The sequence below is a fragment of the Spinacia oleracea genome, chromosome 6 (genome assembly GCF_020520425.1).
Source record: "Spinacia oleracea cultivar Varoflay chromosome 6, BTI_SOV_V1, whole genome shotgun sequence".
In the NCBI taxonomy this organism is placed as follows: Eukaryota; Viridiplantae; Streptophyta; class Magnoliopsida; order Caryophyllales; family Amaranthaceae; genus Spinacia; species Spinacia oleracea.
In genome coordinates this window covers 119490670-119562758 of record NC_079492.1, presented here as the reverse complement: position 1 = coordinate 119562758, position 72089 = coordinate 119490670, and the positions used below count along the sequence as shown (strand labels likewise).

Here is a 72089-nt window from a genome sequence, read left to right as displayed (position 1 = left end):
CTTCCATAAAAATGAAAAGCATCTCTATTTTATACCACAAGTACTACATACCCGTTGGATATTATTTCTCATTTTCAGTTTTTTACATAACTAAATACCAAAATATGAAAAGCACAAAAAGTAGTATCCAGTTTTTTATTGCCCGTTTTCATAATCACCATGATTACTATAGATATTCCTATTTTTTAGTTCATGATTGAATATAAAATCATGACTTGCAAAAACAAAAAAAAAACCAAAAGTCTTAATTTGGTTTTCACGTACGTAGTATAACATATACTCCGTATTGATAACTCAGATAATGTTCGGAACAATGGCCACCACAGTTACAACTACCACAGCCAATCTTAAGAGGAAGGAACCAACAATGGATAAGCAGAAGGAGGAGGTGGATCTGGGATAACTTCCCAGTGGAGCAGATTCCCCAAAGTTTGGATGACTACGTGAGCGTGAAGGTTTACAGGCAAACAGTTAGTTGGGGGAGCACACTTTTGGCGTTTTGGCTTTGTAATATATTAGATTTGCAATTTCTAGGACTATGTTGGGCTGCAAGTTTTTGGGTTTCGCCCACTTTTATAAGAACAGTTTGTTATGATTTGTAATATATAATCTTCTCCTTTGTGTTAAAAAAAGATAACGCCCTTACTTGAAGTTTAAACTGTGAGGGAGAGCATTCATGTAAATTAGATTTTTTGGACCGGGCTAAAAAATTCTGCCAAATCCAGTGTTTTTCCAGCCAAGATATAAGTTTGGTGTGGTCTAAATAAAAAAAATCAAACTATTACAACGTGACTCCAAGTCTCCAAGTACTAGTCTTACGTTTGTTTGCGAACATATGAAATAGATTTATTAGAAGAAGAGAGAAAATGGTAGCTAATAGAAGTATTCCAATAAAACCGATCATAATAATATATAAAAAAAAAATGGAGGTTTCTTGGCTAAGCTTAGCAGCGTTGGTATTTTCGTTGATATTATTGAAACTTTTGAAGAAACAAACACCAACAAATTTACCACCTGGACCTCGAAAGTTACCCTTAATCGGCAACCTCCACCAACTAATGAGAGGAAACACTGTCCCACACCGTCGGCTCGTTGAGCTAGCAACGGTTTACGGGCCTATAATGCACCTCAAACTCGGGGAAGTCTCTACCGTTGTTATATCATCGGCTGAGTTAGCAAGGGAAGTGATGAAAACTCATGATGCTGTGTTTTGTAGTAGGCCATCTCTTATGGTTGGGAAACACATTTTTTATGAATCTTCTGATATTGGACTTGCCCCATATGGTGATTATTGGCGCCAGGTTAGGAACGTGGTTGAGATGTTTACGACGAAGCGGCTCGAATCGTGAGGTTGCGGAGCTCATAGAGGTGTTAAGGTCGGAGGCTGGGTCCCAGTAGCGGATCCAGAATTTTGAGATAGTGGGGTCACTATTTAAAAATTGATGAAACTTTCACTAAAATTATTTATTTTTTTTAAAAAAATTGAAATTTTAACTATAAAAAAAAAAAATTCAAGTGGGGTCAAGGACCCCACTGAGGGCACCGTGGCTCCGCCACTGCTGGGTCCGTTGTTAACCTTAGCAACAAACTCTTTGGTCTCAGTTTCAACATTACGTCTAGGTATTACCTCTAACTTTTGCATTTCAAATTTATTTTGCCATTATTACGTCTGGGTAATACTCTGATTTAACTAACTTTTTCAATTGAAAACCTAACGAAGAAGAAAGAAATTCAAAAATTCGGTTAAATGGGCACACAAAGACGGAAAATTTGATAAATTCGTTAAAAAGGTGGTGAATTCAAAATGTTTCATAAAAGTAAGGTGATAAATATAAAATTGTAATTTAATTATAAGATGGTAAATAAGAAAAATTGAAATTTGAGAAGTGGTAAATATGAAAAAAAAACCTTAGTAATACATACAGCTCGAGTTGATTGTCATCCACTTATATTTTAACTTTGCTGAAAATATTATCAAAGTAGAGGTAATAAATGATTTTTCCATTATTTTTTAAGTTGACACAATTTTATAGGCACCTTTGTTCATGCATAATTTTAAAGATTAATATCTTTAACTATAAATGGGCAAAAATTATAAAAAGTTGATATTTGTAAACATTTATTAGGAAGAATCTAATAATTTAAGACCCCATATTATTATGTTTTTTAAGAATAAATTACAAAACTTATTAAAAAGCTTGTGTAGATAGTGTCAAAATCAAATTATGTCATCCAATAAGAAACGAATGTAATATATATATGTACGTTAATTAGTGAATTATAGAGAGCAAAAGAAAGCAAAACAATTGAAAATTTTAATTTGAATACCACTACACTAAATGTACTCCACATGACAATAATATAACATCGCCTATAAAAATGCAAGTAAAACAATGGAGTAAAACTTCATCCAATAACAATAATAAAGAATGGAGGGGCTAGACTGGCCGGCAGGTCGGGCATAGCCAAAAACACTATTTTGAATTATTAGTTCCAAAACATAAATATTGTTGTGACATAACGATTGAGTACACTTGTATTGAACAAGATTTAAAACTTTGAAAAGTTTTTATTGTCAAGATCTGACACAGTATGAAAGTCAAACTTGTGTAGATTAAAAATAATTTGGCCCTATAGTAATAAACGTTACTAAATGTAATTTGAACTTATTTTCAATAAAATGTGTAAAATCTTGATAAGTATGTAATGCATCAGAGTAGCCTTCAATAAGAAAGGTAAAGACCAAGAAGAATTCCAAGCTCTAACCGCGGCTGTTACAAAGGCTGCTTCTGGTTTCTCCATCGCAGACGTCTACCCGTCGATCGGGGTATTTCTTCATTCAATAAGTGGGATGAAGAAGAAATTCAAGGCACTTGTTCGCGAATCAAATAGAATACTTGATCCTATAATTGATTAACACAAGTATAAGAAGATAGATCAAAATAAACAAGAGGAAGACTTGGTGGATGTTCTTCTCAAGTTTCATAAGGATAATGTCAAAGGCCCCCGAGAGTTCTCCTTGACTACAGAAAACATTAAGGCAGTGGTGTCGGTTAGTGTTTCTACTCTATTCCATATATATAAATAAGTTTTCATTTAAATTATCTACTGTAATACCAATTTAAATTAGGTGGAAATCACAATTGAATCCTTACTAATTAATGTGAATAACAGTGAAAGTTTCCATTTTTCATGTCCTGGTAGGAGCTTTTTGGTGCTGGAAGCGAAACCTCTTCAACAGTAATGGAATGGGCAATGTCTGAATTGTTAAAGAACCCAAAAGCAATGGAGAAAGCACAAGTTGAGGTCCGACAAGTATATAAAGGAGAAGGTATAATTGATGAGACAAAGCTACACGACCTCAAGTACTTAAAACAAGTGATCAAAGAAACGTTACGACTTCATCCTCCAATTCCTCTCTTGACTCCTAGAGAATCCATCAAGACATGCCAAATCTAATTTTTTGACATCCCTTTCAAAACACGAGTATTTATCAACGTATGGGCATTAGGAAGAGATCCTAAGTATTGGCCGGAGCCCGAAAGATTTAATCCTGAAAGATTTGAAAATAGTTCACTAGATTTCAAAGGAACTAATTTCGAGCTAATTCAATTCGGTGCTGGAAGAAGAATGTGCCCTGGAATGACACTTGGTATAGCCAATGTTGAGCTCCCATTAGCCGTGCTACTCTACCATTTTGATTGGAAATTACCTCGCCAAGTTCAATGTCCTATGTATCTAGACATGGAAGAATCCTTTGGCTTAACAATGAGGAGGAAAAATGAATTGCATGTAATTCCTATTCCCAACTCTTACAAACCAGGTCTACAATAATGAGATCTTAATGTTAAACAGTAATACTTAAGAATGAATTATGTGCATTAAATTTTGTTTATTTCTTGATCTTGAGGACTAACGTTTTGATTATTTCACCTTTTTAAGTACCTAAATTGCTTTTTCCCATCACCTTTAAACACATCGATTGACTTTTTTTTCCCAAGTTAATACACCTTTACCTCAACTTGGATTTTTTAACAAACCAACCTTCAAATATTAGGAATTTTTATGCTTTGATTGGAAAGAGTGAGGAGAGAGAAACTTCCATTGTTGTTCAAGTTTCAGAGAACAAGAGAGGAGAGGAGGATAGATAAAAAAAAAAAGAAAAAAATAAACAGAAGACTAAGGACAAATTTTTAATATACAATAAGGATTGTAGATTCGTTTCAATGTGTAGAATTTTAGATATAACTGTTGCAGGAGGCTAGCTCAATTGCGGGATATTCTTCAATGATGAAGATTGAGGATGATAGAAGATGAATTGAGAAAGAGAAGAGAGATCAGAGAATTCAGACAGAAGAGAGAGAGAATCAGAGATAGAACCAGAGAGAGAATCAAGAGTTTTCTTATTTCTTTGAATGACTAATACAATGACTAATTACATGTATATATATGCTACATTTATCTAACTACTTAAGACTAACTAAATTATGAAGAATCTCAGCTAAGCTCCCCTAACATTCCTCCCTCCTTATGAAAGACTTGTCCTCAAGTCTTCCATCAAGATGAAAGTATACATCATATTGATGGCTGCAAAACTTTTCTGGCACCAAAACAATTTGCAAAAAAAAAATTGCAAGGAACCAGCAAAACCGACTGATGGAACTCACTCATGGTGTCATCAAGATAACCAAGAAATCCATTGAAATTCTGGATCCACCTCCTAATTTTCTCTACCAAATACACCAAGAAACTGACGTTTAACTATTTGAGCTAGCATCTCTCTTCTTTGATTTCTTATGCTGACAATCTCATTAGACAATTTCAACAGTTCACGTCCCTAGTTCGCCATTAAAAAGGAGGTAGAGGAGGAGGCCAAGGTCTAGGCCTCGTGTTAACTAGCATTGCTACTAGTTCCAGGGAGATTATGTAGTCAACACCCCTCACATGAAGCTCAAATGAATATTCTGATTCTCCAAGAATATGTAGTTCATGTTCGACCAACATTTCTTGTTGATTAACATGTGATGGTGTAGGCAGAAAGAATTTCTTATAATTATTAAGCGAAGTATAAGCTTGTACTCATTCTAAAGAAGGAATTGACACAGAAGATTGAGTGATCACCATTGAATATTTCAATGGTTCTTCTGCATTAAAAACCTTGTTGAATACTGTAGAACTTACTTCTTCTTGAACTATAGTTCTGCTTGAAATTTATCAAACACCTTTGGTGCATCCATATCACCGGCCGATGTCCAAGTTATAGGCTGCAATGCTATCACCCTTGCATATCTGGAAAGGCAAGGGTGGATTCGTCCTGTTAATCATAATTTAAGGCCCGGTGAGATTCAGTGGATGTTTAATGGCAAGACATAGTTCATAATTCCCAATACCGATATCATGACCTTTCTCCCTGACCAAGCAAGCTACCTATATGCCACCCCTGAGGCCCAGCTTCCCCAGGACCCCCGTCTGCCCGTCACATATACCAGAGCAGACCTATTTCTGTGATGCATACGGGTTGCAGGCACATCTAGTGATCCCGGTCCCCTAGACCCAGAGGTTATCTATGCCCAGTTCCGGAAACTAGAGCTCAACCAACAAGAACTCGCCTCTCAGTTTGATAGCTAATAGGTTTGAGAGTCGGCTTGATAGGTTTGAGAGTCAGTTTGATCGCTTTGAGAGTGAGCAACTGTAACACCCCGACAATTCTCCCTTTTCTAAAATAACCTTTTTATATAAAACATAGAGAATTATCAAGGCATTATCGCCCGTGTGAAAACGTACGACTTATTCAGAATTTTGCAGCGGAAAACATAAAACTAACTTTTAGGTTCATAAGTAATCTTATTACATATTAGGTCCAAAACCAATTAACTGAAATAAGGAAATACGAATAGTACGACAAATTTCAAATCCAAGTTAACAAATTAAATCACTTAATTAAACGAATAGAACTACAAGCTCTCTAATCCCGATCCCAATGATGCATCATCTTCAAACCTGTAGATGGGCAACGCTTATTGATCCTTAGAGACTGCTCACCAAAGATGGGTCATCACAGGATCAATAAGGCATAGCCATGATCAACACACACAAACAAAGCACGTAATCAGCAAAGCTGAGTACTACATACTAAAACAACAACAATCCTAGCATGATACTATCAAACCAACAACCCTAACATGATACTAATAAATATAAGTAAGGACAGACAAAACATAATAAATTGACGATTATACTTGACTAGACTAAGCTAGGCTTAATAACCATAATATTATTTTAGTTGAAATAGACAATGGACCGAGTTGACCATCCAGAAGTCTTCACTAAGGAAGACGAGGTACGGGCGCGACTCCGTAACCTCAGTGACCTGCGATATCGAGGAACGTTTAAATAAAAATAGGACACGGTGATCAATCCGGTCCGAATTAAAGGCCATGGGCTACCACCATGAACCCCAACTCCTGTTTGTCCGTCACTTCAGACGTGCACAGTCTAAAGCTATTGCTATTCAGTTTCACTTTACATGATTTACAAATTGAGATTCCGTTATGACTCAACCATTACATAAGACAGACAATTCACATTTGTTCACAACTGTTTTTATCTTGGAATTAAGTAAGTGATCATAAAAGCATCAATCAAGACTCATTCCAACTTAACCAACCTTTCCTTTAACCATGAGCAACCCTGTATATGGGCATAAAGTTTCAACTTACTAAACAAGGTCCTCCGCCCTTATAAAGTAGTGAAAAGATAGAAAGGGAACAACAACCAATTGATCCAACCCAATCATATAGAATAATCTAGTGTTCCCAACCAACATGTTTGTATCAAACATCCATACTAACATGTTACAGTTCTTATAGTGCAAAATAAGTTCAATAAGTTTTTCCAACAGTATTAAACATGCACATTCAATATAACCCAGTTCGTCCATAATATCAACATCACCAAGTTCAACAATAATATCAACATAACCAAGTTCAACAACAAGATTCAACATGGTTTCATCAATTAGCACACATTCCAAGCACACAGGTATGTACGTACCTTGTGTAAACAAACTGATAGGCCACCTTAACACTTTCAAAAGTTGCCTAAAGAGAATTCTCCGCCTAAAACAACCAACAAGTAATACCAATCAATTTCTAATCATTGGTAACCATAATAAAGCATTCTAAATGCATCCTAAACATATTTAGAGCTCTCCCCAATATCAAAACTTAAACATTTGATTTCCTAGCATCATAATTATTGAACTAGTGGCTGAAATTCGTTGAAAACTTTTTGCAAACATCGTACTTTAAATTTTCAGCAATATAATTTCATTTAAAAGCTTCACCATGGTCAATCTACGTTCCTAGAATCTCAAAACAACCAATTCAATAATCCATACTCAACCTATCATGATTAAAACTCATAAAAACCTTGAATTTCGTACTTTAAACAATCCAAATTAATATTTCAAAGTAATTTGATAATCTGAAAATTAATAACTTTATTATATAATTTGCAAAAATCTGAAATTTATAACTTAAATCACAAAACTCCTAACTTTAATTCAAGAAACTTAATTCAAACTAATACATCATGAATAAACCCTAACTCAATATTTAATTAATCAAAACTGAAAATTAATTCGTTTTTTAATCTCAACATCAAATCTGAAAATCATATTTACCATAAAAATTACAAATTTAATTTAAGAACATAATCTAAATTAACAAGCTTTAATTTAAAATAATTAGTTACTTAGGGTTTAAGAAATAACCAAGGATTAAGGAGAGAGAGAAGGGCTGGACGGCGGTGGCTCGCGGCAGGGGTGTTCACCGGCGACGGTGGCTGGGCGCGGCAGAAATTCACGGCGACGGTGGCTGGGCGCGGTGGTGCTGCGAAATTGACAAGGCTAAGCTACGAAAACAGAGGGAAAAGGAACGAAAAGAAAAGAAAGAAAGAACAAGGGGAGGAGAGATCGAATGAGAGGGAGAAGGACTCACCGGCGTCGAGGGAGGAGCCGCGGCGAGGAGGTGGTTGCTGGGGCTGCTGTGTCGAGAGGATGAAGAGCTTTGTTTCTTTTTTTTTTTGTTGATGTTTCACGTGAATGAGGAAGGAGAAAGAGAATAGGGTTTTATTTTTGTTTTACATGAATTAGAAAAGAGAAAGGAGTATGGTCATATGGGTTTTGTTGGTTTGGGCTTTGCCCAATTGGGCTAGGAATAGTATTTAGGATTTGCTTTCTAATTCCAATAGAACGTGATTTCAAAATCCGAATTCGTTTCAACGTAAAATTCAAAAATACATTTGATTTCGTAAATCATTTAAAATATTCAAAATGTAATAACATAATTATATTTCAATTACATATTCATTTCTAGAATTCGTAAATTTACATTTAAATATATTAAATATACGTTAAAGTATATAATTAAAATATAATAAAATTACGGGGGATTACAATCTACCCCTCTTAAAAGAAGTTTCGTCCCGAAACTTGACACGAAAATTCACATTTTTTTTCCAAACTTCACAACTTATTCTAATTGTACTCGTACTTTGTGCCACTCTTGTGCACTCTTTTGCCAATTAAGAATTACTTGTTATATTCACGAACACATTTCCTTATGCGGAGAATCTATTTACTTGCATCAACATGTAAAGGTTGCTAAAAATTAAGCATAAAATGCATAAAAATACCATGAAAATAGGTAAAAAGCGCGAATTTCTATCGCATTCTACCCCTCTTAAAGAAAACGAGTTACGCCCCCGTAACTCATTTCAGGGAATTCTATCCCCAATACAATATTTCCCCTAAAATCATTCCAGCAAGTAGGACTCCTACAATTCTTTCCATACAACGCCTTAAAAGGTGTAATCTTAATTCTCGCATGGTAACTATTGTTGCGCGAAAATTCAATCAAATCTAGATGGTTTAGCAACTGCCCTTTAAGGTCAATAGCACAGGCTCTCAACATATCTTCCATGGTTTGGTTAGTCCTCTCAGGCTGACCATCGGTTGCAGGGTGGAAAGCAATACTCATTTTCAATGTCGTCCCCAAGATTCAACTGGACCTTACTGCCAAAATTTCAAACTTTTGTGCTCGGCAAGGATCTTACATGTTTCCCTATAAAGGTAATGTCTCCAAATATTCACAGATAACACAATAGCAGTTAGCTTTAGGTCATGGGTAGGGTAATTAGCCTTATAAGGTTTCAATTGATGCGACAACAGGTGCGAAGGTTACACGCTCCTTTAAAACCTAGAAAGCTTTTTCACATTTCTCACTTCACTTGAATTTCGATTCTTTTTTCATCAAGTTGGTCATTGGTTTTGCTTTCTTCGAAAAGTCTTTCACAACTTCCTATAATAGTCGTCTAGGCTTAGAGAACTTCAAATATCGGACACGTTCTTTGGAGTAGGTCACTCAGTCACAACTTGAATCTTAGTAGGATCTACAGAAACGCTTTCTGCTCACTTTTTCTTTTTTTTTTTTTTTTTTACCGAACCTCATCACGCCTTTCATGGATGTATAACTCTTGGGATTAACTCTTAGCTCTTTCACCAATTCGTATATTTCCCATCTTTTCAAGACAACAAATGATTTCTAACGATCCTGGACCACTCGAATCTTCTCTTAATTTTATTCCCTTAAGTAACGTAGTTTTCAATCAATTTAGTCTTCACTTTTCCGTCGGTGTCACTTATACACACGTGACTTCAAGATTTGTATACTTCATTCACATAACACTAGATTCTTTCTAAGAGTCTCCAAAACAATCCTCAAGTGTTTGTCATGCTAGCTCTTTCTCATTCCTTGGATAAATCAGGATATCATCAATATAATAACGAACTTAATTCGGAATTCGTGGAAAATCTTATTCATCAAATCCATAATTATGGCAGGTGCATTGTTTAACCCAAAAGACATTATTCTAAACCCATAATGACAATAACGAGTCCTAATGAGGTCTTAGGCCCTTATCAGCTATCCTTAATTGGTGATACTTCAAACACAACTCAGTCTTCGAGAACACACTCGCCTAATTCAATTGATCCAATATGTCATCTATCCTAGGCAAAGGGTACTTGTTCTTGATGGTGTTTAGCTCCCTAAAATCGATGCATAATTCCATACTCTTATCTTTCTCCTTAACAAACAACACAGGATCTCCCCACGGTGATGCAATAGGCCTAATATGCCCCTTAACAAAACAACTCTTGCAATTGTGTCTTAATTTGCTCATTTTGAGAGGTGTCATTCTATATGGTGCTTTAGTTATAGGTGTCGTTCCAGGAACTAAGTTTATAGTGAACTCAAAGGCTCCAACAGGTAACATACTTGCAATTTCACTCGGACACACATCAATGAATCCACTCACAATGGCAACATCCTTGATTTCCACTCCAACTTCTTTACCCACCTCTAACACACTACAGAAAAATAGTTCACACTCCTTATTCATCAAGTCCTCACTTGCATTACAGCAATAACTAAAGGTTCTTGGACTTCTCAAAACATTTATAGGAGGTCAATCTTCCAACATGGTTCTTTACATTTACTTTCTGAATTTCACAGTACGTCCATCTCAGCCTTGTACAAACTTAGCCAATCCCATCCTAAGGTTTATGAATTATTGTGCATTTTGCTTTCTCATTAAAGGAGTTTCCTTAAGGCAGTAACAAAAGAATCCCAATTGAATCTCTCAACAGCGCTAAGTCTAACCCCATTTCCTCTCCACCACAAATCAACTTCATCTTCCAAGTACAGTACAACTTGACCCGCTCTTATGTTCTCAAGACAGTTCACATCCCAAACAGTTTCTCAAACTCTCTAACCCAGTTCTCTAAAAAGGTAGGATCAGCTTGCCTCTTTAAGTATGGTGACTTAACTTTGGCTAGTCTCTCAAGCATGTCTCCAGCAGAATCGGGACGCTCAGTCCTCTCTTGTGTCAGTTTTTCCGCCAAGAGGCGAATAGCAACAACTAAGTCATTATTGTTGGTCATTCTATAACATGGCCTGAAGTTAATATACTCTATCTTAGGTTCTAAACCTCACTTACATGTCATTCTATATCAAGCAATATTTGATTTGACCATAGAGATCGCCTCAATAAACAATATTCACATAAAATCTTTTACGAAGGTGCAACAATCATTGCAAAATAATTCTCCTCTATCATTTGCGAACGACATTCACATAAAGGACATCCGATCGAGGGAAACAAATCAAATTCAATCATCACAAATAATAATAATAAAAGAAATATTCCTCTTCGCGTGCCCAAACTAAATCATTGACCACTTGGATAATTAAATATTTAACTTTAATTCCTCAAAAAAAACTTGTATTTCCTAAAGAAAATTTTATTCCTCAAAACAATATTAATAACAATTTCTAAACCATAATAACGTACTTGTCCTCAAAATAAAATAAAGGTTCTATGACATAAATATAAACTACCGCTGGGCGAATTATGGAATTCTCAAATTGGAAACGAATACTTTAACTTTTATTGCTAATTCTATAAAGGTTATTACATCCTTGAAAAGAATAAACAATAACTCGATCTCATATTACTTTAACTTTAAACTGTTATAGCTTTGCTACTTATTCTTTAAAACATAAAGGAACTAACTAACTATTACAACTTCAAACGTTTAAGGCATCTTGCCTATCTGCTCTTTCCTTGGAAACTTGTGGAGTGAAATCTAGATTTTCAGTATTCGTTGAACTCTTCCTCCGGGTCCGAATCCTCTTTCACACCTTACCAGTGATCTCAATGGTAGGCTCATAGGTCTTTGGGTTAGGATTTTCTGCCTCAACCTCTACATTCTCGTCCTCAACGGCTACATCATTTTCCTCTAGATCATTATTTACACCAACTCCTATAGGTTCCTCTATAACGGCATCCCAAGCATGATTCCCTATGTCTTTACCCTTATTAATCCACTTTCTGCTACCTCAATAGTGGTGGTCATAATTTCTGAGTCGCATCTCGAACTACCATCCTAGTCCCATACTTAGCCGAATTTGGTGTTCCATAATGAGAATGCATGTCTTTAGACATATCTTTGAGTCCTAGGTATGACATTTGGTTAGGTAAGCAATGAACAATAGTGGATCCTATGATATCTTTTCTCATTAAGGTGGGTTGGTCTTGTATCTTAGCAAAATAATCATATCCAAACACGACTTGGAATCCTATGGTGGTGTACTTGGAAAGCCACATTTTATTCCTAAAAGAAACAACTTAAAGTCTCACTAACAATTTCCCAACCAAACCATAACCAAAGTTCAATAAAACGATAAGTTTGTTGGAATCAAACAATTTCTATGCACGTTTAAATGCAACACTTAAACATTTGGCATATGCACGTAACAATTAACTTCTTATGCTAGCAATTAACTACTAATGCACATATAATTCTATCCTATATGCCCTTTCCTATATTACCCATCTCTCATAATAAATCATAATAGGTCAAACATTGAAGAATTTTAAAGAATAAAATAAGAAAATTTAGTAATTTTTTTTTTATTTTATTAAACGAATAAATAAAGAACTTTTTTTTTATTTTTTATATGTATGTATTTCGGATATATTTAATTAAATTCGAAAAGAAAAAGAACGTACTTAATTCGAATAAACGCAAAGTTTAAAATAAATAAGTTAATTTCGAACTTAAATAAGAAATATTAATATACTTTCAAACAAATAAAATTAATTTGGTCCCCCCAAAAAAAAGTACCAATTTTTGAACACTATAATACGTAGAAGCTCGATTTTTAAGAAATTGATTTTAATTTACTAGATAGTTAGGCGCCTAAAATTTATTAAAGTAAAACCTTAGCTCTGATACCACTTTGTAACACCCAGACAATTCTCCCTTTTCTAAAATAACCTTTTTATATAAAACATAGAGAATTATCAAGGCATTATCGCCCGTGTGAAAACGTACGGCTTATTCAGAATTTTGCAGCGGAAAACATAAAACTAACTTTTAGGTTCATAAGTAATCTTATTACATATTAGGTCCAAAACCAATTAACTGAAATAAGAAAATACGAATAGTACGACAAATTTCAAATCCAAGTTAACAAATTAAATCACTTAATTAAACGAATAGAACTACAAGCTCTCTAATCCCGATCCCAATGATGCATCATCTTCAAACCTGTAGATGGGCAACGCTTATTGATCCTTAGAGACTGCTCACCAAAGATGGGTCATCACAGGATCAATAAGGCATAGCCATGATCAACACACACAAACAAAGCACGTAATCAGCAAAGCTGAGTACTACATACTAAAACAACAAAAATCCTAGCATGATACTATCAAACCAACAACCCTAACATGATACTAATAAATATAAGTAAGGACAGACAAAACATAATAAATTGACGATTATACTTGACTAGACTAAGCTAGGCTTAATAACCATAATATTATTTTAGTTGAAATAGACAATGGACCGAGTTGACCATCCAGAAGTCTTCACTAAGGAAGACGAGGTACGGGCGCGACTCCGTAACCTCAGTGACCTGCGATATCGAGGAACGTTTAAATAAAAATAGGACACGGTGATCAATCCGGTCCGAATTAAAGGCCATGGGCTACCACCATGAACCCCAACTCCTGTTTGTCCGTCACTTCAGACGTGCACAGTCTAAAGCTATTGCTATTCAGTTTCACTTTACATGATTTACAAATTGAGATTCCGTTATGACTCAACCATTACATAAGACAGACAATTCACATTTGTTCACAACTGTTTTTATCTTGGAATTAAGTAAGTGATCATAAAAGCATCAATCAAGACTCATTCCAACTTAACCAACCTTTCCTTTAACCATGAGCAACCCTGTATATGGGCATAAAGTTTCAACTTACTAAACAAGGTCCTCCGCCCTTATAAAGTAGTGAAAAGATAGAAAGGGAACAACAACCAATTGATCCAACCCAATCATATAGAATAATCTAGTGTTCCCAACCAACATGTTTGTATCAAACATCCATACTAACATGTTACTGTTCTTATAGTGCAAAATAAGTTCAATAAGTTTGTCCAACAGTATTAAACATGCACATTCAATATAACCCAGTTCGTCCATAATATCAACATCACCAAGTTCAACAATAATATCAACATAACCAAGTTCAACAACAAGATTCAACATGGTTTCATCAATTAGCACACATTCCAAGCACACAGGTATGTACGTACCTTGTGTAAACAAACTGATAGGCCACCTTAACACTTTCAAAAGTTGCCTAAAGAGAATTCTCCGCCTAAAACAACCAACAAGTAATACCAATCAATTTCTAATCATTGGTAACCATAATAAAGCATTCTAAATGCATCCTAAACATATTTAGAGCTCTCCCCAATATCAAAACTTAAACATTTGATTTCCTAGCATCATAATTATTGAACTAGTGGCTGAAATTCGTTGAAAACTTTTTGCAAACATCGTACTTTAAATTTTCAGCAATATAATTTCATTTAAAAGCTTCACCATGGTCAATCTACGTTCCTAGTATCTCAAAACAACCAATTCAATAATCCATACTCAACCTATCATGATTAAAACTCATAAAAACCTTGAATTTCGTACTTTAAACAATCCAAATTAATATTTCAAAGTAATTTGATAATCTGAAAATTAATAACTTTATTATATAATTTGCAAAAATCTGAAATTTATAACTTAAATCACAAAACTCCTAACTTTAATTCAAGAAACTTAATTCAAACTAATACATCATGAATAAACCCTAACTCAATATTTAATTAATCAAAACTGAAAATTAATTCGTTTTTTAATCTCAACATCAAATCTGAAAATCATATTTACCATAAAAATTACAAATTTAATTTAAGAACATAATCTAAATTAACAAGCTTTAATTTAAAATAATTAGTTACTTAGGGTTTAAGAAATAACCAAGGATTAAGGAGAGAGAGAAGGGCTGGACGGCGGTGGCTCGCGGCATGGGTGTTCACCGGCGACGGTGGCTGGGCGCGGCAGAAATTCACGGCGACGGTGGCTGGGCGCGGTGGTGCTGCGAAATTGACAAGGCTAAGCTACGAAAACAGAGGGAAAAGGAACGAAAAGAAAAGAAAGAAAGAACAAGGGGAGGAGAGATCGAATGAGAGGGAGAAGGACTCACCGGCGTCGAGGGAGGAGCCGCGGCGAGGAGGTGGTTGCTGGGGCTGCTGTGTCGAGAGGATGAAGAGCTTTGTTTCTTTTTTTTTTGTTGATGTTTCACGTGAATGAGGAAGGAGAAAGAGAATAGGGTTTTATTTTTGTTTTACATGAATTAGAAAAGAGAAAGGAGTATGGTCATATGGGTTTTGTTGGTTTGGGCTTTGCCCAATTGGGCTAGGAATAGTATTTAGGATTTGCTTTCTAATTCCAATAGAACGTGATTTCAAAATCCGAATTCGTTTCAACGTAAAATTCAAAAATACATTTGATTTCGTAAATCATTTAAAATATTCAAAATGTAATAACATAATTATATTTCAATTACATATTCATTTCTAAAATTCGTAAATTTACATTTAAATATATTAAATATACGTTAAAGTATATAATTAAAATATAATAAAATTACGGGGGATTACAATCTACCCCTCTTAAAAGAAGTTTTGTCCCGAAACTTGACACGAAAATTCACATTTTTTTTCCAAACTTCACAACTTATTCTAATTGTACTCGTACTTTGTGCCACTCTTGTGCACTCTTTTGCCAATTAAGAATTACTTGTTATATTCACGAACACATTTCCTTATGCGGAGAATCTATTTACTTGCATCAACATGTAAAGGTTGCTAAAAATTAAGCATAAAATGCATAAAAATACCATGAAAATAGGTAAAAAGCGCGAATTTCTATCGCATTCTACCCCTCTTAAAGAAAACGAGTTACGCCCCCGTAACTCATTTCAGGGAATTCTATCCCCAATACAATATTTCCCCTAAAATCATTCCAGCAAGTAGGACTCCTACAATTCTTTCCATACAACGCCTTAAAAGGTGTAATCTTAATTCTCGCATGGTAACTATTGTTGCGCGAAAATTCAATCAAATCTAGATGGTTTAGCAACTGCCCTTTAAGGTCAATAGCACAGGCTCTCAACATATCTTCCATGGTTTGGTTAGTCCTCCCAGGCTGACCATTGGTTGCAGGGTGGAAAGCAATACTCATTTTCAATGTCGTCCCCAAGATTCAACTGGACCTTACTGCCAAAATTTCAAACTTTTGTGCTCGGCAAGGATCTTACATGTTTCCCTATAAAGGTAATGTCTCCAAATATTCACAGATAACACAATAGCAGTTAGCTTTAGGTCATGGGTAGGGTAATTAGCCTTATAAGGTTTCAATTGATGCGACAACAGGTGCGAAGGTTACACGCTCCTTTAAAACCTAGAAAGCTTTTTCACATTTCTCACTTCACTTGAATTTCGATTCTTTTTTCATCAAGTTGGTCATTGGTTTTGCTTTCTTCGAAAAGTCTTTCACAACTTCCTATAATAGTCGTCTAGGCTTAGAGAACTTCAAATATCGGACACGTTCTTTGGAGCAGGTCACTCAGTCACAACTTGAATCTTAGTAGGATCTACAGAAACGCTTTCTGCTCACTTTTTCTTTTTTTTTTTTTTTTTTTTTTTTTTTTACCGAACCTCATCACGCCTTTCATGGATGTATAACTCTTGGGATTAACTCTTAGCTCTTTCACCAATTCGTATATTTCCCATCTTTTCAAGACAACAAATGATTTCTAACGATCCTGGACCACTCGAATCTTCTCTTAATTTTATTCCCTTAAGTAACGTAGTTTTCAATCAATTTTGTAACACCCCGACAATTCTCTCTTTTCTAAAAGAACATTTTAATATAAAACGTAGAGAATTATCAAGGCATTATCGCCCGTGTGAAAACGTAACGGCTTATTCAGAATTTTGCAGCGGAAAGCATAAAATTAACTGTAGGTTTATAAATAATCATTTTCAGAATAAATCCCAAAAACCAATCAACGAAAAACAAAGTTAATGTTACTAATTCAATAAGTTTTAGAGTCCACTTAAACAAACCAAATCCAACTTAGAAAATCAAATGAACTACAAGCTCTCTAATCCCGATCCCAATGATGCATCATCTTCAAACCTGTAGATGGGCAACGCTTATTGATCCTTAGAGACTGCTCACCAAAGATGGGTCATCACAGGATCAATAAGGCATAGCCATGATCAACACACACAAACAAAGCACGTAATCAGCAAAGCTGAGTACTACATACTAAAGCAATAATAATCCTAACATGATACTATTAAACATAATTAAGGGCAGACAAAGCATGATAATCTGACGACCATACTTAACTAGACTAGGCTAGACTGGACTAGACTTTTATAACAATAATATTATTTTAATTGAAATAGGCAATGGACCGAGTTTTCTAGCTAGGCGAGGTACGGGCGCGACTCCGTAACCTCAGTGACCTGCGATATCGAGGAACGTTTGACTGAAAATAGGACGCGGTGATCAATCCGGTCCGAATGAAAGGCCATGGGCTACCACCATGAACCCCAACTCCTATTTGTCCGTCACTTTAGACGTGCACAGTCTAAAGCTATTGCTACTCAGTTTCACTTTACATGATTTACAAATTGACACCCTGTTATGACTCAACAATCACATAAGGCATGCAACTCACATTTATTTATAACTGTTTTTATCTTGGAATTGAGTAAGTGATCACAAAGGCATCAAACAAGACTCATTCCAATTAACTCCAATCTTTTCTTTAATACTGATCAACCCCTGAATATGGGTATAAGGTTTCAACTTACTAAATAAGGTCCTCCGCCCTCATAAAGTAGTGAAAAGCTAAAAAGGGAACAACAATTAACTGATCTGAATTATATACTAAATAATCTAGTGTTCCCAATCAAACATGTTTGCATCAATCTTCCATACTAACATGTTATAATCCTCAAAATGCAATAAAGGTTTAATATGTTCATCCAACAGTATCAAACATGCAATTTCAAACTGACTAAGTTCATCAACAACATTAACATAACCAAGTTCATCAACAATTCAACATGGTTTCAACAATTAGCACACATTCCAAGCACACAGGTATGTACGTACCTTGCATAAACAACTAATAGGCCACTTTAACACTTTCAAAAGTCGCCTAAAGAGAATTCTCCGCCTAAAACAACCAACAAGGATTCCCAATCAATTTCTAATCATTCACAACTATAAAAAAGCATTCTAAATACATCCTAAACATATTTAGAACCTTCCCCAATAACCAAACTTGAATATTTGATTTCCTAACATCATAATTATTAAATTACTGATTGAAATTCGTTGAAAACTCTTCGCAAACATCATACTTTAAATTTTCAGCAATATGAAATCGTTTAAAGCTTTCCGAAAACCAAATTATCATGCTTAGAACATAAAACTAATAACTTTAATAATTCAAACCATTCTATCATGATTTTAAAACTATTAAAACCTTAAAAATTCATGTTTTAATAATTAAAATCCTTATTTTAATTCAATTATATAATCTGAAATTAAAATTATTAATTGTGAAAAACATAAAATCTAAAATTCATCATTAACCCATAAAAACTATAACTTAATTCAAGGAAAACATGAATTATATTAATAAAACGTAATTAAAACATTAATTAGTTTAGGGTTTAAGAATTAACCAAATCAAGAGGGAGGTAAGTGCTGGCCGACGGACAAGGGTGGCGGCAACAGACAAGGAGGCACGGCCACGGAGACTGGGCACCGAAGGTGGTGGCACAGGTGGGTCGCAGCGGCGCTGGTTGCTCGCGAAAGACCCAACAGCAAGCAATAGGCGAAGAGAGGGGAGACGAACGAGAGGAGAAGGAAGGGCGAGGCTCGCCGGCGGTGGTGCGGCGACTTTGGCGGCTGCGAGTGACAGCACGGTGGCTGTGAGAAAGGAGGACCCGAAATAAGGAGACAAAAAGGAAGAAAGAAAGAAAGAAATAAAGAACAAGAGAAGGAGAAGGAGAAGGAGAAGGAGAGTACCGGACGTCGAAGGGCGACGGTGGCGCGGCAGCAGTCACGGCGGTTGGTGCGGCGGCTGGAGAAGGAGGGATGAGAGGGTTTGTGAGTTTGTGTGTTTTGAGAGTTTCACGTGAAAGGAGAGAGCAAAAGTACGTGAGACTTCATGAGGGTTTGAGAGGAGAGAGAAAACAATAGTGAGTAAACTTTTTGGGGTTAGTTGGGGCTTAGATATTTTATGGGCTAGGAATCTAATTGGGCTAGGATTAGAATTGAACTTTTACGTTTGAATCCAAAATCGATTAGGCTTATTTTCCAAATTCCAATGTGTTTTCGTAATTCAAATTCTTTTCAACATAAAATTCAAAATTATTTTTGATTTCGTAAATCATTAAAAACATTAAAAATGTAATAAATGAATATACGTTATTTATATATTTATTTCTAAAATTCATAAATTAGTTATTAAATATACGTTAAAATATATAAATAAAATGTATAAAATTACGGGGGATTACAATCTACCCCTCTTAAAAGAAGTTTCGTCCCGAAACTTGACACGAAAATTCACATATCTTTCCAAACTTTTCAACTTATTCTTATTGTACAAGTACTTTGTGCCACTCTTGTTCACTCTTTTGCCAACTAAGAGTTACTTGTAATACTCAAGAACACATTTTCTTATGCGGAGAATCTATTTACTTGCATCATCATGTAAAGGTTGCTAAAAATAAGCATAAAATGCATAAAAACACCATAAAAATAGGTAAAAAGCGCGAATTTCTATCGCATTCTACCCCTCTTAAAGAAAACGAGTTACGCCCTCGTAACTCACCTCAGGGAATAACTTTGGATATTTCCACTTCAACGAATTTTGACTCCTTTTTCATCAAGATTGGTCATTGGTCTTGCTATTTTCCTGAAATCTCTCACAACCCTCCTATAATGGTATCTAGGCCTAGAAAACTTTAGATATTGGACACGTTTATTTGGAGTATGTCACTCACTCACATCTTGATTCTTAGTAAGATCTACAGAAATTCCTTCTACTCAGCTTTCCCTTTCTAGTGAACCTCATTACGCCTTTAATGGATGTATAACACTTGGGCTTAACTCTTAGCACTTTCATCAATTATACATCCCCATCTTTTCAAGACAACAAATGATTTCAAACGATCCTGGACCACTCAAATCTTCTCTTAAATTTATTCCCTTACGTAACGTAGTTTTCAATCAATTTAGTCCTCTTCACTTTTCCGTCGGTGTCACTTATACACATATGACTTCAAGATTTGTATACTTCATCCATATAAAACTAGATTCTTTCTAAGCGTCTCCAACTAATTCTCAAATGTTTGTCATGCTCTTTCTCATTCCTTGAACAAATCGGGATATCATCAATAACATAATAACGAACTTAATTCGGAATTCGTAGAAAATCTTATTCATCAAATCCATAGTTAATGCAGGTGCAATGGGTAACCCAAAAGACGTTACTCTAAACCCTTTATGACAATACGAATCCTAATGAGGTCTTAAGTATATTCTTATCAGCTACTCTCAATCGGTGGTACTTTAAACCTAAATCAATTTTTGAGAACACCCTCGCCCAATTCAATTGGTCCAATATGTCATCTATCCCAGGCAAAGGATACTTGTTCCTGATGGTGTTTATCTCCCTAAAAGCGATGCATGATTCCATACTCTTATCTTTCCCCTTAACAAACAGCACAGGATCTCCCCACGGTGATGTACTAGGCCTAATATATTCCTTGACCAAACAACTCTTGCAACTGTGTCCTAATTAGCTCATTTCAGGAGGTGTCATGCTATACGGTGTTTCAGATATAGGAATCGTTCCAAGATTTAACTCTATAGTGCACTCAAATGCTCTAGCTGGTGACATACTCGCAATTCCACTCGGAAACACATCAATGAATTCATTCACACTGGGAACAACCTCGATCTTCACTCCAACTTATTTACTCCCAACTGGCACACTACAGAGAAATAGCTCACACTCCTTATTCATAAATTTCCTCACCTGCATTACCAAAATAACTAAGGGTTATTGGACTTCTCAGAACGTCGATATGAGGTCAACCTTTCTAATAGGGTTCCTTAAACTTACTTTCTGAATTTCACAGTCTATCTTAACCTTGTACAAACATAGTCAATCCATCCCTGGAATTACATCTAGGTCCCTAAAATTAAACTTTTGTCCAATCAGAAGGGAAAACGCAATCTTTTGTCTTCAAAGGCAAGTTCTTAAATAATCTTATACACCTTATGGTTACCCCGGTGGGCATAATAACAGGTAAATGAAACATTCAAAATCTACTAATTTCAGACTTTTAATAACAAATGACAAAATGAAAGAATAAGTTGCTACCGAATCAAATAATGTTTAACTAGCACAAAATTAATTAAAAAAGGTACCATGAACTACGTCTGCAGAACGTTCAGCTTCATTTCTACTCATCATGAATAGTTTGCCCGGAGCCTTATCCTGGTTGTTGTTATCATTTGCAGGCTTATTATAGTTCTCTTGATTGTTTTGTGCCCCTCCAGGCTTTGAATTTTGATCTCCAGACTGGTTAAACCTCTCTTGGTTCCCACCTCCATTACTATTTTGTTCCTTTCTGTGCTTAATGAAGCACTCAAACTCTCTATGCCCCCTTTTCTGACAATAGTGGCAATTCACCAATTTTCCTTTACAGTCCTTCCCAGGGTGGTTATTGTTGCACCTCTTGCAGTGATACACTCTCTCGGATTTACTCCTATTGTTGTGCCCCTGACTGTTTCCTCCTCGAAAATTTCCATTTCCATTTTCATTCCTATTCTCATTCATATTCCTCTTGAAATTCCCTTGGTTTTCCTGGACATTAAACTCTTTTCTTTTCTCCCCAACAACATTTTTCGCGTCCCTTATGGACTGCAAACCGTAAATATGAACGGTTCTCTCATACACATTATCTAAAGAGGTAAAGATTTCTCCACCTAATCCCAACTGGAACTCATCGGTCAACCCTTGCTCAAACCTCTGAGCCTTTATCTCTTCTGTGGCTACAACTTCAGGTGCGATCCTCGACATCGCTATAAATTTGCTATAATATTCAGCGATGGTCATACTCCCCATCCCAAGGTTTATGAATTCCTGCGCTTTTCGTTTTGTTATAAAAGGAGGATAAAACTTTTCCCTCAATGCAACAACAAATGAGTCCCAATTAAATCCTTCAACAACACTTAGCTTAGTTCTATTTTCTTTCCACCATAGATCGGCCTCATCTTTTAGGTAAAGGACAGCTTGGCCTACTTTCATATTTTCAGGACAATTTACCGCCCAAAATAGTTTTTCAAACTCCCTAATCCAGCGTTCTAGGAAGGTCGGGTCTGCTTGCCCCTTGAAGTATGGTGGCTTAACTTTCGCAAACCTTTCAAACATGCCCCCTGCAGAATCGGGGCGCTCAGTTCTTTCCTGGGCTAGTTTTTCCGCCAAGAGGCGAATAGCAGCAGCTAGGTCATTATTGTTGGCCATCCTAAAGCGCGACCTGTAAGTAATATATTCTATTTTACGTTCGAAACTTCACTTAACATTATCCTAGCAATGTAATATCACACCAGCATCCAGAATTCACATACATAAACAATCATTTATGAATGATATTCGCATACCGGACATTCAACTAAGAAACAAGGATCAAATTCAATCATCACAAATAATAAGGTAGAAAAAGAAGAAAACATTCCCTTTGCGTGCCCAAAATAAACTCTTGGTCCTTTGGATAATCAATGATCTAACTTTTATTCCTCAAAAGAATGAGTATAACAATCCCTAAATATTAACAACACACTTGTCCTCAAAATAAAATAAAAGTTCTATGATATAAACATAAACTATTGTTGGCGAATTATGGAATTCTCACATTGGAAACGAATACTTTAACTTTTATTGCTAATTCTATAAAGGTTTAATACATCCTTGAAAAGAATAAAGAATAACTCAAACTCTTATTGCTTTAACTTTAAACTGTTGTAGCTTTGCTACTTATTCTCCAAAACATTTAAGAACAAACTAACTATTACAACTTCAAATGTTTAAGGCATCTTGTCTATCTGTTCTTTCCTTGGAAATTTGTGAAGTGAAATCTAGATCCTCAGTATTCGTCGATCTTCTCAAAGGATCCTATGTTGGTGTACTTGGAAAGAAGCGTTTTATTCATGAAACAAACAACTTAAGATCTTACTAACGATTTCCCAACCAAAGCATAATCAGAATTCAATAAAACAATAAGTTTGGTGGAATCAAACAATTTCTATGCACATTTACATGCAACACTTAAACATTTAACACATGCACATAGCAATTAACTTCTTATGTTAGCAATTAACTACTAATGCACATATAATTCTATCCTATATGCCCTTTCCTATATTACCCATCTCTCATAATAAATCATAATAGGTCAAACATTGAAGAATTTAAAGAATAAAACAAGAACGATTAGTAAGAAAAAGTTTATTAAACGAATTAATAATAAACGAATAAATAAAATAAAGAATATTTTTTTTTTTTTAAAACGAATAATTAATAAGAAATTTTTATTAAACGAATAAATAATAAACGAATACATATTTATTAAGCGAATAAATATTAAACGAATAAATATACTTAAGGAATAAGATTTTTTTATTTTATTTTTTTCGAATATATTTAATTTAATTTCGAAAATAAAGAAAAACGTACTTAATTCACATAAACAAAAAGTTTCGAATAAATAAGTTAATTCCGAACTTAAATAAGAAATATTATATACTTTCAAACAAGATAAAAGGAAATCGGCCCCCCAAAAAAAAAGTACCAATTTTTGAACACTATAATACGTAGAAGCTCGATTTTTAAGAAATTTATTTTAAATAACTAGATAGTTAGGCGCCTAAAAAATTTGTTAAGTAAAACCTTAGCTTCTAGATACCACTTTGTAACACCCCGACAATTCTCTCTTTTCTAAAAGAACATTTTAATATAAAACGTAGAGAATTATCAAGGCATTATCGCCCGTGTGAAAACGTAACGGCTTATTCAGAATTTTGCAGCGGAAAGCATAAAATTAACTGTAGGTTTATAAATAATCATTTTCAGAATAAATCCCAAAAACCAATCAACGAAAAACAAAGTTAATGTTACTAATTCAATAAGTTTTAGAGTCCACTTAAACAAACCAAATCCAACTTAGAAAATCAAATGAACTACAAGCTCTCTAATCCCGATCCCAATGATGCATCATCTTCAAACCTGTAGATGGGCAACGCTTATTGATCCTTAGAGACTGCTCACCAAAGATGGGTCATCACAGGATCAATAAGGCATAGCCATGATCAACACACACAAACAAAGCACGTAATCAGCAAAGCTGAGTACTACATACTAAAGCAATAATAATCCTAACATGATACTATTAAACATAATTAAGGGCAGACAAAGCATGATAATCTGACGACCATACTTAACTAGACTAGGCTAGACTGGACTAGACTTTTATAACAATAATATTATTTTAATTGAAATAGGCAATGGACCGAGTTTTCTAGCTAGGCGAGGTACGGGCGCGACTCCGTAACCTCAGTGACCTGCGATATCGAGGAACGTTTGACTGAAAATAGGACGCGGTGATCAATCCGGTCCGAATGAAAGGCCATGGGCTACCACCATGAACCCCAACTCCTATTTGTCCGTCACTTTAGACGTGCACAGTCTAAAGCTATTGCTACTCAGTTTCACTTTACATGATTTACAAATTGACACCCTGTTATGACTCAACAATCACATAAGGCATGCAACTCACATTTATTTATAACTGTTTTTATCTTGGAATTGAGTAAGTGATCACAAAGGCATCAAACAAGACTCATTCCAATTAACTCCAATCTTTTCTTTAATACTGATCAACCCCTGAATATGGGTATAAGGTTTCAACTTACTAAATAAGGTCCTCCGCCCTCATAAAGTAGTGAAAAGCTAAAAAGGGAACAACAATTAACTGATCTGAATTATATACTAAATAATCTAGTGTTCCCAATCAAACATGTTTGCATCAATCTTCCATACTAACATGTTATAATCCTCAAAATGCAATAAAGGTTTAATATGTTCATCCAACAGTATCAAACATGCAATTTCAACCTGACTAAGTTCATCAACAACATTAACATAACCAAGTTCATCAACAATTCAACATGGTTTCAACAATTAGCACACATTCCAAGCACACAGGTATGTACGTACCTTGCATAAACAACTAATAGGCCACTTTAACACTTTCAAAAGTCGCCTAAAGAGAATTCTCCGCCTAAAACAACCAACAAGGATTCCCAATCAATTTCTAATCATTCACAACTATAAAAAAGCATTCTAAATACATCCTAAACATATTTAGAACCTTCCCCAATAACCAAACTTGAATATTTGATTTCCTAACATCATAATTATTAAATTACTGATTGAAATTCGTTGAAAACTCTTCGCAAACATCATACTTTAAATTTTCAGCAATATGAAATCGTTTAAAGCTTTCCGAAAACCAAATTATCATGCTTAGAACATAAAACTAATAACTTTAATAATTCAAACCATTCTATCATGATTTTAAAACTATTAAAACCTTAAAAATTCATGTTTTAATAATTAAAATCCTTATTTTAATTCAATTATATAATCTGAAATTAAAATTATTAATTGTGAAAAACATAAAATCTAAAATTCATCATTAACCCATAAAAACTATAACTTAATTCAAGGAAAACATGAATTATATTAATAAAACGTAATTAAAACATTAATTAGTTTAGGGTTTAAGAATTAACCAAATCAAGAGGGAGGTAAGTGCTGGCCGACGGACAAGGGTGGCGGCAACAGACAAGGAGGCACGGCCACGGAGACTGGGCACCGAAGGTGGTGGCACAGGTGGGTCGCAGCGGCGCTGGTTGCTCGCGAAAGACCCAACAGCAAGCAATAGGCGAAGAGAGGGGAGACGAACGAGAGGAGAAGGAAGGGCGAGGCTCGCCGGCGGTGGTGCGGCGACTTTGGCGGCTGCGAGTGACAGCACGGTGGCTGTGAGAAAGGAGGACCCGAAATAAGGAGACAAAAAGGAAGAAAGAAAGAAAGAAATAAAGAACAAGAGAAGGAGAAGGAGAAGGAGAAGGAGAGTACCGGACGTCGAAGGGCGACGGTGGCGCGGCAGCAGTCACGGCGGTTGGTGCGGCGGCTGGAGAAGGAGGGATGAGAGGGTTTGTGAGTTTGTGTGTTTTGAGAGTTTCACGTGAAAGGAGAGAGCAAAAGTACGTGAGACTTCATGAGGGTTTGAGAGGAGAGAGAAAACAATAGTGAGTAAACTTTTTGGGGTTAGTTGGGGCTTAGATATTTTATGGGCTAGGAATCTAATTGGGCTAGGATTAGAATTGAACTTTTACGTTTGAATCCAAAATCGATTAGGCTTATTTTCCAAATTCCAATGTGTTTTCGTAATTCAAATTCTTTTCAACATAAAATTCAAAATTATTTTTGATTTCGTAAATCATTAAAAACATTAAAAATGTAATAAATGAATATACGTTATTTATATATTTATTTCTAAAATTCATAAATTAGTTATTAAATATACGTTAAAATATATAAATAAAATGTATAAAATTACGGGGGATTACAAATTTAGTCTTCACTTTTCCGTCGGTGTCACTTTTCCGGAAACTAGAGCTCAACCAACAAGAACTCGCCTCTCAGTTTGATAGCTAATAGGTTTGAGAGTCGGCTTGATAGGTTTGAGAGTCAGTTTGATCGCTTTGAGAGTGAGCAACATTGAGCCTTATTTCCCATGTATGATTATTACGCCAGTCAGACGTTCGTGGGAGCATCTAGCGATCACCCTTCATGGTTCCAGTACCCGCCGGGCGGTTATGGTGTTCCCAGCACCCACGATACATTTATGCCTACTACTCATATGGGTGGGCAAGACAGTTTTGGTGCCGGAGGTAGTGGCGCGGGTGGTGATAATGATGGTGACAATGATGATGGTGATGATCATGACATTGGTGAAGGTGAAGAATGAGTTGGTTCCATACCCTTTTAAGACAATGAGGACATTGTCCGATTTAGCTTGGGGGGGGGGGGGGGTGTTTGCTATTCGCATGTATATACTAGGTATGACGTACTTCTCTCATTCCCTATCTATTCTATTTTGTTTTTTTGGGTGTGTTGGTTTCCTTTGGTGTGTTTATTGCTTTTTAGTATAGATTTATTGCTTTCAAAAAAATGAAAAAAATTCAAAAAAACATACGTTTCTATTGATGAGATTGAGACAATCAATTCTCTGTGCTCCTCTGGTTCCATAAATTTTGATGTTTCAAGGTGATAAGACAAGTGAGCATTATGGATTGGTTGTTTTTTATATGAATTATGGTTGCATTGACTCTTGTTGAAGGTCAACTTTGTCCCACTCATTGTATGCATATTGCTGGATTGTGGTTAGTTGTGAGGAATTGAGCCCAAATTCTTGTTGAGTGCTTAATTCCTGGTGTTGCATTGATCTGAGTCTTTGATTCTCAATTGTTAGTATGCTTAACACACTTTCACTTTACGCATGATGAAAGACCATTATTTAGGAAGCCTCCATACGATCATAGATACATTTGTTCCTACTTTTTCTTTCCCATGCCTAACCTTGACCGTTCTGTTGTTTAACTCCACAAAATAACCCTTATTAGCCCCGTTGGTTACTTATCCCAAGTATATCTTGGAGGATCTATCATATGTTAGTTTTTGTTCTCTTTGTTGGGGTGATTGGCTTTATAAGCCTATGATATTCAAGGTTGTGCACCTGTGTTTTATGGAAAGTGAATTCGAAAGAGGTGTAATTACTAAGTGGCACCTAAAGCTTGTGGTTACGGGTTTTTAGTTTGTACATATTCAATTGTTTCATTTTTTTCGATATTTAAAAAAAGAAAAAAAAAAAAAGAAAAAAAGAAAAAAAAAGAAAAAAAAAATACGTTGTTTAAGTTTGTAGTTAGAAAAGGCAAGGAAATAGTGAAAGTGAACTATTATTTCATATTTGTTAGTACTTCTTCTTTTATTCTTTGGAGGTTGGAAATAGTTGAGTGCATAATGTTGTGGGGATTATTGGAATTGGTTTTATTGGTTATATTTTTGCTCCCCAAGTTAAACTTTACACTCTCACATGTCCAAAATACTCCTTACCCCTCATTTTCACCCGACCAACATTACAAGCTTATATAAAGACATTTTTTTTTTATCATCGTGCAATGTGTGTGCAAAAATAGGTTGAAAGTAGTCGTTTATCAAGGGCCAAAGAGTATATGTGCATTTCGAGTCGACTCCGGCGTAGGTTGAGTGTTTAGGAGAACCTTCAGACACACCAGTGTTGTGAGTTGGAAGGGGCTACTACTCACTTGATAGTATACATGTTCTTAAAGGGAAGGTGAGTGAACGAGCCGCATTTGGTCCGATTTACCCGCCACATAACCTGAGGAGTGACTCATATGGTGAGACCCGATCCTGATTATATGCGTATGATTTGTGAGCCTTGTGTGAACTTTGTACAGGTCGAAACGTGGACATAAAGAATAGATAATTCAATCATGAAGTTTGCTTGCCTTGATTTAATCCTTGACTCGTCGTATATCATTTTAAGTGTATTCGGGGTGAGTTGATTATCTGAGTCTCATTGATGCTCTTTGCTTAGGGACAAGCAAAGGTTCAGCTTGGGGGAGTTTGATATATGCGTATTTTATATAGTTTTTAACCCCGTCCCAAGGGCACTTTTTTTCTCATTTGAGTTCTTCGGAGCCAATTTTTGTGCTAAAGTGTGTTATGAAATTTAATTAGTTGCAAGACTGCCATTTGATGATAGTTGGTCTTTTTAGACCCATTTCTATTGTTCCTGGACGACTACGCACACCCCGAGCAAGTACGGGATATTTGAGCCAACTTCAAGGGGAACAAAAGGGCAAATTAAGCCCAAAGAAGTTAGGCTGGGGTCGAAGGCTTCAAAGCTCGTGGAAAAAACTTCATTGCACCGAAAACCGGCGGCCTCGGTTTCCCAAAATCGACCGGTTTTCGGAACATGGAGATATGCTACTTGCACTCGCGTTCGTCCGGATTTTGAAATCCGGAGGCATCGGTTTTGAAGACAACGAAATCCGGAGCAGGCATATGTGCCGAAAATCGGTAGGTTTTCGGGACCCGACCGGTTTTCGGTGCTTTCCCTTATTTTATTTGGTTTTCTCCTTACGTTTTTAGGGGAAGCTATAAATACTAACTTGAGTTTTTATTAGTGGACATCTATTAATATATTATTATTCAACACTTTTCAGCTTTACTTAGTTTTCATATTTATACTCTCAAAATTGTCCCAAATACATTTTATTGTTTCGGTTAAAGTTCGAAGCTTTCGTTCAATTCGTCGTTCATATTTCCGGTATTGATTTATTCCTTGTCTAATTATTTTAGATTATTTATGTTTTCATTAATATTAATTGTTTTATTTATGTTTAGCATGTGTGAGTAGTTTAAATCTAGGATTTTGGGAATCCATGAATTAATATGAAAGGATGATTTATTATTGTTGATGGTTGATGTTATTGATTGATTTCCTATTGATTGGTTATATTTCTATGCAATTAGATTTGCGCAGGTTTGATTGTTATAGTTGCGCGGTATTGAGTTAATAATCGAGAGATGCAACTTGATGCTAAGCCTAGCTTCATTAGGTGGAATTAGTTTTAATAAATTGCGAGAGCCTGTTATTGCTAATTCTATGATTAATATCGATTCAAGCGAGCATGTTAGTCTGATCAATCATTTCATTGGTGGTTAATTGTTGTGTTTCATCCCAAATTATTTTTCATTGATTAACCTATGCCCTGGGCCTTTTATTATTGATTTTCTCATTGATTGAGTTATCGTTGTAGTTTAATTAATCAATCCAAACCCATTTTCCTGTTACTAATAGTATAGACCCGCAGATCAACAATAGAAAGAACAATGTTTCCCTGTGGATGCGATTCCTACTTCCCTTGCTATATTCTTAGTTGGTGAATGGTAGGTTTATCTTTGATAGGAGTGCGATTTAGCCTGCCCGTACAACACACCAACTTGCGGATATTTTCACCAAAGCATTGGGTGGCTCTCAATTCTCATTTCTCTTGTCCAAGTTGGGTGTTAAAGATTTACACACTCCAACTTGAGGGGGGTTATTGGGGCACGGTTTACACGTGGGTGAAGCCCACGGCTTTCTATCTCACTTTGTGGCTTAGGCTCGTTTATCTTGTGTATTTAGCTTCTGTCTCAAACTAGGTTAGCATAAACCTAAGTACATATGCACGTGTATTTGCAGCAACATTCACATACAGAAAACACATTCTCTCCTATTTTAACAATTTGTGTTGGTACGAGGGGAATGTTTGAGGGGTATCTTCTTTTCTAATTATGGTTGCACACAAGTAGAAGTGTTTCAAGTATTAAGGATGGCCGAGAAAGACAAGTATTACGTGTATTCTGAAACGGATGAAGTAGGTGTTATAAACGAAAGATTTGTACGACTATACTGCATAGTCAATACTTGAAAAAAAATGGTATTTTTAAGAGGAACTTTTCTAGGTTTAATTAACTACTAGTATATTAAGTTACATAGACCTAGCTTGAATTCTCTGAATAATAAATAAATTTTTATCAATCTACTTGAAAACACACTATGGTGTTTGTGATTCCCCTGTTGTTGATTTTGTTCATTTTCCTCTCAAAATTACAAATTCATCCAACCAAACTTCGTAGATCCTCAATAAAGCCACTTATGTAAGCCTCTTCAAGCCCTTTTGTCAATAAGAATTCTCTCCATTTCGCACGGTTGTTTCTTGTTTCCGTTCCCACTTGACTGTTGGGGTCCATCATCTCCTTAATTGCCTTACAAATTCCATGTTTGGAGACAAAACCATCCTCTCCTTTCTCAACTTGAATCCCAACTTTCAAGTCCAAACTCATCATCCTGGCATTAATGAATTGATCGGTAACCTGAGGTGATAATATCAATTGACAATCATTGACCATAGCTTCCGATATGGACCCGGCGCCGCAATGAGTCACAAAGCATCCAACTGATGGATGTTGTAGGACTAGTTGTTGCTGCACCCAACCCCCATCAACAACTCCTCTTCCCTTTGTTCTCTCTTTAAATCCTTGTGGTAAAGCAGACTCGATTGTTTCGTAACCACTCGGTGGTTTCAGGGCGGCAAAAAATGGCATGCCTGTATTTTTCCAATATGTATGATCAATTATTAAACTCTACATGACCATTACTTGCTTTTTAATTAACTTTCATCACTTTATACTTTATACTCAACAACTACGTACGTACGTAGTACATTAAGCAATTAAACAAGAGTAGTCTTTGCCTTATTAGAAACCCATTTTATGTTGTAAGATACTATTTTTGCTGGATTATGAACGTTAAACCTTAAATTTTGTAGTTGATTTTACTATAGATATCATATTCGAATCCCCCAGTTCAGTTCAGGAGCATTCAGTTTAATTCAATTCAATTCAATTCAACTTAATAATAATAATAATAATAATAAGAAATAATAATAATAATAATAATAATATTTAATATTTAATATTTATTATTATTATTATTATATTACTTATTATTTATATTTATATGTATATTATAATTATGTATAACTAATTATTTATTATGAATTACTATAACTTATTATATATCATTTATTATTACTTTTAGTAATTAATTATGGATTATTAATTATTAATTATTTAATTATTTATTATTTACTATTTACTTATTAATTATTTATTATTTAGTTATTAATTAACATTTATTATTATTATTTTGTAATTAACTACAGATTATTACGGAGTAATTATTAATGTTTAATTATTTTTTATTACTTTATTATTTATTACTTTCTACTTATTAATTATTACTTATTATTTATTTTAGTAATATTCTGTTAAGTTAAGTTCAGTTCAGTTCAATTCAGCTCTAAAGAACAGGGTCATATATACACCTATTTCCATTTAACTATCTTACCATTTTCAGATTCAGCCGATGGCGTAATGGGCGCAAAGAAGAGAAGTAAGTACATAATGTGTTTACCTGTGAGTTCAAGACCAAGAAGCAGCTCTTGAAAGCGGTGAATACTGAGAAAGCATTCACTCCCAAGTGCACAATAGATAACAGCAGCCTTGTGAAAACCTCCCAACCATCGAACTAAATGATCATCCAACTTAGCTGCTGGTGGTTCGGGCTTGACTGGCCCGGCCAATAGCACGGGCTTTTTATACACCGTGTGAATGAAATCAATGTAAACCCCCTCCATCTCTCTACAACTCTTGACTGCAATGGCATCACATGCTTCTAAAGAAACGGCATTCCTTTTTAGTACTGTGTTTCCTTTTCCTCCAAATTCCATTTGGGTTAAAGCATACTCAACATCGCGAGCCTCATAGTCTCGCAATGTGATCATTGACTTGGAGGACGGAAACCCAGGTGGTGACCGAGTCAAGTCTTTGCTTCCTGGTTGACTCGATGCCCTAGCTCGGGGCAGTAAATAAGCCCCACCAACTGCGAGTACTGTTGCATATATAGTAAACAGACTTAGCCCCGTGTTTACGGGCCAGGGCGGGTAGCCACTCGGTAAAGTCAAAGAAGACTAAATCAGGTTTGAGTTGAGAAAGCAAGGAGTCAATGGTATCTTTGGTCAAGTCCATAGCTGACATGATCATAGACCTGTCCTCATAGGGTACGTTAGCAGCTGTCTCGGCCCCACACGGTAGACCAATAACAGCAGGAACCTTGATCGGAATGAAGGTGATAAGATGGGGGTGGTGATTGTGAGGGGTTAGTTTGGATTGGGTTTTAGTAGGGAGGAAGAAAGATATTTTGTGACCTCTCTCAGCTAGTTTATTGGCTAATTGTAGGAATGATGTAAGGTGTCCAAGAGCAAACCATGAGTACATTGCTACATGCAATGTCTTCTCATCTTTCTCAACCATACTTTTAATTTCTTACGTACGTACCAAGTACTCCGATGTTAATTTGTTATTGTTATTTTGTTACGTACACAAGTACTACATATTGTTCGATGTCTGTTCTTTTTATAGGCAAATTTGCTAATTGAACAACGAATAAAACTAGGTGAGGTATACACCACAAATATAATTAAGAAAAACCAAATGTTGCAGTCACGATGTAAATTTAATTTGAGCATGTTTGGAGCACTAGTTCAGAACAACTCACACACGATATTATTTCATTGAATTAAACAGCTAGCTCACATCTGTAGAGCATTCAATTCCCGACGTCTAAGGGATTCGTAATCTTAAAGCTTCAAGATTTCAAAATGAATAAACAGGCCGGTCATATACTTCATATTCATATTATTTGTAGTCTTCTCCCCCTTCACCTTCAAGGGTACGTATGGCAATATGGCATATTGGCATTATTACATCAAAGGCTAGCTGGTGTAAAGTTGCCCCGAAAATTATTAAGGCGCACTAGCTATAGTATTCGCTGATTAAGTTAGTTATGTTGAGAACATATATAGGTGACGTAATAATAGAATAATAAAAAACTAGGATGCAGGGACACTTTATAAATACTCTCTCCGTCTCTTTTTGTGTTTTACGTTTGCTATTTTTCACGTGTTTTAACGAATAATTAATTTGCATCGAGAATCCTCAATTTTTTTATTTAAAATAAATTACGTTTATTTATAATGTTTTCACTTTTATCAAAATTCTGATTTTGGGAAATGAGAAAAATTTAATGTCCCAATGGAAAAGTGTGGGAGATTAAATGACCCAATGAATTTAATTGGTTAAAATAATAATTGGACACAAAATTTGATTGAATACTAAGTTATTTATGTGATAATATAAAAGGAAATGTAAAGAACATTTTGAAATATCCAAAAAGTAAAACGTAAAAAACAAAAAGAGACGGAGGGAGTACAACACCAATCGTTTCAAAAACGTGTCAGACATTCCGACACTCGAGCACTCCCACACCCGGACAACCAAGCCTATTATCCTATATTCCTATGATACATTGATCAAAAGGTATTGTGCGCACGAGATGTACAATAAATTTATTGTACACCAAGATAACTTTTATGCAGTTTTTTTTTGTAACTTTAACCTATTTTTTTGTAACTTTTATATTATAAAAATAAAAAGTTGATAGATAAACATTTTAAGGGTAAAATTATTAATTTATACATTATTAGTGATTTTGAAGAAATAATTTTTATTCAAATGAAAAAAATTATCATTAAAAAGTAATTAACTTTTACATATATAGATGTACTACGTAACTTTTATGCATTTTAAATTAACTTTTACTCCGGTGATCAATATTTATCGTACACCATACTTATAAATAAGAATTTGATACAAACTTTGTTTTCCCGTATTCTCGTTTTCGTATTTGTTTCCTGATGTCCGTGCAACCTAGATAATATACACTCTCCTTACAAATAATTTCTTATTAAACGAAGATAAGCTAAACAGGATAATTTTATTGGCAACAAAGGTGGTTAAAAAATTACCCTAATATAAAAGATGGGGGAAATAATTTTATTGTACGCATGACACACAAAGGTTTTGTAAAAACACATGTGCTATGGATAAACACTAAAAAAAAAAAAAATCTTATATAGCGATGGACCAAATTCATCTTTAAATTAGTCAAATCCGTCGTTATATGTGTTTAGGGACGGATTACATCCGTTATTAAAAACCTTGTCGCTAATTCAATTTAGGGACCGATTTCATAAAATCCGTATCTAATATTTAGAGACAAATTTTCGAATCCGACTCTAAAATTTAGGGACGGATTTTGAATCCGTATCTAAATTTAGCAAATACTCTGTAAAAATAATTGCTACCTAGTGTTAGATGTTCGGTTCAACCCGGTCCCATTCTCGGTTCGAACATCTGATATACTCCCCTTATTTAAATAGGAGTAACATATAAACCAACACGGTTATTAAGAAAAAATAGTTGAATGAAATAAAATAATAAAACAAGTGGGGTTAAGTTAAATATTTTAATCAAGTAAACCATTAAAATATAGAGGGGGTGGGGGGTCGGAGTTTATGAAAATAATTGTTTAATGTGGTGGTGAGTCATAGGGTAAATTATATATATTGTTTAATTAGACGGTGTGGTAGAAAAGTTACTAAAAATGGAAGTGTGACTCATAATAAAATACGGTCGTAAATGGTAAGTGTCACTCCTAATAAAATACAGAGAGAGTACGAAGTACTACATCCGTTTCAAAATGGGTTTTACAGTTTCCGATTTAATCTGTTTCATAATGATCTTTACACATTGCTTTATTCTATTTTTGTACATTAAAATTTACTATATTCCTTTCTTACCCAATAATATTTACAATTTTCCACTCACTTTCTTTTACTTTATTCATTTTTTTCTTACCTCCACCCAGTTTTTAGACATTTCTCTTACTTTATTCATATTTTATTATATTTAACCAACTTTCTACTTTTATCTTAATACTTCGTATTATGCAAATAGTAACTGTAAAGATCTTTATGAAATGGAGGTAGTATGTACGTGTATTAATAAGAACTTTAATGTTTTTCGTAGTTGTCATGTTCGTATATAGAGCCGAGTTTACCGTTGCTCATTTAGCGGCTTATCTTCTTCCCTCTTTTGGGTTGAGCACGTATTTGTAAATTCTTTTCCGAGAAGGCATTTTATATCCTCGGCGGAAATCGACTCTTTGAAGCAATAATAGCTCCCCCTTTCTGAGTTTTCCCTCAAAATAAAAAAATCTATTTTTTTAATACATAAAGTTCAACCTGCATAACGTACATCACAAATTCTTTTGAACGATCATCTGATTGATAATTAATAAATTGTCAAATCGCATGACAATGTCACCAACTCCTCCGCAACTAGGATATTATTGATCATGGTTTAAAAGTTAAGTAAGTGTATAACGGTATAATAAAAGACAACCAGAGCATACGTATAGAGACTAGTAAACTACTACGTAAATATTAAGAGTGTTGTTAATATATTTCAGGATCATCGCATACATATAAGGACTAGTAAATTAAATATTTGGACTGCTTTTTAAATTTATTTTAATACACTTCACATACATATCAGACTATATAGGAATAAAGGTATGAGATATGTTTTTTAATTGAATAGTTGACCTTATAAATAAAGAGACAAAGTGATGGCTTCAAAAACACCACCAAAAAAAATCTGGAGATTTCAATTAAGAGATAAAAGATGAGACGTTGTACAATAATATACTTACAATTTTGGTTCGTGTTAATTTTGAGCATGAAATTATCAAGTGCCAAAGAATTAGTACCAGCTTTGTTTGTGTTTGGAGACTCATTGGTAGATGTGGGCAACAATAATTACCTGAGTGTCAGCCTTGCTAAAGGTAATTTCCTACATCATGGCATTGATTTTCCCACCCACAAACCTACCGGAAGATTCAGTAACGGCAAGAACATAGCTGACTTTCTAGGTAATTTTATCAACCCACTTTCAATTATCGTTATTAAATTCTGAGTAAATGTGGCTTGAGGATCGGGATGGTGGCTAGGTGGCCGTTGATGAGCGGTGGTCGAGTGCTATAGGAGACTGGCCGGTGTTAAGGTCGTATTAGATCAAGAGAAATAATATGAATTAAATTGGATTAATTAAGGTCTTCGTTGTTATAACGGAAAACATTTTTGAAAAGAAAATATCAATGGAAAAAAATTCAATGAAAAAACATCAAGAAAAAATAGTTTTATTAGAAAGGAAAATGTATCATTACTTCATAAAATTTCAAAAGGGGATAAAAAAGTTGGTTTTTCATCTTTAATAAAACAAACAAATAATAGTATTTGGGAAAATATTTTCTGTCAAAACAAAGGAAGTCTAGAACGTAGTCTTAATGATGTCTATGAACGTTTTGGCAGCTGAAAAACTTGGGTTGCCCTCTTCGCCACCTTATCTTTCACTAGTGCACGACAATGTCGACGACTTTACGAAGGGTGTGAGCTTTGCGTCAGCTGCAGCCGGGATTTTAAATACAACTTCTAAAAACATTTATCTCCCTCGGCTTGACGGTACCGATGGCGATGGCGATGGTGATCAACTCTCGGTAATTCTCAAACGTCAAAGTAAAAACTTACAAACATATTTTTTTTTAATGTCTTCTCATGTTTTAACTATTATTTACCTCAGCATTTTACGATTACCATGGACGAACAAGTAGAGTATTATGTAAAAGTACGGGGAGTGTTGGACCAGAAATTAGGAGCATCGAACGCAGCCACACACTTAGCGAAATCTGTATTCATCATTGCGATTGGAAGCGTCGATATTGGGGTATACCTTGGTTTACCTCATACAAGTCTAAAAGAGAAAGGCAGCCCTCGTCAATTAGTTGATTCAATGGTTCTTACTATCATAGGACAACTCAAGGTAAGCTACTCCATTTCCACCACCTTAAAATTGTGAAATCTGATCAAAATTCTTCTTGTACATGTTCTTTTGGGTCGTGATGAGAAAATACCTCAAGTCTTATATGTTGCGCTACACCATCAATTGGTGTGATGCGTTCACACCAATTGCTAGAAGGTACACGCGGTTGCACGTAGAGCTACATGCATGCAACCGAGTCGGTTTGTATTTTTACTCCTTTAAAAAACACATTTTTATTGTTTGAAAGCCACACTTACCGTTAAAAGCACATTTTTACACAAAAGGTACATGATATTCCAGTAGGAACACGCACAAGAGGGGGGTGAATTGTAATTCGAACTTTGATAGAGTTTCTTTTGAAACCAAGGAACGGTAAAGAAACTGAGAGCAAGAAAGACGTACTAAAATAACAATTGTGAGAACTTCTTGACACTAATCAAGAAGAGAATTTCTTTTATTATAGTAATGCCTCGATTACAATAACTCTCTAACACAAGTTTCTCTCTAACTCGTGTTCCTCATAGTAATCTTCTCAGATTACAACTCTATCTCTTTCACTTTCTCTCAGACTTAAACTCTAAGTCTTTACAGGGTAACTCTATCCTCACCAATACAAAATACAATTCGTGTTTAGATAACTCTAGATATTAATAATGCTTTTGTAAATATAAGGAACTTAGGAACTTTGAATTAACTAGGACACAAACTGTTTTAGAAAATCTTTGATAATACGTTTTTAGGAAAGCAAAAACTCTTAGAATGTTTGTGTCATTTTCCAGAAAATATATTTGCCCTTTTATAGGTTTATCCCTAGGGTTAGTTCCCTTCAAAACCTCAACTTCTAACTGCCAGCACATTGGTCTTCACGTCCCTTGACTTGAGGAACAAGGGGAAGACCACTTCCCACGTTTCAACCACAAAGCAGTTAGTGGTTTGACTCAATCAAACCCTAAAAGATTTCCTTCAAAACAGATTTTATTTATTTACATAAACCGAGGAGAATTTTTAGGAAAATAAGTTTTGATTAAATAAAATAAAACGTGAATCTATTTTATATTAAAAACTTATTTTTATTTAATTACATGTTTTCCATAAAAATTTCTTCCAGTAAAATAAATGGCCTAATTAAAACACAAGTTCCTTGAGTACCCTATATACCTTTTGCATAATTAATATTTACATAAAATTCTAAGTACAGTAGACTACCTAGACTTTTATGTCTTCCCTTTGTCTGGAACTTGCAACTCAGAAGCTTCAGACGTTCCAGCTCTGGAACAATGATGAGTTCCTCTCTGGCTATCATAGGAACTCGTGGCCATGAGTCTGTAATTGTTCTTGTGGGTATGTAAAACTCTTGATATGCACAATGTGTTGCTCCTCTTGTGACTTCAAACTAGAACAGATACAACTTCCAGCTCAGGAACTCCAGTGGCTGTTCCAAGTGTAATTCAGGAACTTCAACATCTGATTCAAGTTCCTATCCTAATAGGAACTTGGGAACTTACCTGTATAAAGTCATTAGCAGCCACAATCAGGAAGTTTGCAATATGTGTGTGTGTGTCATCAACCAAAACCTAGGAACAACAATATTCCCCCTTTTTGGTGATGACAACACTTGCAAACTTTTTACAAATGAGAGTAAACATAAACAAGAACTGATGCAGAATACAGTGGAACAAAACACAAAAATAGAGAAACAAAAGAGAAAAAAAACTTACAGAGAGAGTACACAAGAAGTTGATTCAGGAACTGGATTGATTGTACCTTGGAAGTTTTCACCTTGACTTCCCCCTATTGACATCAACAAAAAGCATAGCACGAAATATAGCCATTCCAAACACAGTGCCCCACGATCAATGTTTGGCAAGTTAAGATAGCCTCAAAGTATTAAACCAACTCACACAATAAATTAGAAAGCAAGCAGTAATGATCAAAACTAGAAAACACAAAGATATTTAACCAAGCAAGTCAAGATAAGATGGAACAAATACCCAAGTTTGAAAATTATACAGACCAAAAAAAATTAAAAATATTATTCCACGGCAAAAGATAATTGAAACATGTGATAGGGTGATTAAGCTTGGGATGGGGAACCAAAACCAGCAGTTTCCTCGATCACTGTCTCCTCAAAAGTTTCCAGATTATTGATCTTGGTGAGAATGGTGGCACGAGTGGCATTGGCTTGATCTGAGTAGTGTTGAAGATTGGTTTGGAGAGTCTTGACACTAGCAACCAATGCACCTATGTGAGCCTGCATTGAACTGATCATGTGGTCTGTTCCCTCCTGCAGTTCCACCAGACGGGCAACTGTTGCCTTCAGCTCCAATATCTGATCATCTTTTGCGTTCCAGGCACCCCCATGGTCATGAACATGTTCCTGTGCAGATGGAACACGACGAGCTTTGGATTTCTTGGAGGATCTGGGTGTCCTGTTCCTTGGCACAACAGTTTCAGGCAGTTACTCTTGTTTGATTGGAACAACATCCTCCTCTATGGGCATCTCCTTGACCTCCCCTTCTTCATTTATTTCCATAAAGATAGGCCCTCTTTTCTTGTTTTCTTTCATTGCCACCCTCATGCTCTTTCTTTTCCCTTGGGATCCTACACTCTTCTTTTTCCCTTGAGGAACTCGAGATAAAGACACCTCTAAGTGTTCGAGTTCCTCCTCCTCCTCCTCTTCTTCATTAACTTCTGGACCCTCTTGGTCTTCTTCATCCTTTTTCTCTGTTTTGCCAGCCTTAATGACTTTGCCCTGAACTACCTTAAGGTTTAGCAGAGTGAGCATTTCAAGTTGTAGGATTTGGGTTAATTTTAGAGGGATGACATAGTAGGGACTGAGGTCAACTGAGAAGCTTTTGAAGATTTCAGTGAGAAGTGAAGAGTAAGGGATTTGAATTTTGGGATGCAGGTGGATAGATGTTTGATCATAATAGCTGGAAAGTTTATGGGTATTTTTCTTTCTAGACAATACATGAGGCATGCATCAAACAAACTGGCTATGTTCCTTTTCTGGGTTCGAGGAACTACACCTCTCCACACAATATTGAATAGCAGTTTTTGAAGGGGTGAGAAACAGTTATGTGTTGTGGAGGTGGACACTTTTGAATTCCCTCCAATTGAACCAACAATATCATCTTCATTTACACTATCTATGGTCATTGTAATCTGACCTTTCAACCACATATCAAAACCCCTATTGGGTGTACCAAACAACTGTTCCAGATAGGAGGCATCAAATTCTATGCGAGTTTCATTTACTTTACTCGAACACACATCATCAACACAAGTAAAGTTTTTGCAAAATTCTTTCATGGCTTCTGGAATTAGGGGTGATTTGGCATAAGTACTTAACAAGCTTACCCACTTTTGGTGTTCGAGGATCTCCATCAATTCATTGAACTTCGTAGCTTCACACCATGTTGAATTGATTGCAAACCCTTCCACCAGATTGCTCTCCTTAGCAGTGAGTTTCTTGATGCTTTTTCCTTCCCCCTGAGTGTGAGCACCCTCCTGTGATTCCTCAGTTTCCTCGAGTTGTTCACCCAAAATTTCTACCCGACGCTTTTTGGATTTTCTTGTGGAAGATCTAGGGTTTGAGATTGGGGATTTCATTTCAATGTCAGTGTCTATTGGTTCCCCCTGAGTAATTGCGAGTATTGGATTGTGAGATCGAAGGGGAATTGGTGATTGAATGGGTGAGGTATCCATGGGAACTGGAGAGGATGGATTTCTTTTTCGTTTGAGGGAACTGAGATCAGTGTTGTTGCTTGTGAGAACCATGGTGAAGGGTTTTTATAGGTGGAAGGAGAGGTGGTGTCAGTGGAGAAGGTGTGTGTGAGAGAGAGAAAGGGGGTTGCATGTGGAAAGTGAAGAGTTTCTCCTATTTATTGCCAATGGAACCGTTCCAAACATTCTTTGAATATGGGTATTCGTTTTTGAATTTTAAAAATTTGTTAAAAAAAATTTTAAAAGAAAAATATAGAAATAAATTAAAATAAAACTGTGTTTGACTTGGTATTGACTTGCTTAATTTGGTATCTCTGAATTAACTAGTTTGAAAGGAACTGCTTACCTTGCACATTTGGAGTGTGAGTTTGTTAGCCACAATGGTAAGCTTCAACTATGTTTGCACACAAGATTTTGTGTTTGTAATAGTCTATATGTACTATGGTTTTTGCCTTTACCTTAGAGGAACTTCAATTTAGTAATTACCTTAGCTTGATCATTCCGAGTTCCATTCTCATTTTCTCATGTTTCTCCCTGTTCAAAGGTTTAGTTAAAATGTCAGCAATTTGGTGATCAGTTTGGCAAAAATCTAATTTAATCAAACCTTTCTCAACATTATCTTTGAGAAAATGGTGTCTAATGTGGATGTGTTTGACCCGGGAATGATGAACCGGATCTTTTGAAATACAAATAGAACTAGTGTTATCATAATAGATAGGAACACAATCATAGATAATACCAAAATCTCTTAACTGTTGTTTTATCCATAGAATTTGTGAGCAACAAGCTGCAGCAGCTACATACTCAGCTTCAGCTGTGGATAGAGCAACAGTGTTTTGTTTCTTGGAACCCCAAGAAACCATGCATGGACCTAGGAACTGTACCATACCTGATGTGCTTTTTCTATTCACTAAGTCACCTGCATAATCAGCATCAGCATATCCTTTTAGCTCGAGTGATCCACTTTTTGGATAGTATAGGCATAGGTCATCAGTTCCTTTGAGATATCTTAGTATTCTTTTCACAGCAGTTAAGTGGGACTCCTTTGGATTGGATTGAAATCTTGCACATAGTCCTACACTGAAAGAAATGTCAGGTCTACTAGCTGTTAAATATAATAGTGATCCAATCATACCTCTGTATTTTGTTTGATTCACACTTTTCCCATTTGGATCAGTGTCTAATCTGGTGGCTGTTCCCATGGGAGTGTGGTTTACTTGGCTGATTCTAGCTCATATTTCTTTAGGAGTTCCTTCACATACTTTTGTTGGTGTATCATGATTCCTTCCTCAGTTTGCTTGATTTGTAAACCAAGGAAGAAGTTGAGTTCCCCCATCATGCTCATTTCAAATTCACTGCTCATCAAGTTTGCAAAATCCTTGCACAAGTTCTCATTAGTTGCTCCGAATAATATATCATCAACATAAATTTGAACTACTAACAAGTCAGTTCCTCTAGATTTTAAAAATAAAGTTTTGTCTATTCTACCTCTTTTAAAATCATTTTGAAGGAGGAACTTTGATAATCTCTCATACCAAGATCTAGGGGCTTGTTTTAGTCCATAGAGAGCCTTATCTAGTTTGTAAATGTGATTTGGAAATTCGGGATTTTCAAATCCAGGGGGTTGTTCCACATAAACATCTTCCTCTAAGAAACCATTTAAGAAAGCACATTTAACATCCATTTGATAAAGTTTAAAACCCATGAAGGCAGCAAAAGCAATTAAGATTCTAATGGCTTCTAATCTAGCAACAGGTGCAAAAGTTTCTTCGAAGTTAATACCTTACTGTTGGTTATAGCCTTTGACCACTAACCTTGCCTTGTTCTTATGATTGTTGCATGTTCATCTTTCTTTTTTCGGAACACCCATTTCAGCCCTATCACCTTCTGGTGCTTTGGTTTGGGTTCCAAGTGCCACACCTTGTTTCTTTTGAATTCATTTAATTCTTCTTGCATGGCTATGATCCAGTCAGCATCCTCCAGAGCCTCAGTGTGGTTTCTTGGCTCAAATATGGAGAGGAACGCGTGGAATGCACAAAAGTTCCTTAGCTGTGACCTTGTCTGAGTTCCTTTTCTAATGTCACTCATAATGAGTTCCATTGGGTGAGACTTTTGATGCTTCCAAGGTCTAGGTTGAAACTGAGCTACTGGTGTTGTGGCATTTTCGTCAGTTCCTTCTATGACCTGAGTTCCTTGTTGGTCATTGTGGGGTTCCTCAGGTTCTGGTGTTTTTTCTGGATCTTCTTGGATTTCTTCGTGTTCCTCTTGTACGGGAACTTCTTGATTTTGTTGAGCAGTTCCTCTGGCTGTGTGTTTGCTTGGTTGGAACTCCTCATCATTTTCTGCAGCACGAGATAAACCAATCTCGAAATGTTCTTGTTCCTGTACTATATCAATTTTGTTAGATTCATCAAATATTATATGTACACTTTCCTCAACACACATAGACCTTTTGTTATAGACTCTGTAAGCTTTGCTATTTAAAGCATATCCTAGGAACACTGCCTCATCGCTTCTTTCATCAAACTTTCCCAAGTTCCTTTTTCCATTGTTGTGGACAAAACATTTACTACCAAAAGCTCTAAAGTAAGAGATGTTGGGTTTTATACCTTTTAGTAGCTCATAGGGGTTTTTGTTTAGGATTGCTCAAATCATAACTCTATTTACAATATAACAAGCTGTATTGACTGCTTCAGCCCAGAAGTTCCTAGGCAAGGAACTGGCTATTAACATGGTTCTTGCCATGTCCTCTAAGGTTCTATTTTTCCTCTCAACAACTCCATTTTTTTGTGGAGTTCTGGGAGCTGAGAATTTGTGGTCCATACCTTGTTTCTTGCAGTATTCATCGAATTTGTAATTTTCAAATTCTGTTCCATGATCAGATCTTATATGGATCAGTTGATGACCTGTAGTTTTCTGGATTTTCTTTGAAAATGCAACAAACTCATCAAACGTTTCATCTTTGCTTGTTAGAAATATGACCCAAGTAAAGCGAGAGTAATCATCAACAATAACTAAAACATATTTTTTCCCACTTCTGCTTTGAATTCTCATTGGGCCACATAAGTCCATATGGATTAGTTCCAATGGTTTTGTGGTGCTTACCAATTTCTTAGGCTTAAAGGAACTTCGGACATGCTTGCCTTTTGCACATGCATCACAGACTTTATCATTTAGGAAGTTGATTGAGGGGAGTCCTCGAACCAGTTCCTTTGATCTTAGTTTGTCAAGCAGTGAGAAACTAGCATGTCCAAACCTCCTGTGCCATAGTAGGGGATCTTCTTCAAAGGCACTGAGGCAGGTTAAATTGTTCCTGGGAACTGTATTGAGATCCACAGAATATGTGTTCCCTTTACGAGTTCCTTCCAAAATAACCTTTCTAGTGTTATTATTAATGATTTGACAATTTTCAGAAGTAAAACTTACAGAGTTTCCTTTGTCACAAAATTGAGAAATGCTTAGTAGACTGTGCATTAAACCCTCGACTAAAAATACATTTTCAATGGCATAGGAACTTGACCTTCCAACTTTTCCAATTCCAACAATTTCTCCTTTCATGTTGTCTCCAAAGGTCACAGTTCCTCCATTGTAGGCTTCTTGTGAGAGGAATTTAGATTTGTCTCCTGTCATGTGTTTGGAACACCCGCTGTCGAGATACCACGAGCTGTTCCCCTTCACTAGAACCTGTAAAGAGATCAAAGGTTAGTTACAGGAACTCGGGTTTCCTCGAGTTCCTTTTCAACTACAACATCTGACTTCTTAACCCATTTTTGGTTTACATAATTTATGTTTCTTTGATCCTGTTCCTTCATCTTGGAACACTCAGTACTTACATGACTTCCACTTCCACATGAGAAACAAACTTTCACACTTGGAAGATCCACATACTTTTTCTTATGACTAGTTTTATGATTAAAACCCAATCCTTCTGTTCTCTTAGATTGAGCATTCTCAATCCATTTGGGAGGAACTTTAGGTGGTTATCTCTGTGCCCTGGCCATGGCTAGTTCCCTCTCTAGTTTCTCTTTCTGTTCCTTTGTGGTGATCAGATCTTTGTTTAATCTTTCTAAGTCGATGTTAAAGACTCCCATGTTGATCTCCAAGGATTTTGTAGGGTCTAAACTTAGATTAAACATCTTATATTGACTGAGTTGCACTTGTAGAAGGATGTTTTCATTTCTAATTTTCTCGAATGACTCATTAATAGAGGTATTTCTATCTAGCAATTCAAAGAACCTGCCTTGAACATCAGATCTAATATTGTTCAGATAATTTATGTGGTCTTTACTGAGTTCCAAGGATCTATCACTTTGTGCTTTTAACATACTTAGCTTTTTGTAATCATCTAGAGTTTCTAGCAACAGTTCAATTAGTTTTGACTTTGAAAGGCACTGAAGAGTGGAGGAACTTACTTCTTCTGTTGGAACTTGATTAGTTCCTTCTGTTCTAGCCATAAGGCAGAGATTTGCAGTTTCTTCATTTGGTTGTTCCTCATCGTCTTCTGAATCTGTTGCTTCGCCCCATGCAACTATCATGGCCTTCTTGAAGTTTGGCCTGTTGAAGGTAGACTTGTTATAGAGTTCCGTGACCTGTTCCTTCCCTTTTCCTTTGGCTTTGTTGTTCTCCCACAGAGGGCATTCACGAATTTGATGATCAGTTTCTCCACATTTGAAGCAACCTTGCTCAGTTTTGGAACTAGTGGTTTTCTTAGCAAAGTTCCTTCCTTTCTGGTTTCCTGCTTTGAAGTTCCTGTAGAGCTTTCTCATTCTTCTAACCAGCATGGAAGCCTCTTCTTCATCTGGCTCAGATTCATCGAGTTCCTCAGCTTTTATAGCAAGTCCTCGATTTCTGGAGCTCTCAGGAACAACAGCTCCAAGATGCAATTCATGTGTCATCAAGGAACCAGTAAGTTGTTCAATGTTGAACTTGGTAAAGTCCTTGGTCTCAAACAGTGCAGTGACCTTTGTTCTCCAACGATCATCTTGTGGCATGCTCCTTAGTATTTTTCTTATCTGTTCATCTGTGGGAATGATTCTACCAAGAGAAACTAATTCATTGGTTATGTTAGTAAATCTAGTGAACATTTCTTGAATAGTTTCTTTTGGAAGCATTTCAAATCTTTCATATTTAGACATCAAAAGGTCAATTTTGGAACGCTTAACTTCATTTGTTCCTTCGTGGGTTACTTGTAGTAATTCCCAAATCTGTTTTGCGTTCTTGCACCCCATGACCCTATTGTGTTCATGAGGTCCAAGTCCACAATGCAAGATTTTGACAGCCATAGCATTCATCTCATATTTATCAAAGTCTTCTTTAGAAAATTCAGACATTGGTTTAGGAACTACCTCGTTTTCAGCATTGGTCTTTGTTACCTCGAAGTCTCCAACTTCAATTACGCGCCAAACTTGGTAATTTTCAGCTTTGATGAAAATCTCCATTTTGTTCTTCCAGTACGAGTAGAACTTGCCAATGAACATGGGTGGCCTTTGCGTGGAGTAGCCTTCTTCCAGTTTCTCTTCTGAGTTCATACTATCAGGAACTTGACTCAAACACGGTTTCCTGTGTTTTTAGTGAGTACTGGCTCTGATACCAATTGATATTCCAGTAGGAACACGCACAAGAAGGGGGGGGGGGTGAATTGTAATTCGAACTTTGATAGAGTTTCTTTTGAAACCAAGGAACAGTAAAGAAACTGAGAGCAAGAAAAACTAAAATAACAATTGTGAGAACTTATTGACACTAATCAAGAAGAGAATTTCTTTTATTATAGTAATGCCTCGATTACAATAACTCTCTAACACAAGTTTCTCTCTAACTCGTGTTCCTCACAGTAATCTGCTCAGATTACAACTCTATCTCTTTCACTTTCTCTCAGACTTAAACTCTAAGTCTTTACAGGATAACTCTATCCTCACCAATACAAAATACAATTCGTGTTTAGATAACTCTAGATATTAATAATGCTTTTGTAAATATAAGGAACTTAGGAACTTTGAATTAACTAGGACACAAACTGTTTTAGAAAATCTTTGATAATACATTTTTAGGAAAGCAAAAACTCTTAGAATGTTTGTGTCATTTTCCAGAAAATATATTTGCCCTTTTATAGGTTTATCCCTAGGGTTAGTTCCCTTCAAAACCTCAATTGCTAACTGCCAGCACATTGGTCTTCACGTCCCTTGACTTGAGGAACAAGGGGAAGACCACTTCCCACGTTTCAGCCACAAAGCAGTTAGTGGTTTGACTCAATCAAACCCTAAAAGATTTCCTTCAAAACAAATTTTATTTATTTATAAAAACCGAGGAGAATTTTTAGGAAAATAAGTTTTGATTAAATAAAATAAAACGTGAATCTATTTTATATTAAAAACTTATTTTTATTTAATTACATGTTTTCCATAAAAATTTCTTCCAGTAAAATAAATGGCCTAATTAAAACACAAGTTCCTTGAGTACCCTATATACCTTTTGCATAATTAATATTTACATAAAATTCTAAGTACAGTAGACTACCTAGAATTTTATGTCTTCCCTTTGTCTGGAACTTGCAACTCAGAAACTTCAGACGTTCCAGCTCTGGAACAATGATGAGTTCCTCTCTGGCTATCATAGGAACTCGTGGCCATGAGTCTGTAATTGTTCTTGTGGGTATGTAAAACTCTTGATATGCACAATGTGTTGCTCCTCTTGTGACTTCAAACTAGAACAGATACAACTTCCAGCTCAGGGACTCCAGTGGCTGTTCCAAGTGTAATTCAGGAACTTCAACATCTGATTCAAGTTCCTATCCTAATAGGAACTTGGGCACTTACCTGTCTAAAGTCATTAGCAGCCACAATCAGGAAGTTTGCAATATGTGTGTGTGTCATCAACCAAAACCTAGGAACAACAGTACATCCGCTTTAAAAGAACAAATAATATATGTGCTTTTAATCTCTAAAATGTGCTTATAAACTTTAAAAATGTGCTTTTAAACTGTAAAAATGTGCTTTTAATCCGGTTACATGTAGAGCTACATACAACCGGGTGTACCTTCTAATTTGTGCGTTCACACAAGATATTTGAGCGCTGTAATAGGAAGGAAGTTTTTAATAATTTAACGCAGGCATAGAACAATAGCAAGCTTGTTGGCTCAATGATTAGACTTTCTCATAGTATAGTTATCTTCAGCTAGCTCTCTCGCGAGTTCGAATATTGGAAACGAGATTTTCTACTTTTGCATAATGAATAATGAATAATAAATAATATGTAATTAATTCCTAAATAAAAATAATAAATGATAATTGATAACTAAATATGTTCTTGTTTTCATAAATAGTGTTCCTATTTCTTCTTCCTATTTCTTTTTCTTGACATGCTTTTTTGCCCAAATACCTTTATTTATCTTTTTAATTATAAAAAATACCTAAGAATCTCTACCTATACTACCATAAATTTCCGCACTATCCCTTTTTAAGTTGTTTATATTTCCCTATTTACCCACTCAACACCATGATTTTTTATTACTTTAATAAAATATCTTCTATTTCCTTCATTTATTTATTATCTTTTCTTACACCCAATCATTAATCTTAAACTCAATCAGTACAAAATTCCATTTTACTTAATTTACACTTCGATTCCCAAATAGGAGGATTGTTTAGGAACGGGGGGAGTAATTAATAACTCAATGCGGAGTAACTAAATAATTAATAATCGGTAATTAATTATTAAAAATAATAATAAATGATAAATAATGGTAATTAATAATAAATTCATAGTAAATAATTACTTATATATAATAATAATAATATAAATAATAATATAATAATAATTTAAATAATAGTAATAATATAATATAATAATGTAAGTAATAATAATAATAACAACAACAATAATAATAATAATAATAATAATAAGTTGAATTGAATTGAATTAAACTGAACTTAACTTAACTTAACTTAACTGAATGCTCCTGAAATGAACAGAATTAGCTGAACTGAACTGAACTGCAAAATATGTCCTGAACTGCAGTTAAACCAAAAAGAACAGGGTCTTACTTCATTACTCTCTCCGTCCCAGATTAGTTGTTACAGTTTCCTTTTTCGTCTGTCCCAGATTAGTTGTTACACTTATAAATTAGGAATGACCCCACAATTATTATATTTTCGATCTCTCTTCCCACTAAATTTTTTTGTCCCCCCACCCTCTCTCATTCAATTTAAAAAAATACCCCACTAACTCCTATTTTCATTAACTTTTGCAATAAAATAACAATTGATAACCAAATAATCACTTATCACCTAAACCTTTGTGCAAAGGTAAGTGTATCGACTAAATTGAGACGGTGGAAGTATATTTTTCTTTCCACTACAATAAGTTAGAAACTCACATTATCTCATTCAATTACCTAATACTTTTTATTGCAATTAAAAAAAAGAACCCCCCTTTCCTTACCCTTCTCTTTTTCTCTCTATGAAAAAAATATTGTTCCTTTAGTGAGAAATAGCTAAACTCTTCCAAAATTGAGCTAATTTTGACCCTTTTTCTTTAATTTGTTTTTAAATAATTTTGATTAATAAGCTATATGTTTTGAGTGTAGAGTCCCCCTATGTGGGTTTTGTTCTAGTTAAGTATGGTGATGTTTGGTTGCACTTGAAAAGTGTATGTGTGTTTTGTTGTAGTTAAGTTTGGTGATGTTTGTTGCACTTGAAAAGTTTTTATTCGCTTGTATTTGCAAATCCATGTGTTTTAACTTCGTATGAATTGAGTATTCTTTTAGGTTGATATAGCTAGGAAGTTAGAATTTTCATGCGAAATTTTCTACTTACCTGGGAGATTAGCTAAGCAACTTTCCCCTTGTGTCAACCAAACAACATATTTTATTTTTACTTCCTATGAATTCGAATGTCACCCTAACAATACCTTAGTGTAGTACAAGTTGTTTATTAAGTAAAGATTCATGTGAAACTGGGAAAGAAGTCAATCCATTAATTACAATCAGATGAATAAGACGAAAATTATTTTTCATCGTGGTTACAACATCTACATAGACCCCAAGTTGAAGTATGATTACATCGGTATAAAAAATGGCAGATGTACAATGATAATACGTAACTTTGTTGAAAATACATAGTAAGTTATTATTTAATTTAATTGTTTTATAAATTTGTTAAAATTATACGAGGTTTTTTTTCCATACAATTTAGGGTTTCTTAATTGGCTCTTGAATAACTCTCTATGGATAAACACTTGAGAATAGCTCTTGACCAATATACACCATAACACCAAAAACGGATGGGCATTTATTGACATATTGAGAGCCACTTTTCCAAGATAATTAATTATTGGTTCGGACGATTCCACAAATCTTGTAATCTTGCATGTGTTATTTTCGACATGTAGAGAGGTCGAGGTTTTACATAGAAATCAGTTTTAATTCCCACAATTATGTAATTTATTATACCTTACAAGATAAAATCGGTTGTACGTACCATGCATGCATGTCGATGGATTTAACTATATAAGCTTCAAATTCATTTTTGATGTTTTCTACTTTTTTTTTTGGCAGCGAATATACAATAATGGGGGGCGCAAGTTTGTTATGATTGGGATAGGTTCAACAGGCTGCCTACCATCAGAAAGAATCAAGACTCAAAACGAGACTTGTAATGAAGAATTTAATTACTGGAATACCAAATACAACCAAGGCCTCCAACTAGTTCTAAAAGAACTAGAGTCAGAGCTTCCAGATTTCCGGTATTCCTACTTCAATACCTATCAGTTCTTGCTCAACATCCTCGAACAACCACTTGCTTACGGTAAAATTACTATGCATTAGTAACTATAAACTTTTAACTATCATATAAAAAAAATGGGTGGTGATCAATATTGTCGCAATCTTACGTGTCGCAGTTTAATTGGTACATATAGGCGCCACATAGATTATGCGTCATCAGATTATTTTTACTATCAATGCAATATTTTTACTATGAAAATATGTAAATAAGGTAATCGGTATAAAGAAGGAAACAAATTAGAATATTAAGATTTTTATACCTTTTTCTGAAACATATATAATAGGTTATATAAGTTAAATATTTTAATTTCCAATTTAAATCATGACACATAAGCATGCCATGTCATTATTGTGACACGGGTTAAAGGTCGCATGTTGCGACCTTTATCATTTTCGTAAAAAAATTGCCACTTTAAAAGTTGATTTTGATGCTACACAATAGGAGAACACAATTTTCTGTGCTCTATTCGTAAGTTGGAGTACGTACCAAAATTAATTTCCAGCATAAATGCGGTTAATCTTCTTAACAAAAAGTTCACCTCAAGATTTCAGGATTTAAGGAAGTAAAAGCTGCATGTTGTGGACTTGGGCGCCTAAATGCTGATGTTTGTTGTTCTCCGGTTTCAAATCTTTGTCCTGATAGAAGTGGCTATGTTTTCTGGGATCTTTTTCACCCGACGGAAGCAGTTTCTCGCTTACTTATAGATTATGCTTTTGATGGTGCGCAACAATACTCATTCCCGGGCGATATCCAACGCCTAGTTTCTATGTAAAACCCTAGCCTCTAATTTTGAAACTGGTTTTTACACAACTTATATTGATTTGATACTTTATAGTTATGTTGCTTAATTAGACTCTTATTTAGTGTCGTGTCTGAAAAGGTATAAGAGGATCCGACACTCCTTGATCTGACACTCCGGATGTAATATACGTAGTATTTCATGTAAGACTACTACTTCCTCCGTTCCTTAATACTCGACCAATTTTGACTTTTTGCACTATTCACATAATTCACTTTGACCCTATTTTATTTCTAGTATATGAAAACAAATGTTAGTATATAATATATTGTTGGCTTCATCTTAATATATATTTTCAAATTATTAATATTTTTATAAGTTTTTATAATATGTAGTTAAAGAAATCGATGATCAAATTAAGTTGTGCATTGACAATTGTATTCGGTCAAAACAGGTCGAGTATTAAGGGACGAAGGGAGTACATATTTGAGTGTCTTATATATCGTGTCGAAGGATCCTACATCAGACACCCACTACAAAAATTTATATCTTTAACGACAACCTAATTACCACGGGTCAAAAATCCAGTCGCAAAAGGCTTTTGCGACGGGTCTAACAACCAAACAAAGACGACAATAACCGTCGCAAATGTCTTTAATTTTACGACGGATTAACGACGGGATTTTCCATTAACGACGGCCCCCTTTTATGACGGGTTCGCGACAGGAAATCCCGTCATTAATCCATGATTATTGGCCTTCAGCGACGGGATTTCCCGTCGTTAATGGGTACAACTTTTTCTAGTGACCCTATGTAAACCAGAGTGTTAGAAGTAACATCGCAATTTATAGGTAAATCACATAAAACTATATTCCTATTGTGGATGCACCTAAATGTAATTTTGGTGTCTCAAAACTTGATTCCCTAAATAGTCATTATTAATCTACTGTTTCCAAAAAACTATTTTATATTTGTGTTTATTAATTAAATTGAGATGTTTTACATTTAATCTTGGAGTAAGTGTTACACTAATTACTTTTTATGATAGTTTTAACAGAAAATAACAAAAAAATAATAATTTATATTGAACATATGTTTAGAATGAATGTCATTTATATATGTTCTTTTACCTAGCACTTGTATTATTTGGTGCACAAGCTAGGGTTACTGTTGTGTAACTTTTGAGTTAGTGAATAAATTAGCACAAACCACATGTATTTCGATCGTGTAGGGTACACAGTTACGTACATAGTTGTTTTGAGTATGTGAATAAATTAGAAGTTATTCGTTTCCAGTGGATAACCCACATGTTAACAGGAATGTTGTGGACTCACATGTAGAATAGTGTTGAGAAGGAACAAATTAGTAATTGACTGGAGTCAAGTGCTTTGTTCACAAGTCTTTAAGTATTCTAAAAGAAGATTTTCTTGGTTAATGGTTTTGCTGAATGCTTTATTTGATTGTGTCTTGAGTCGGATTTGAATAAAATATTAGTAAACGTAAAGTGAAACCGAATAAGCTTCAAAACTTTTGGAACATATACACCTTGAGTATGAACAACGGGGGAAGTACAAGACTGTAAGGCATTTACTTCTAACGGTGATACAAGACGTTGTATTACTATTTTATGCACAGGGAATTCCGTCATAGAGGTGACACAGGGTTACTATTATATTTTTTAGTGTCTGGAGGGCTCCCAACACTTGTCCAATGGACTCTCATTTTCAGAATTTCGTTTAATGCTTATTCTAATTAATTATAAAGTCAAGAGTCGAGTCTTGTCTTTATGATTGAATGATTATTCATTGGCTTTTTCATGTGAACTTTATTAAGGTTTTCAGGAGTGAAACATGTTCATTTATAGGTTTTGTTTTAGCTTGTAGTACTTAAACTTTCTCTGATTACGTGATTTCTGTCTTTTGGTCATGACCTTTGCCATAATGACCCTATGATGATCCATCAATCGGCTTGCGTTGTTGGGGAGTAGTATTTTCTAAGCAGGATTTCTAGAATCTTTCAGAATGGGATTGATTGAGAGAGTTTTTATTTGCTTGCATTGTTTAAACGATAATTTAATAAATAGTCTAGACTATACTTAGTTAAGCGACTGATTGTTTTACATTGGATTCTAGTTTGGGCCTATACGGTTCCAACTTGTAGTAGGGGGCATTAACTATATTATTAATATTTTGAAATTAGTTATTTCTGCTGCGTAATTCTGGTACTAGCCTTAACCATTATCACAGTGGCGGTAATATTCTGCGTAATATTATTAATATTTTGAAATTAGTTATTTCCGCTGCGTAATTCTGGTACTAGCCTTAACCATTATCACAGTGGCGGTAATATTCTAGTGATTCCTTTATTTAATTTGGTAAATGGTTTTATAAAACAAGGAATTATTCGGGTGTTACAAAATGGTATTGCAGAGCTTTAGTATAAGTCCTATTTTGTAGTAAGTAATACTACGAAATGGTATCTTAGAGCTCTAGTTTAAGAGTTTCTCGCTAATTAATATTGCAAAGTGGTAATTCCTTAAGCTAAGATTGAGAATATCTACTTAATAGTATTCATACTATTTAAGTGGTTTGCAGAACATTAGTTTAAATGTTGAAAATTTATTTTTCTAAAGTAAAAAATGATATTTTGAGTACTCAATATTTGGAAAGTAAGATGCCAATTATTTAAGGATTATTTTAAAAGTAAGCAAGGATTTTAATTATATATTTAATTTATTATTATTTATTTATTTAGTTCCAAAATTCTAGAATTAATTTCGAAAGTTAATTTCAAAATTAGTTGAAATTTTCGAACTTTTTTAATTAGGTCCGTAATTTTTATTAATTTATTTAGTTATTTTAATTTTCGGATTTATTCAAAATAATCAATTTAATTTCGATTTTTTATCGATTATTAATTAATGATTTTCGATTTTAATTTATTATAATTTTAATTATTTAGGAGTTATTTCTTAAATATTTTTGAAAATTATTATTTACTCTAAGTGAAAAGAGTAGATTAAGAAAGGCATATTAGATTTAGTATGCATTTAAGTGTCTTTTAATTCAAATATGTGTTAATTATTTACTTATTTGAATTGATTGAACTTTAATCATGATTTATTATGCTTTATGTAATTAATTGCATCATGGTATATTCATGATTAAGAATATACTTGTGCATTGCATTTGTTTAAGTTTTTGAGCTTAATTTATTTCTTTTGGTGGTTGGTTGTGTTGGGAACATGTTAGTAAGACTTTAACTTATTGATTTCAGGATTTGATATGTTGCCTTCAAAGTTTTCCAACCTAAGACACCTAGAGAAGCTTAAGAATGAGACTCTACACTTGCATGTGAAGAAGATTGAGTTTGGGTGCAACTATAACAACAAGGAATTATTAAGGTGTTACAATTAGAATAGGAATATCTCTAATTAAATGAAACGTATATGAAACTAAACTACGCTAATATGTACACAAAAGAGCCTCTAATGGCTCCTAAAGATGTGCTAGTACTACAACCGAATTCGTATAAAATTATAAGATGAAGTGTGAAAGTGCAAAAAATTATTGACTTTTTATACGCTTGTGTGACTTTGGACATATTATATAGCACCTTACACCTTTTATTTAAACATCATTTCAACGGTATTCAATGATGAATGTCGATAATCTAAACTGGTGTGAAATTCCTCTAGGTGTTTCATCCATATATCCCGATAAATGATACTTGATATCTAATTCAAGAATGACTAGTCAATGACAAATATCCTATCATATCCGGATATTCGAATCTACCACTTGGCATTTTTAATATTTTTATTAAGCTACTTTAGTTATTTTTCAGATTTTCTAGTTATTGAATTTTTTTTTTTTTTTTTGGCAAGAAAGTTAAGATTTTATTGATCCAACATCAACAATTTACAACAAGAGAGGGGAGAGGAGAGAACTCCAACAGGCCCAAACAAACAGGAGGCTAAGAGCACCTAGCCTAAAACACCAAGATACACAGAAACTACAAAGTGTGAAACCATAAGAGATCACTACTAGAGACTTTCTTACTGATCAGATGCTGTACACGATATTTGACATCCCCTTGAATGTCTTTGACAAGTTTCTGAATGCTAGGGACTTGCAGCTGCCAGATGCAGGTGTTCCTAGCTTTCCATACATGATACACAGTAGCACTAATGGCAGTATAAGCCACCCTCCTTCTGAAATCACTAGAAGCAGTTCTCTGAACCCACCTGAGTAAAGCAATGAGGCCAGACTTGCAATGGGAAAAAGCAAGCCATTTCAACACAGCAGTACCACACTCCACACTATAGGTGCACTCAAAGAACAAGTGTGCCACAGTTTCTGGCTTAATACCACAAATAGGGCAACTACAATCAGCAGCAATCCCCATTCTGTGAAGCCTGGATCTGGTTTTTAATTTATCAAGAGTAGCCAACCATAGAATGAATCTATGTTTAGGAATTGACAGTCTATTCCAAATATATCTGTGCCACTGAACTTTCTCCCCTTGAGCCAAATTGCTCAGATACATCTCTTTAATGAAGTATCTAGTTTCCTGAAGCCATTGAATATGACCTTGCTGAATGAAGTGATTTTTAACATGACAAATGTACTTCACCACCCAGCTAGCAGCAGTAGAGGGGGTGAACCACTACTAGAAAATTCGCTTACAGAGGCAAGACATAATTGCCTCTAAAAACGAAGATGTAGCCTCTAATGAGTTTTTGAAGCAAAAAAGTGGATGCCTCTAATAAGTCTGTCGCTAATTAGTGGTTGCCCCTAAAGGCCCCTTTTGAGGCAATATGACGTGTTGCTTCTAAAAGCACCTACATTTAGAGGCAATTATATATTTTTGCCTCAAAATATAATTAGGGGCAACATATATCTTTGCCTCAAAATATAATTAGGGGAAACATATATATTTGCCTCGGATTATAATTAGAGGCAACCACATATTCTTGCCTCAAAATATAATTAGAGGCATTTGTATATTTTTGCCTCCAAATATAATTAGAGGCTAACATATATAATTTTTGCCTCAAAACATATTCAGAGGCAATATCAAAAAGTTGATTCTAAAGACATATGTTTAGGGGCAACCATATAATTTTGTCTCAAAATATAATTAGGGTCAATTACATATGCCCCTAATGATATTAAAATGATATCTAAAACATTCATGTGGTTTTTTAGAGGCACCAAAATAATGTGCAATTTTTATAATATTTTTCATTATTATATATCTTGCTTCAAATTACATAATTTTACAACTAAACCAAAAAATTTCATGAAAATCAACATTGATATTATTAACTCCAGAAAATGTATGTATACATAATTACATAATTAGTACCTCTCAAAATTGTCGACATGACTTTACATCAAAATAAGTAAATGACATATTATTAAAATGAGCAACAAAATCTCATTTAAAAATATAAATCTAAAATTACGATGCTATTCTCTTTATCGCTTCCAATTATCCCTGCACCCTATCAATGCAACAAAAAAAAAACAAATGTGTTAGCTTCTGTATAATATAATCTGATCATCCAAATGTAAACTTGTTATTTTTTTATTCAAACGAGGAATAAATCCAGCAAAAAAACAGAAAAAACAGAAAAAACTAGATCAGTGGAGATAAGAAAAACAAAATTAAAGCTTATTAGCATATTAGAATAGAATATATGTTTATTAACTAACATTGTTTTGTTGATTTGTTATGCCTTTAACCAATTCAATTGATGAACATCATCAATATTTACTTGTAAGAAGTGGCTAACCAGTAGAACTTTTGAGCTTTGTGTGATTCGAACGTCCAGACGTATTTAAGTTGTCTACACCTTGTTTATTCTCTAGAGCCTGCTGTTTGTGGATATTTTCATTGGTAATTTTCATCAGGCAATCCGTGCCAACCCATTCATCCCAACTGTTGGAAACAAGTGCGTGAAATGTAACAAATCTCTATCTAACTCCCTTGCACGAACCAGACAGATATTAGATATCAGATAATATACCACTTAATTAAAGTAGTTCAACTATCATTGGATTAAACTTGAAATCAATAAACTTGTATTACATCACAAATACAGAAACAGATTGCCTCCACCATGAATGAGAAATTACTTATAGATCCATAATTAGAACCACCGGCCTTGGAGAGTGAAAAAAGATTTTGAAGATCATGCAGTTTAAAAGAAAGCCAGACTTTTGTACCATGACGAGTCCTATTCATACATCATGTTGGAAACTTACAATTGTTGCAATCTTGTATGGTTTCCAATCTCTAAAGGCAGGGATCCAGATAAATTGTTTGGACCAAGACCCCTAAATACATATAGAGTACGGCATTTATCAGTATTTATCCCATTTTCTTTTAAAACTGAAATTTCTCTTGTAAAGGAAACAGTTTAAACATTTTCTCAGCATAGGAAAATAGGAATCAAAAGAAAACTGATGCTTACATAAGACTCATATGATGTGGATAGCAACAAGGTAAGAGGAGATCTGCAACAGGTATAATTATTTCTTTAGTTATAGAGTTATGTGCATTATTTGGAATGTTTCAGCATTATATTACACAAGACATGTGAGAATTTCAAATCCGACAAAAAACATAAGACACATGAAATTTCAAATTCAGACTAGAAAGATCTCATGCAATTCCCAGAAAAAATTAAACAGATCCTAGAAATCTGGTATGAATCCAGACATGAAAATACCAAATATCATTAGGTATGAATCCAGACATGAAAATCCAGACTCAAAAAATGCTGAGCTCAAGTAAAAGATGAAGCAAATTATTGGATAAAGATATGCAACTTGAGAAACCAAGTGTTGTTGTCTCACCCTAAGCCACGACTGCATACCACTTAGTTGAGCAAGACCCATCTCCAGCAAGGCAGCAAGTAATCTACCCAATTCCTATAGTATCATTGATGAATATTTGCACTTGTCAGTTGTCATATAGATAAGTAAATAAACAGTTGAATTTAGTCCTTGCGCTTCTGAATTGTGTATCAATATAATCGCAATAGATAGATAATAAAATCAAAGTAAGATTTCAATAGTTTGCATAAACCTAATCGAGCAAATTAAAGCAGCTGCAGGCTTTCTCAATTATTTTCAACATATTCAAAGCAGGAACAACATCAATCAGGCATAAACAACAAAGTTCCACAAGAAATTCATCAGCAGACTTAGTAGGGACAAAAAAAATGTATTACAAGAAAAAACCAAATGAATCAAGGCTGAGCACAAATTGCAAAGAACAATGGGAAACTTGGAAATACTCACATAATTAGATAACCTTGGACGGACTATGGTTTCATAACATAGAAACCAGACAATCAAATTAATCGGATCAACTAAACAAAACCCTAATTTTTTTTTAATAAATCGTAATTTTTGAAGCTCAAAACAAGGGGATTTGAGAAAATAATAAAATTGAGGAGAAAATTACCCACTGTTGCTGAGAATGATGACTGAGAGAAAGGGACGGCGACGAGTTGACATTGGTGACACGAATTTATCAGAGAATTTGAAAGACTTTTATGGAAATATTTGGTCTTTTAGAGTTTTCTGGATGAGAGAAGAGAGCAGCGGAACCAGCAGCGAGACAAAGGAGGGACGTCGGCGAGAAACTCAGGCGACGGTAGTGGAGGGCAGCGTTGGTGGCGTTTGGCGTGGGTTGTGGTGGGCGAAGCAGCGTGGATGGTATAGCGTGGGAGAAACCCGGTAAACCCAATGAGAAAAGAAATCGGCTCATAACTTTGTAAGCTTTAAGATGAATATTAATAACAAAAGGTCTTGCGCGCACTAGGTGCACAATAAATTTATTGTACACCAAAATAACTTTTACCCATTTTTTTGTAACTTTAACATAGTTTGGATTAACTTTTATATTCATAAGAAAACACGTTGATAGATAAACATTTTAAATAGTTAAATGATTAATTTTATACATTATTAATGATTTTGAAGAAATAAGTTTTATTAAAATGAAAAAACTTATCACTAAAAAATGGATAACTTTTACATATATAAGCTTAACTTTTAAACATTTTGAGTTAACTTTTACTCTGGTGTACAATATTTATTGTACAACCCTTGTAAACAAGAATTTGTGTATTAATAATAAATAAAGGATTGATTAGAGTTTGTTCCTCAAATTAAGACTTTAGAGTTTGTTCCTCAATTATAGGCTTTGATGTACAAGCTTTATTTTTACTTGTGCAACAACTCTTTACTTTTATATCGGGTTGATTGCTCGATTTTGTATCGGGTTGAACGGATATGGATTAAGCTATGTCATGTTGATGGGTTCATTTGGCTAACTGGTTGATTTTGGTTGATTTTAAAAACTAACGGGTATATTTTGTGCGTGTGGTTTCCGATTATAAACAGGGGAATTTGTAATCGAGTTAACAACTATGATTAGTTTAATAACCAGTATTGAAAAGTATTAAATGTTTATCATTGTACTGTATTAAATTATTTATATATTACTTAGGTTTGTGTAATTATAATCGATTAAAATAAAATTTTATAACATATAATAGTGATATAGAAGTAATTAATTAAGTGGGTATAATATTAAGTAACATTGACATAGTTGACTTGCCAAGTAACATTGACTTGTCCAATTAAATATAATTTACTTTTTAGGGGCAACCATTATTTCATTAATGCTAAACAATACTTTTTAGGGGCAACAAAATTTTAATTGATGCTAAAAAAAAAGTTTTAGAGGCAACCATTATTTTATGTTTCTAAAATAAATATTTTAGAGGCAACCATTATTTCATTAATGCTAAAAAGTACTTTTTAGGGGCAACATAAATTTTATTGATGCTAAAAAAAAAGGTTATAGAGGCAACCATTATTTTCTGATGCTTAAAAATATGTTTTAGAGGCAACCATTATTTCATTAATGCTAAAAAGAACCTTTTAGGGGCAACGTAAATTTTATTGACGCTAAAAAACAGTTTTAGAGGCAAATATTATTCCATTAATGCTAAAAGGTACTTTTTAGGGGCAACTTAATTTCTTTTGATGCTAAAGAAACTTTTTAGGGGCAACCATTATTTTATTAATGCTAAAAAGTACCTTTAGGGGCAGGCTAAATTTCACCGACCCTAAAAATAACTTTTAGAGGCTACCATAATTAACTAATGCTAAAAGACACTTTTAGAGGCCATAAAAAATGAATTGCCTCAAGGTGTTGCCTCTGTATCTAAATTTTCTTGTAGTGAACTGAGCCCAATCATGATTTTTAACATATAAAGCATGCACCCATTTAACCCACAGGTTATCTTTTTTCTGTGCAATAGCCCAAGTTAGCTTGCCAATAGCAGCTTGGTTCCAGATTAGCAGATTTCTAAAACCCAATCCCCCCTGATTTTTTGCTTCACATAACTTATCCCATGCCACAGCACCAGGTCTGCTATCTTCACAGTTACCATGCCATAGGAAGGATCTGCAAATGGCATTGATCTTCTTCAACACAGCCTTGGGGAAAACAAAGATTTGTGCCCAATAGACACAGATACTCATTAAAACTGAGTTGACCAGTTGCATCCTACCAGCAAAGGAGATGTTCCTTGAACTCCAAATTTTGATTCTAAGAACCATTTTATCCACTATGGCTTCACAGTCACTAGGTTTCAGTTTACAGGTGCTCATAGGAACCCCTAGATATCTGAATGGAAGACTTCCAATCTTTAATCTAGTAGCAGCAGCAATGTCATCCATAACAGCAGAATCAATTCCACAACTGTAAATGGAGGATTTAGCAGCATTGACACCTAGACCAGTAGTGTCAGCAAACACCTGAAATCCTTCCAACATCAACTGGATCACCTGTTTTTCACCCTTGCAGAACATGAGTAAATCATCTGCAAAGCAAAGGTGATTGAGGCCAAGCCTTCTGCATCTAGGGTGGAAGCTAAAGTTAGGGTGTTCACTCACTGTAACCATAGCCCTAGTAAAATATTCCATGCAGAGGGTAAAAAGGAGGGGAGAAAGGGGATCACCCTGTCTTAAACCCCTTTGTGGTTGAATCAAGTCAGTAGGCACCCCATTGATTAAAATAGAGTATTGAGTGGTGGTAAGGCATGTCATAATCAGGTTGATGAAATGAGTAGGGAACCCCAAGTCAATCATGATCTCCTTGATAAACCCCCACTCAACTGTATCATAAGCTTTCCTGAGGTCCAACTTCATTAAGCAACATTTAGCCTTTTGACCTTTCCTATACATTTTCACCAGATCTTGGCATACAAGAACATTATGCAATATGGATCTGCCAGCCACAAATGCCCCTTGATTCTGAGAAATGATGTCAGGGAGAACTGAGTTAAGCTTGTTACAAAGCAATTTTGATATGCACTTGTATAACACAGAGCAACAGGCTATAGGTCTGAAGTCTCCCACAGTAGCATACAGGAACACTGACCTTTAGCACTAATGTAATTGAGGTAACATTTATCTCTTTTAGGATTTTCCCAGTAGCGAAAAAATCCTTCACAGCATCATAAATATCATCTTTCATAGTGTTCCAGGAGTTCTTTAAGAAGAAACTTCCAAAACCATCCATGCCAGGTGCTTTGTTACTTGGGATGTCATCAAGATGCCGAATCCCCCAAGACTAGCCATGCTCCATTGCAAAGAGAAGCTAGTTGCTGTAACTGGTCCCACATAGGTTCTCTCCCCTTCTTATCATTCATCCCATAAATGAAGATGCAAAAGAACCCTTTGTCACTTCTTCTAGGGGTAAAATGACAATGTATCATTTGAGGGTCCATGTGTATTATGCTCACAGTAAATGAGTTAGGATCCCAACCAACTATAATTCTACCATTATGGTGACAACTGAGATTAGAAGTGAAACACCAAGATGGGCAAACATTCAGATAAAGGTCCCCCATCTTTGGAGCTTTCACCCTTGTTTCTAAGAGGCTGAACAACTTGATGTGGTGAGACATGATCATGCTTTTCACAACCTTTTGCTTGTCTTTCCTGTTCAGTCCTCTTACATTCCAATAGAGGACACTATCCATCAGGTTCAGGGGATTTCACCCCCTGCCCTGATGCCCCAACTGAGTTGTTTACAGACTGGAAATCATTGTTGTCATGTAAAGACTCCATATCCTCAAGAACCTGAAATTTGTTACCAGTGCACACTGGTTTTAGTTGACTGCATCTCTGTCTGCTAAAGCCATTAGCCAACACAAATCCATCCTGCCCAGGAGATGTGGGAGTGGGATTAGTGGTAGTTGTATGGACTACCACAGGTCTAGTAGGCTGAATTGCTTTAGGTATCCACTTTTTCTGAGTGATTCTCCTAGAACAGACCTCCTGTTTATGTCCCAACCCCTTACACAGACCACATGTAATAGGGATCCACTCATACTATACAGTTTGGTGAATGATCACCCCTTTCTCATCCTTAAACTGAATTTCAGTGGGGAACTCTTGGTCAACACACACCTCCACAAGCACTTTAGCAAACAACAATTTATCTCTATGCAATGTAGCTTGATCAACCTTAACCACTCGACCAATTAAGCCAGCAATCTTGTTTAAACTCTTTTCTCCCCAAAATTTCACATCAAGACCAATCAGTTTGATCCATATAGGCAGCATTTTAACAGGATCTTTAGCAAAATTCTGATCAGGTGACCATGGCTTAACCACAACAGGTTTAGAATCAAAGAATTGTGTGCTCCCCTGCAACACCTTCTGACAATTCTCCATGGTCTTAAATCGAATAAGGTAAACCCCCCTCCCAACCAATGACACCTTGTCAATGCCATACTTTCCCCAAATGCGATGCACAAAACCTGACATAACATTCTGAGGAGGGTTTGCAGCCAAAATATAACACACAACAGAGGATTTCCAATACGCAATTTCATCTTCTACATCCTCTAATTCAATCTGGACTAGGCTAACATTCGGAAGTGCAACATTATCCATATTAGGTGGATTATCATCAGTATTTAAATGGGGAGTTAAGGATTCAAAAATGGGTCCATTCCCGCCAGAAAAATGGGTACAAATGTTCTTGCCACTATTAAGGCCAGATAACCAAGCATTGAAGTTCGATTTCACCTGAGATTGTTGTTGTAAGTCACGAAGGCCTGATTCTGGTGATAGAATTTGATCCTCGAGCATTTGTTCAATGTCTGGGTGCGAAATTGTCGAAACAGAGTTATCATCCATAACCTCCATTGATGGTGCAGGAGTGTTCAGAGCTTGCGCGCGAGTCATCGGACGCGCCATAACAGTAGTGTCCTTGTTCTTCTTCCCATTTCTGGGTTGGCTAGCTTGCTTGCGAGGTCTTCCCATTGGGGTCGAGAGAGTCGCCTCTTCGAAACCTCTCAAGAGCTGTTATTGAAATATTATTCCTAGTAATGTTATATTTATTATTATCATTATTATTTATAATAATATTCGTAATAAAAAATTTATAATTATTATGATATATTTTTATTTGAGTTAATTAAGATAGGTTCACTTCAATTTAGGTACAGTAAGTTCAATTTAGTTCATTCCAATCCAGTTCAGTCAAGTTCAGAGATTACCAGTCCAAAAAAAACAGAGCCTAAATTCTTCATCTCTAAAAAAATGATTTCTTTTGTGTGATGATTATTAAATTTCAGAGAAATATAAAATGGGCCTGGGAAACCCTATAAGGAGGAGGAGAGTTCGTCCCACTCTACTCCTCCTTATTGAGCTTAATTATAAGTTGACCGCACTTTCCTCCTCCTTATTGGGTTACCCGAACTCATTTCATATTTCACTGAAATTTAACTATGATATCACTTCTAAAAACAATCTCATTAACGACAAGCTACTTATGGACGCGCGGGCTCAAATCGCGTCTCTTATGTGAAATTTTTTACGACATACTACCTCCGTTTTATAAAATTCTTTACGCTTTGAAAAATGTGTCTAAAAATTAAAACTTTGACCATAAATTCTCACTATTATATCTATCAAAAATTATCATGAGATATTTCGTTAGATTCGTCTCAAAATGCATTTTATAAATATCAACTTTTTATAATTTTTTGCCATACGAAATTTAATATATTAACGGTCAAACATTGCACCGGAGTCTGTGCAAATAGTAAGTGTAAAAATCTTTTTGAAACGGAGGAAGTAGTATTTAGACTTGTCATTACCTAGCCCAAAAAATCTAATAAATCTAATGACCGACATGAAATTTGGGACGGGATAGTCAATTATGACGTGACGTACGGCCTCCTTTCACAATGGACTTGTAGCGGGTAATCCCGTCGTAATTGTTCTTTTACGACAGAAAACCATGTGGTGAATGATATTTTTTCCTGTAGTATATTATTATGTTAATGTCATCCAATTAATAATTATCCATTAATGAGTAGCGGGATCCACAACCACGTTTATAATTATTGTGCTTGATTTGTATAGTTGTACATGTCCATTTTCATTTTTCCGTGTGTGCATGCAAGTATGCAACTGCAACCTAGTAGAACTGATGTTCATAATTTGGTAATCTGAACGTGCTTGCAACCTAGTTCGTTCAACTAATGGTTATTATGTTATGGTAATCTGAACGTGCTTGCTTGTTCGTTCGCCAGCTGAAATATCACTAAAATAACATGGCTATATTTTTGTTTGCTGGGTTTTGATCGATATATTGTACGTACTTGTTTTAATACTATATCTTGATTCTTGATCGAAAAAGTCATACTTGGTATATAATATCAATAATGGTGTAATTTAATTTCCTATAGTTTTGATAACTTTAATTTGGAACTGCATTTTGGTATATAATCTTTCACTGACCCTAATTAAAGGCAGTGATCGATCCGCCTTATAAAATGATGCCAGGCTTATTCGCGGCTGCTGAACCATTAGACTATCATTTGATGATTGTAGGAAGTATTGGGGCATGTATTCATGGTGCTGCACCTCCTATATTCTTTGTCCTATTTGGCCAAATGATTGATTCTTTGGGGAGTTTATCATCAAATCATCTTTTGTTATCTTCCCGTATCTCCAAGGTTCCATATATGATATATCCATTCATATCGTACTTTTCCTTTCAATACATTGTACATTACCCTTATAGGCCGGCCACTGTCCCAAAATAATAGGCCGGCCACATTAATTTCTTATACGATTTAGTTAAGTTGAAATTTGAAAGGTATTTACCACATTTGTTTTCATTGATTGCAGTTTTCGTTGGACCTAGTATATCTTGGTTTGTTAATGCATGCTTATATCTTCATGGATTGGAGTTGCATCATGGAAGCAAACTGGAGAAAGACAAGCAACTCTATTGCGCATGAAATATCTCAATGCAATTATGAAAAAAGATATTAATTTTTTCGAGACGGATGACCAAAGCAAAAGTCTAATCTTCCAGATTTCAAGTGATATGATATTGGTGCAGGATGCCATAGGTGACAAGGTGTTATTCGATCTCTACCAAGTTATAATTTTTGCTCAATATATACATATATATAACATACATGGTTTTCTGAATTTGAATTGCAGGTCGGACATAGTGTTGGTTATCTTTCACAATCCATTGCTGGTATGATAATAGGCTTCATGTTGGTGTGGCAACTAACACTTGTCACTCTGGCTATTATTCCGTTGATGGCGGTCGCAGGAGCTTACACTGTCATTCTTTCCAACTTATCACAAAAATCTTGACTATTTAGCCCAATAAAAAGGAAGCCCAAATGCCATAGGTCCATGATAGAATGACAACTTACACCTAAAAATAAAAGATAATAATAAAAAAATTGGCCCCAGTAGCAAAAGTTCCAAGATGAATTTTGCCTTAGCGTACGTATTGGAACAGTACATGTTGAAAGTCAGAACATGCATGTCAACTCACAAAAATGAAAGTATGTTTCATTTCCTTTCCTATGAAACCTTTTCTTGTGATGATCTCCTCTGATATGTAAATTAATGTTACAGAATCTTTCACAAATTCGTACAGTTCACTCATTTGGAGGGGAAATTCGAGCAATTGAGGCATATGCTAACTCACTCAAGAAAGTCATTAAACTGGCGAAGAAAGCCGGAGTTACAAAAGGAATTGGCATGGGTTTAACCTTTTCATTGTTGTTGTGCACCTGGGCTTTACTTCTATGGTACTCCAACGTACTTATCAGACATCAAAAGACTAATGGAGGCAAAGCGTTTTCCACAATTCTCAATGTAATTTTTAGTGGATTGTAAGTTAATTTCCAAACTAATTAAATATATCATGGTTAATTTGAATTGAACTATTTTCTAACCATATTTCTCCCTAATGAAAGCGGACTTTTGTGTTTGTAGTGCTCTTGGTCACGCTGTTCCAGACCTTGCTGCAATTGCTAAAGGCAATGTTGCTGCTACAAACATAGTGAGCATGATTGACACTAAAACTAGTTCTTCTAATTGGTTTGTTTCTGGGATAACATTGCCAAGTGTAGCTGGTGAAGTGGAGTTCCGAGAGGTCTGCTTTACTTATCCCTCGCGGTATAACATGATCTTTGACCGTATGAGTTTCTCAGTGACTGCGGGGAAGACATTTGCATTTGTTGGCCCAAGTGGTTCAGGAAAAAGCACAATTATCTCTTTGCTTCAACGATTCTATGATCCTACTTCAGGTATTCTACTTCAGTTTTATATATAATATGTAGTAATCATTAAAGATTATGAATTTGATATTGTTACGTACTATGCCAATAAAACAAGGTACAATACTTTTGGATGGACATCCTATTCAAGATCTCCAGCTAAAATGGTGGAGAGAGCAGATGGGGTTGGTTAATAAAGTCATCCATGGTTTCTGAAACTCATATAGTGAGTTCAGCGACCAAAGATCCAACTCCATCCCTCAAGGAACTGGTTAAGCTAAACAAATCCGAATGGCTCTATGCATTGCTTGGATCTGTAGGTGCAATTCTAACTGGCATACATGTCCCTCTATTTTCCCTTGGTATTTCAAATATGTTGACGGCGTTCTATTCTAATGTTGAGGCCAAAATCAAGCATGATGTTCAAGTAACTTCATTTCTTTTTCTGGTGGCGGCTGCTATCACAATTCCTATACATTTTCTGCAACACTACTTCTATACAGTTATGGGAGAAAGAATCACTTCTCGCATGCGCTTATCAATGTTTTCAGGTTTGTCCTTGCACATTTTCATTTTCATTTTCATTTTCTATACACTCTTTCATATCTATATCTTTATTCAAGTAATTTAACTTTGATATTTTTAAATTGCAGCTATGATTTCCAACGAACCTGGCTGGTTTGACTCGGAAGACAATAATGTTGGCACACTTATTTCAAAACTAGCGGCTGATGCAACTCTTGTTCGTACAACTCTAGTGGATCGTCTGTCAACCATTATGCAAAATACTGCACTAATTGTTGCAGCATTTTTCATAGCCTTTACATTCAGTTGGCGCATTGCAACAGTCACCATTGCCATATTTCCTTTGTTAATCGGGGCTTCATTAACTGAGGTAAAATTTTCCCTTTTAATTTGAATTGTACCTCGTTATATCCTTATTATTTAGGAACTTAATCCATATCATGTTATTTAATCAGGAACTCAATCCATATCATTTTGACTCTTGTGCATTACTCGGTTCACTTCCTATGTGCAGAAATGCTTCCTTAAAGCTTATTCTCGTGCCAATTCTTTGGCTCGAGAAGCAATTGCAAATATACGAACCATTGCAGCTTTTGGAGCCGAAGAACGAGTTTCAACACAATTTGCCTTAGAATTAAGCCAGCCAATGAAGAAAGCACTTGTATGGGGACACATATCTGGTCTAGGATACGGTTTCTCACAATTCCTTTCCTTTTGTTCCTATGCAGTCACCCTCTGGTATGCATCAGTTCTTATCAAACAAAGAGCTGATGGTTTTAGTGACATCATCACATCTTTCATGGTCCTAATTTTAACGGCCTTTGCAGTCGCAGAAGCATCTGCACTCACATCCGAGATAATGAAAGGGTCAGAGGCATTGGGGTGGATTTTTAGCATTCTTCACAGGAAAACAATCATAGATTCTGACGATGTTGCCTCAAAGGTAGTAAAACATATCAAAGGAGACATAGAGTTTAGGCAGGTTAGATTTGAGTACCCAACACGTAAACGAATAACTGTTTTTAATTATCTAAACCTGAAGATCCCTGCAGGAAAATTTCTAGCAGTAGTTGGCCACAGTGGGTCAGGTAAAAGCACATTGATTTCGTTAGTTATGAGATTTTATGATCCTTCTTCTGGCGCTGTACTAGTTGACGAATTAGACATCAGAAGCTTGAATTTGAAATCTCTTAGACAAAGAATAGGCTTAGTTCAGCAAGAACCATCATTATTTTCGACCACAATTTATGAGAATATATGTTACGGAAATGAGAATGCAACAGAAGTAGAGATAATGCAGGCAGCAAAAACTGCAAATGCTCATGAATTCATTAGCAGAATGCAAGAAGGGTACCATACACATGTTGGGGGATGGGGTGCAAGTTATCAGGAGGTCAAAAGCAAAGAGTGGCCATAGCAAGGGCCATCCTAAGAGACCCATCAATCCTTCTCTTAGATGAAGCAACAAGTGCTCTAGATAGTTCTTCGGAGAAGGTCGTTCAAGAAGCACTCGAAAAGGTAATGCAAGGGCGGACAACGATTGTGGTGGCACATAGATTGTCAACCATCCGTAATGCAGATATTATTGCAGTGATGAATCAAGGGAAGGTGATTGAAATGGGAAGCCATGAAGAACTTATTAGTATTCAACAAAGTATCTATGCCCAACTTGTTGGTTTTCATAAAGATGCAAGAGAATAGCCTGATATTTCTATCAATGTGTGTGTACATAAATTATGCAATAAGTATATTGTATGTAATTTTTTAATTTAGGTAAAATACTCATCCATTTTGAAATTGGTGTTCAGAACTCGATCTATGAGGTCACTCCGTGGTTTACTCTTCCTTTGTGGTAGATATAAAAAAAATATAAACTTTTGGTGACATATTCTAGCAACAATCGTTCAAATGTAAGGGAAAAAATAAAATGTGCAAACTAAGTATTATAAAATGAATTGAACTAAAACGCAGCACCACACTTCGCCTTATCTTATATACCATTTTCAATTTAAATACGGGTTCTAACATAGATTCAAAATTTTATTGACGGGCGTATTTTAGGTCAAAACAACAATATACCCATGTGAAATAATAAGTAATTACAAATAAAATTCTACCAAAAACGTATCATATTTTGTGGTAATTTTGACTATATTTTCTACAATATATATTTTATATAGGTCATAACTTACATTCAAAAAGTTATAACAAAAGTGTTTATCTAAACTCAAAAGTATATTTATAATTTTTTACTAAAATAGTAACATAATAATTAGGAATGACAAATTATATTTATAATAATAAAAAAATATTATATATTTTGTGTTAATTTAGATTATATAATTTACCATGCATAGTTTAAATGAGTTCTAATTTAAGCTTAAAATATAAACAATATAACAATGATGAAATTATATGGAATTTAACTTACAACATGGGTATTTACCTAGATTCGTAATATATTTTATTACAACATTTGTTCTAAACTTATATCAACATATCTAACTCAAACTTTAATATTAAATCCCTAAAAAAGCTTTAAATTTACAAAAAAAATTGTTTCATTTAACTAATAAAAATTTAGAGAAATCTGCTTCTTAAACTAAGTTATTTTTTCTTAGACATAACTAAATTTTTAAGTGAAAATAAATTAAAAATAATAAGATTTAAATTTTTAGTTTACGTACGTAGTATAACTAACAATAGAAAAAAAAAAATTATATTATTAAAAATATTTCCTATTTGTAATTTATTGTTTACGGGTAATTATTAGTAATTCGTAAATATATTTTGTAACATTCGTACGTTGCAAAAGCTAATAGGGGATTAAACTTCAAACGTGTGATATATATATATGGTACCCAAATAACAAAATACAAATAAATACTAATGAAAATACGGATCTTAAAAATAAGTTTTTTTTTTTTTAAGTAATGAAAATATGAAATGTAACCATACTAAAACTAAGCGGCTAAACTAAACGTAAATATACGAATGAATCATAAAATTAAATAAAAATAACGAAATAGCGACTATGAAAAGAAAAAAAAAGAAAAGAGAAATCAAATCCGGTTAATTGATCGATTCACGCAACTGATGGTTGTTTGAAACGACAAAGTGGGCAGAAATGGTTAGTCAGTAACAACTCGTCGACGCACACACGATGAAATAAGAGCCTTTAGGGAAGAAATTTGACATCTTCGATCTTCTCATGCACATGCATACGGAACATACATCATCGGCCTCACCGTTGACTTTTTTTGATTTCTAAACTATCGATCTCGGTTCGATCGGCAGACACAAAACGAATGAGGACGTTTTTCAATTGGTAGATTTTCATTCTTACGCAAGATTTTTGCTCTTTCATTGAAATCATACATTGAGATAGGGAATGAAAATGTTCACATGAGAAAGACATCGTACGTAAGTAATATTTGGGATTTGGAGTGCAAAACATTTCTATGTATTAGTGACACTAGAATATTGATAGATAATTTTATTGTATTACACCAAGATAGCTTTTATCCGGGTTTTTTTAACTTTTATTTAATTTTTTTGTAACTTTTAATATATTTTAATTAACTTTTATATTATAAAAAATGTTGATAGATAAACATTTTAAAGGGTTAAATGATTAATTTTATACATTATTAGTGATCTTGAAGAAATATTTTTTATTAAAATGAAAAAAAAAGTTATCACAAAAAAATATGGATTTTTTGGTATTTACTACCTTAAAAATACACCACTTTTGTATTTACTACCTTATGAAAAATTTATTTTAAATTACTACCTTAAAGTTCCATTTTTTTTGTATTCACTACCATTTTACAGTTTTCTCATTTTAAAATTGGGATATCTCTTTTGTTTCTTAATCATTTTAGGTGATTCAAAACCCATTCTTCTCATTTATGTGTAAGGATTCCATAGGGATCTTCCTTTTTAACATTTCTTAAAAGTTTAAACAAAATAAATATTATTTGTAAAATTTTAAAATATTTATGAATTATCAAACGATTTTTTTTGAAATGATGTTCTCAATGAAATCAATATAGAA

General features: G+C 34.8%; 4 protein-coding genes, 1 long non-coding RNA gene and 2 pseudogenes across 7 annotated transcripts; 3 read left to right on the top strand and 4 right to left on the bottom strand.

Annotated features, from left to right (window-relative positions):
• The first annotated feature begins 923 nt into the window (after positions 1-923).
• Positions 924-3834, top strand: LOC110804135 (cytochrome P450 71D10-like; annotated as a pseudogene).
• A 26830-nt stretch (positions 3835-30664) lies between these two features.
• LOC130464274 (cyanidin 3-O-galactoside 2''-O-xylosyltransferase FGGT1-like) lies at positions 30665-33133 on the bottom strand. Its single transcript, XM_056833748.1, has 2 exons — positions 32252-33133; positions 30665-31382 (listed from the first exon to the last, which is right to left on the bottom strand). Exons 1-2 carry the CDS (start codon positions 32619-32621, stop codon positions 30892-30894), a joined length of 861 nt encoding a protein of 286 aa, XP_056689726.1. The 5' UTR covers positions 32622-33133; the 3' UTR covers positions 30665-30891.
• Positions 32689-33178, bottom strand: LOC130464275 (cyanidin 3-O-galactoside 2''-O-xylosyltransferase FGGT1-like). Its single transcript, XM_056833749.1, has one exon. It carries the CDS (start codon positions 33148-33150, stop codon positions 32689-32691), a length of 462 nt encoding a protein of 153 aa, XP_056689727.1. The 5' UTR covers positions 33151-33178.
• A 3245-nt stretch (positions 33179-36423) lies between these two features.
• On the top strand, positions 36424-52028 carry LOC130463540 (GDSL esterase/lipase At5g55050-like). The gene is made up of 5 exons (XM_056832700.1): positions 36424-36670; positions 37110-37294; positions 37378-37617; positions 50894-51143; positions 51674-52028. The coding sequence occupies exons 1-5, from the start codon at positions 36424-36426 to the stop codon at positions 51892-51894; spliced, it is 1143 nt and encodes a 380-aa protein (XP_056688678.1). The 3' UTR covers positions 51895-52028.
• Positions 52029-55875: 3847 nt separating this feature from the next.
• On the bottom strand, positions 55876-56409 carry LOC130463539 (uncharacterized). The gene has a single exon (XM_056832698.1). The coding sequence runs from the start codon at positions 56407-56409 to the stop codon at positions 55876-55878; it is 534 nt and encodes a 177-aa protein (XP_056688676.1).
• Positions 56410-57161: 752 nt separating this feature from the next.
• LOC110784764 (uncharacterized) lies at positions 57162-59623 on the bottom strand. 3 transcript variants are annotated; one of them, XR_008924499.1, is made up of 5 exons: positions 59341-59623; positions 58728-58802; positions 58343-58385; positions 57662-58205; positions 57162-57370 (listed from the first exon to the last, which is right to left on the bottom strand). It is a non-coding gene; the product is annotated as an uncharacterized lncRNA (long non-coding RNA). The 3 variants fall into 3 exon arrangements; XR_008924498.1 differs by lacking the exon at positions 57162-57370 and having other exon boundaries at positions 57430-58205; XR_008924500.1 differs by lacking the exons at positions 57162-57370; positions 58343-58385 and having other exon boundaries at positions 57430-58205.
• A 6126-nt stretch (positions 59624-65749) lies between these two features.
• On the top strand, positions 65750-69861 carry LOC110804134 (ABC transporter B family member 13-like; annotated as a pseudogene).
• The last annotated feature ends 2228 nt before the right edge of the window (positions 69862-72089 follow it).

Bases quoted from the DNA above. Each gene is read 5' to 3' on its own strand.
- LOC130464274 (XM_056833748.1), bottom strand. From the start codon at position 32,621: ATGATCACATTGCGAGACTATGAGGCTCGCGATGTTGAGTATGCTTTA. The intron at 31,383-32,251 runs GTAAACACATTA...GGAAAAATACAG, and splicing joins TCTTGGTCTTGAACTCACAG to GCATGCCATTTTTTGCCGCC.
- LOC130464275 (XM_056833749.1), bottom strand. From the start codon at position 33,150: ATGGTTGAGAAAGATGAGAAGACATTGCATGTAGCAATGTACTCATGG.
- LOC130463540 (XM_056832700.1), top strand. From the start codon at position 36,424: ATGAGACGTTGTACAATAATATACTTACAATTTTGGTTCGTGTTAATT. The intron at 37,295-37,377 runs GTAATTCTCAAA...TATTTACCTCAG, and splicing joins GCGATGGTGATCAACTCTCG to CATTTTACGATTACCATGGA. The intron at 51,144-51,673 runs GTAAAATTACTA...TCAAGATTTCAG, and splicing joins CGAACAACCACTTGCTTACG to GATTTAAGGAAGTAAAAGCT.
- LOC130463539 (XM_056832698.1), bottom strand. From the start codon at position 56,409: ATGTATCTGAGCAATTTGGCTCAAGGGGAGAAAGTTCAGTGGCACAGA.